The following is a 72,089-nucleotide window of genomic DNA, read 5'->3' as shown; positions in this document are numbered from 1 at the left end:
TTTACCAAATGTTTTTTTTCTTATTCCACTATGCCAAGCTGTCGTGGACAGATGCAATTTTTAATAATGGTCCTTGGTTTGTCCATTCCTCCCTGCTTGTTTTTCAAAGATGCTTGAGAGACTTCACAATATCTGATGACAAAAATCTTAGGGTTCTTGTGTGGGTCGAGTTCCCAGGTTTACCCTAGCCATATTGGCCCTTTATTGAGTCCATTTCCAAAACCCTTGGAAAAGTTATCACAAAGGAGCATGAGAAATTTTTCAAGGCTTACCCTCAGAGATATGTTTATGTTGAGGTTGATCTTTCCAAGGATCTTAATGATTCTATGGAAATACAAATTGGGGCTTAAACCTTCTCTTAGAAGGTGCTTTATTTGAACCTACAAAACACCTATTATAGGTGCCAGTTAGTGGAACACAAGATTAGGGATTTCCCTTTGGTTGTGCCTAGAGTTAAACCCCAACCTAAAGAAGTTCCTACCAAGCCAATCAAAGGGAAAAATGAAGAATGGACTACTATTGGGTGCAAGGGCAAGGCTCCCTTGGCTCCTAAACAATCATATGTGATTTCTTTGGAACCAAACCCTAGTGTTTCATATGTTTCAAACCTTGGTGTTATACAGGGGATTACGGTGGCCACCAAGGAAAATTCCAAGGTTGTGATTCAAACCCCTCTTGCTACTTCTTCCATTGCATCTCAGAATGAATGACATTCTTGCAGTCCACTTGGATGTGCTAAGAAAATAGAGGTGAAACATCAGGCCATCAGTTTAGAAGATTTTCCTTCTGACTTTAACCAGGTTTCAACCATCTTGTAGAATAGCTACTCCTCTCTTAAGGACAAGGAAGATATGCAAGAATTTTCATGAATTTTTATCATGGAAAGTACGAGGTCTCACAGACTGCTCCAAAAAGTACTATGTCCAGGATACCCATCATAGACTTGGAAATTTAGATTTTCTCTGTATGCAAGAAGTTAAGATTTCTGGTTTCATGCTTTCTTTGCATGTCATGTCATTTGGCCTAATGGCTTTATGTTTTCCTCAACACAAAGCTAGTAGATGTGGTGTAGTTACTCTCTTGTCACCTCATCTTCATTTTTCTATTATTTTGTAGGGTTCTGACCCCATGCATAGAATTATTTGGTTGTTGCTTTCTATTAACAATCATTCCTTTGGAGTCGTTATTGTTTATGGTCCCAATGATTCTATAGAAAGATCTCAAATGTGGGCCTGGCTAGCTAAAAATTTGCCTCTAGCTACTTGTGTTATGTGTGGTGACTTCAATATGGTTAAAGTGGCCTCTAACAAAGACAACATTTTTTCTTTTCATTGGACAACTAGAGAAAGGAAAGCTTGGTACTACATGCACAATAAATTGGGCTTTTTGAATCCTAATACTAACTGCCACCAACATAGTGGGGTTTGGCACACTTGGTCCAACTTTTGAGCTAGCTCTAATTGCATTTTAAAGCATCTCAATCGTGCCATGATTACTGCACAATCTTTTTTCTCATTTTTTGAGGATTGTGATTTACTTGTCATTTCCTTGCTAGATGTGATTTTTTTTGACCACTATCCCATTTATTTTGTCATTTCATGGCAAATAGTTGTCAAAAAAGTTGCCCAGTTGCAATTCTTCCTTAACATGTCAATGCTAATGCATACTTCCACTATTGCTCATATCCTACATGTCTAGAATCTAGAGCCACATTTACATTCCTAGATAGGATGGATATAGTGGTGGAATGATGCCATTACTAGAATTTCTCACTTTCTACACATCTATGGATGAAAATTGGTAATTTTTAGAAAGCGCTCTTATGACTCTAGTTCCTCTATGCTCCAAAAAACTTCTGATGCTCTCACCCTTAATCCCTTTGATGTTGACTTGCAAGTCTAGCCTGCCAAACCTCACCATGATAAATAGGTTGCAGATAATTATGTTGCTAGAGGAGCCCAAATCAAAGCTTGTCTCCACTAGTTGGAGGTTGGTGATAAAGCTTGCAAGGAATTTTTCCAGGATCTTTGAGCCTGTCATACCAATTTTGGGATTAAAAAAATCAAACAAAGCACTTCTATTCTTTCCAGTCTCCCTAACATCCTACAAGAATTTTTTCATCACTATGAGAACTTTTTTGCTTCACAAGGAAATTCAGTTTCTTAGGAGGAAGCTCTTCGAAAGTGTATTTCTATTATTCCATACCGCCTAGTAGTTGAGCAGTGTGCTTTCTATGAGAAACTTCTTACCCTCTGAGACCTTAAAGAGCTGGTTTACTCCATGGAATGTGATAAATCCCCCAGGTGTGATGGGTTTCCTCATGAATTTCACAAACACCTCTGGGAGTATATTGGTCCTAATCTACACAAAGTTTATCTGGAAGCCTATCATTCTAAAATTTTAGGAGCCATTATCAACAAAGAAAGCATTAAATTCATACCTAAAGCTAGAGATCCAGAGGATATTTGCAATTAGAGGCCTATTATCCTTCTAAACATGTCTTATAAGATTATTGCCAAGGAAATCTCTCTCAAAATCTACCACATCCTGCCTTTAATTGTGCAGCCTAAGCAAACTGGCTTTATCAAGTCCAAATATATTCTTGAAAATATTATTTTTGTCTTGGAAGGAATGGAGTGAGCTCGCAAGTCTAAGTAGCTGACTATTTTTTTGAAGATTGATTTTGCTAAAGCCTATGACTGCATTGAATGGCCTTTTATCTTGGTTATGCTCCAAGCTCTTGGTTTTGGTCCCAATTACCTTCAGTCTGTGGAAATGCTCTTTGGAGATGCTAATGCTTGCATTACCATCAATAACTCCCAATCTGATACCTTTGATATTTTTCATTCCATTAGACAAGGTCTCCCTCTAGCTCTAGTGCTTTATATTCTTGTTGTTGAAGGGTTTGGCTATTTGCTAGCCCACTCCATGTATTCAAGATTGGTTCATAACATTTCTTTTCTAGAATCATCTTTGTAGTTGGTCAATGGTCATTTTGCTGATGATTCTCTTCTCACTCTTTTGGAGGATGAAGAAAAGATCAAAGATGTCTTAATTTGCCTTGCCACTTTTTGTTAAGCCTCTAGCTCTACTATTCAATGGCATACAATGCTTTGTTATCACCAGTCTTTTTTTCTAGCACCACCTTGGCTTAGCTAGTTTGAATCAAAATGGGTTGCTCATGGGGAGATCTTCCACTTTCTATGCATTCCCTTTTCCTTTCAAGCATCACCTATTAATCTATGGAATGCAGTGCTTGCCAAGATTTCTAAGAAGCTAGATTATTGGCTTACAAAATCATTTTCTCTTGTAGGAAAATTTCAGATTTTCTCAAAATTTATTGTGGAAACTCATGTCTATTATTCCTCTTGTTCAGCTCCTTCGAAAGCCTCCTATCAGAAATTAGAGAGATTGCTTTGTGATTTTCTTTGGGCTTTTGGTTCTGATCATCATGGTTTCCACATAGCTACTTGAGATTTTGTTGTCTCCCAAAATAATCTGGAGGCTTTGGCTTGCTTTCCACATAGAAGAAAGGCCTTGCTCTATGTTCCAAATGGATTATTCATTCAATCAATGGAGATGAAAACTAGAATATTTTGGTTCAGCATTGCATTTCTTCTAGATTTCCTGTCAATAGGCCTACATGGAAGGGGATTAGCTTTCACACCCTTCTCATCATGCGAGAGCCTGTGCTCATAGATGGCTCATTTTTTATTAAAAGCATATGGAAAGCTTGGGAAACTATCAAGGCTTGGCTTCGTTGGTTTGGTGATGAGTTCTATAATGGACTTTCTTTGAATTAGCTAGAAACATTTGGTGGTGTCCCCTATTTTCTAGCCAAGGTACTCCCCTTGCTAAGACTCAACTTGCTAGTGCTTTGTGTTTTTTCAAATGAGGCATCAAGACTCCTAAAGATCTTTTATCTAGGGTTTCCATGAGTTTCAAATCTTGGGAAGATATGCAAGTTCAGTACCATCTTGTCCATTTAGATTGACAGACTTTTGACTTATTGCTCTCTTCTATTCCAGTGCACTTAACTCATAATGTGGGTATTTAGTCTGTTTGACCTTGGTAACATGATTGGAAGTGGTATCCTTCCACTCCTTTCACCAGTTACAAACCAAGTCTAGGTTATAGATGGATTTCTTCCCATCTGCTGATGGTGGATATGCTCAATCAGAGATGGCATTTGCAATCTTCTCTTTCTCAATGGAGAAAGCACTTTGACACTATTTGGAGTGCTATCATAGAACCTAATATTGCTCATTTTGCTTGGTGTTCGACTTTTCATGGTCCTCCCCTTGGGCCTTGGCTCAAGTATATTGGGGTTTGGGATCCTATATGCCCTTTCTATGAACAACTAGAGTCTTTCTTGCATATTTTCTAGTTTTGTAGATGTGCTAAAAAATTAGTGGCACTAGATTCATGACTTCTTTAAGCCATTTAGACCTGACCCCTTTTCTTGGCACATGGTTATCTTGGATATTTTCCCAAAATACCTTAGAAATTTACCTTGATTTGGCATACTTTCAAGATGGAGATTTTGTTTACTTTGTGGAAAGATAGAAATGTTGTGCTTTTCACTCATAGTTTTATTGATATTAATATTGCTATGTACACTAAGGCATGCATTTGTAATAATGTAACAATGAAGATTCAAGTTCAAGAAAACAAGGTGGCTTTGGAGGTGGCTTACCTATAAGAGTTTCTTAATTATTGGGGCAGTTCCCCTTGTACTATTTCCAAGGTCCCTCTTGATGCCTTGGTTGATACCTTGATGCCTAGAGGCCACCATGAGCAATGCAACTCCTTAAGCTGCCGCTTGCACACTATGCACTCCCAGGCTTCCTACCACCACTCTCCCAGTAGTGGTGATGATGGATGGAGGTTTCGTTCAATTTTCTTTCTCTATGGTGACATTGGCTGGTCCCCAACTCCTCCTCCTAGTGCTCGGTGAGTGGTCTCTAGGAAATGGCCTTTTTTTCCTAGAGCTAGAAATTTCACCTCCTCAGCTAGATATAAAAGATGCTAACTAGGCCACTAATGTTGTTGATGCTTCTGTTGATAGCTAGACTATTCCTAGCCTACCCCCCAATCCCAAAGATGATTGGGGTTTTCATGATCATGATGAGCCATCTCCCTTAATAGGCACTACTTTAGCTATCTACTTTAGCTATCTGAGGTTGCTATTTATATTTATTTTGATCAATAGTTTATGATTCTCGCTTCGGTCATGTGAACTCTCGCAGGGTGATCTTGTATCCCCCAACCCTTTTTTTTGAATTATAATCTTAGTATATTAATTTTTAATAGAAAAGGACTATTCATCAAAAAAAAGTGAGCATTTCTAACTCCATTAATTAAGAAAGCCCATCACTTCAATAGTACTAAACTCATAACAAAACTTATTTTAAAAATTGGTTCCAAATGTTCATAAGGGAAATTTGCGAAGAAGGTTTGAGTCAAAGCTTGGAGATTCATCAATGTAATGACATGCACATAATCTTGTTGGAATTCACTTATCTAATTAATTAGATTTATTGTCCAGATCCGTTAGATTTTATTTCTAAGCAGGTTATTTATTTTTCAACAACTTCCAAGAGCTTGAGGTGTTTATGTTGAGCTCAAGCATGTTAGTATGACAATATTTATTTTAGTTCAAAAATCTAATCTCCTTTACAACTTGTCGTTCAAGATGTGAAGCTTCTCCCTCTTTGCTTGATAATTAAGTTTTGAAGTAGGTCAAGTTTACTTAGCAATTAAGTCCTAAATTATAAAATGAAGAGAATTTTTTCAATTTGGGCATTTGTGGACATTGGATATTTTGGAAGTTATTGTGCATGAGACATGACTGGAGATGAGAGAAAATTTTTCTAGCAAGCACCACCTTGTAATGGACAAAACTATAATGTTAGGGCAAGAAATATGAAGATCATCATGATACGAAATGACTTATAAGATCTTGTGAATAGTGGTGTTATAGATACTATAAACTCTACTTTATTCTCATAAGTCTCAGCTAAAACATACAAGATGAAAAGATGTTAAGGAAATGAGCCTCATTGAAGCACCCTTGAAAAAGGTTTTATTTCCAAGAATAGCAGCAACTAATCATTCAAAAGAAGGTTGGGATATTCTTGAAACCACATTCAATGGAATTGATCAAGTCCATGTTGTGAAGTTGCAAATGCTTCAAAGAGAGTTTGATTCTCTTCTTATGAAAGAAAATAGGTCTATTTCAAAGTTCAGCATTAGAGTCTCCACTTTGATAAACCAATTGAAAGATAATGAAGAAGAGATGGAAGAGAAAAGAGTTGTGGAGAAAATATTAAGGAGTTTATGTCAAAAATTTGATACACTTGTAATTTCTATTGAAGAGTCTAAAGATATGTCCAAGTTAATAGTTGATGAGTTGATGAGATCATTCCATATTAATGAGCATCATATTAATAGGTCTACAAATTCCTCTCAAGAGCTAGATTTTAGTGCAAGAGGTAGGGGGAGAGGAAGAAACACCTCTGGATGTGGTTCTATAAGAAGAGGATATGTTAGCTCCAGACAAAAGATGTTGGAGGAGAAATCTCAAGGCATAGCTCAAAGAAATAGTAGCTCTAATAAGAGCAATGATAACTATTATTATTGCCACAAGTTTGGGTATTATAAAAATGAATGAAGGAAGAAAAAGATTGACCAACCATAACAACATTTTAGTGCTACTAATGTAAATGTTGGAGAAAGAAATAACAATAAAACCTTCATTGTGTGCTATATTGGTGAACAAGGAACCCCTAGTGTTTGGTACTTAGATAGTGGTTGTAGTAATCACAAGAGTGGTAATAAAAATATGTTTTGTTTCATTGATAAGAATTATAAGTCTGAAATTAAGATGGGGAACAATGAAATTATTACTACTTTAGGCAAAGGATCTGTTATGATTTGTTCCAAGGAAAGAGAAAAGAAAGAAATTTAGGATGTTTAAATCCTAGAATTAAGCACAATTTAATGAATATTGGAAATCTCATTCAAAATGGTGTTAGAAAATGAAAAGTGTGTCATTCATGAGAAAGATGGGAGCAAAAAAGTTGTTGTGGCTGTCCAAATGACAAAGAATTGGATCTTTCGATTAAAGATTGAGACATATTTCAGCTCTCAATCTATTGTTATACCTCCAAGAAAGTGTGTATAACAATATAGAAAAAAACAACTTCTAAAAGCATGATAGAAGACCCCATTAAGTTATGGATTTTAAGGTATGAACATCTTGGTTATGCTAGTTTGACTTTATTATCAAAGAAAAGAATGGTGGATGGTTAGCCAAGTCTTGTGGAGTCAAGTAGCAAGTGCAAGGCTTGCATTTTGGGTAAGAAACATAGGTTGCCCTTTAATTATGGCAATTTCACAAGAGCTAGAGCATCATTAGAGTTGGTACATACTAATTTAGTAGGCCCTATAAATGTTACTTCCATAGGAGAGATTACTTAATTTATGCTTCTTTTGGATGATTTCAGTTGTAGAACATGTGTATTTTTTGAAAAATAAATCTGACACTTTTGATAAGTTTTTAGACTTTAAAGCCTAGGTTGAAAATAAAAGTGAGTTCATTGCATCAAAGTTCTAAGGTTAGATAGAGGAGGAGAATATACCTCCAATGTTTTTGTGAAATTTTGCAAAAAGAATGGTATAAGGAAGGACTTAACAACTAGTTATACTCCACAACAAAATAGAGTGTGTAAAAGAAAGAATATAACTATTGTTGAAATAGTAATAAGTATGATGAAAGAAAAAGGTCTATCGACTAAATATTGGTGAGAGGTTATAGAAACAACACTTGATTAATAGAATTCCTATAAAGGTAGTCTACAATAAGATACCTCTTGAGGCATGGGCAAGACATAGATGGAAAATTGAATACTTGAGAGCGTTTGGGTGTGTAGAATATGCACAGATACCAAAGAAGAAAAGAAAAAAGTTTTATGATAAAGGTGAGACGTGTATTTTTATGGTTTATAGTTCAAAATCTAAGGTATATAGGTTATATAACTCTCTTACCAGGAAAATTATCATTTCAAAAGATGTTGCTCATTTTTAGAGAACGAGTCACTGGATGGCTCAGTGGATGCATCATCTAGCACTTTAAGTAAAGTTCCTATTATTGATGAAGATGATGATTTTGATGATCAAGAAGATGAAGCAGTAGCAACAACTAATGGCGTTGGACAGCTCTGGATTGCTCTTGACAGAAATAGGCAAAAATAAAAGCAACTAGAGACAACCAAATTTCAGATAGCTCCAAACAACTTGGATTAATGCATAGAGAGTTTTTGATAGTTCCAGACAGCTCTAGATTTAGACTACACAATAAAATAGTAGCAGTAATATTTTTGATCCTACTCTTGCTTCCCTTCTACTAAGAAAGACTAAAAGTCTAATAGAGATATACCAAGAGGAAAGGTATGATGATTTTGATGAGAATAATAATTTTGAATTATTTTCTCATAGTGATCTAGTTTATTCTGAAGAAGCTATCAAAGAATAAAAATGCTGTGAAACCATAGATGAGGCGATAGATACTATAAAAAGAAATGAAACTTGGGAGCTAACTAATTTTCCTCCCAACAAGAAAGTTATTAGTATGAAATGGGTGTATATGAACAAGTGTGATGTTGAAGAAAGAATAGATAAGCATAAAGCACATTGGACGGTCAAGAGATATAAATAATAGTTTGATAGAGATTATGATGAAACCTATGCGTCTATTGCAAGGATGGAAATAGTGTTTGTTGTCATAGCAATTACAACCCAAGACAAGTGGAAGGTATTCAAATGGATGTGAAGTATGTCTTCCTTATGGTGTGTTCAAAGAAGAAGTTTATGTGGATTAACCACTTGGTTTTGAAGTTCTAGGTAAAGAAGATAAAGTATATAGATTGACGAAAGCACTAAGAGCATGGTAAATACATATGGAGTTTTGCAGGTCTGAGCAGCAACTAGTAGACATCTTCATAGAGTCTTTTAGCATTGGAAATTTTCAGCAATTAAGAGAGAATTAGACATAGTTGATTTGGATCAAGCATGATCTTTTGTTTGTTTGTTTTAATGTCTCAGGACAAAGGGGAAGTGTTGGAATTCACTGGTCTAATTAATCAGATTTGATGCCCAAATCCATCAGATTTTATTCCTGAGCAATTCATTAAGTACTCAAAAATCTAATCCCCTTTATAACTTGTGGTTAAAGACCTGAAGCTTCTCCCTTTTTGCTTAATGATTAAGTTTTGAAGTAAGTCAAGTTTACTTTGCTATTAAGTTTCCTAAATTATAAAACGAGAAGAAATTTTTCAGTTTGACAGTATACATATGTAATCAAGTATAGAGATCAGAATAGAGCTTGTAACAGAGGATAAACATCAGTCATATTTACAAAAGAAAATAGCCATGTTTTTGTGTACTCTATTTAGCAGAAAGGTTTCAGATTAAGTCTACTATTGTAAATGCTCTGTAGAAAAGTGATTGCTCTAGGGATATAAAAAAATTTATTACAGCCCTGTAGTGTTATACATGTTTTTGTTTTGTAATAGCAATAGAATATACTGGTTGTAAAAGTTTATTTTGAATGTAATTTTTATGCTTCAGTTATTTACTAGAAAGCGATATAACACTTCAGCCCATATATATTGTCTCCATTTGATTCCGCTGGTGGTTGGATACAGAGCAGCCATCTTTGTGAATCCACGGCTCTCCTCTATTTAGATAAAAATATAATCTGATTTTGGAAGCATATTTTTTATATCTACTTTTGATTTTTTTTTCTTCTAAAATCTTCACAAATATTTTGTTGAAATAAAAACTTTAGAAGCTTCAAGCTTATGTAGTTAATTAACAAAGTGCAGTTAAGAGATCTCAATAGATGTCAAATATAAATGCACTTGACAGGTGTAAAGGCATATTTATTAAAAACTATTGGCCAATATTCCCACTGTTTGTCGAAATGTGGAGCTTCAGAGATGGTTATGGAAATTCACCAAAGCTGCCACAATTGTAGGAATCCACAAAAATGCTTTTGTTGAAATGGGATTCAGTATTTTCATAGAAAATACAATTGATAGGTGCAAAACTGATTCACTGCCTTTTCCAAATACATTCCCTGAACCTTTAGAAAAATTGAAGCATCGAAGGAGGATAGAAATGTGTTCAAATAATAGCAACGTGTAAACCAAGAACACTAGGATTCTTTTGGAGTGCGATCCAATTTCTATAGATATGGCAGTTGGATAAAGTTGACAACTTATATTGATTCGTCACCAGTTAAAGGAATGAATGTCTCATCAATAGGTATGATGTTTGATTTAACTAATGTTGTGGACGATGCTATCTTTCTTGATTCATGTCTAAGCCATAAGGAGAAGGAAGCTGCAAATGACTTCTTAAATATGTGAGATATTTTTTATTTTGACATTCTAGAGCAATATAGATCTCTAGACTTCATGATTTCAGGATATACAGACTTTGGTTGGACTGGAATAGTATATACTGGAAAGTTTGCAACTAGATATATTTTTAATCTGGTTCAGGACTAATTTATTGAGAGAAAGCTAATATATAAGATTGCATTTCTTTCATGACGCACAATATAAGACATCTATCAGGGCAGTTTTTAAATATCGCATACTAGAAATATTTAATCAATTTTGACTATTTAATTATTTTAATTAAGAAATCAGTTATTGATAAAATAAGAAGATCTAATATCTAACTGAGATCTAATACATGAGTAGCAAGATAAATACTAGACAATAAAAAATATTAGAAATAAACACTTAAGAGAGAAGCAAATTTTATTCCAAACTAATTGCTTACAAGGCTATCCAATGGCCTTAATGTATAGAGAGCCTATGAGATGAGGGCATTAATAGAAGATGTTTCTAGAGGATAAGTTGATAATGCTATATGACCTAGTATCATGGAGGACATTCCTATCTTGTTAGGATAATGTTGTATGACCTAGTTTCATGGAGGACATTCCTATCTTGTTACGAATTTAATAGGAAATGTGTGGCATACTTTCTGTTTGGTTATAACAGCATGACTTTTGACTATTTCTAACATCCTGCCTTAATTTCTACCACTAATAATGTGTGGAAGAAATTACAATAAAAATTTAGATAGGATAGATCCCAGCATTGAGGCTTGCTAGGTACCTATTTACAAAAAAAAAAAAAAGAGAGGGGAACATTAAATGACTATCCCCCCTTAATGTTCACCTCAATCATGCCTAACATGCCTCGTAGTTTCAAAAATTTGGCCTCAAGCATACTTTAAGTAAATATGACTGTTGCTTGGTCTTCACTTGGACAAAATTGGACATTAACAAAATTTGCTTGAACAAGATCCCGAATATAGTGAACATCAATCTCAATGTATTTTGTTTTAGCATGAAAAATAGGTTTATTTGCAACTTGGATAACACTTTGATTATCATAATACAAAGGAGTAGCTGAACTCTATGCAAAACCAAGCTCAAATAAAAGGTTGCGAATCCAAATTGCTTCCTTTCTAGCTTCTTTTGTTGCTCTATATTCTGCTTCACATGAGGACAATGATGTACTAGTTTGCTTTTTGTTGTTCCATGTAATTGGACTTCACCCAAGCTAAAAAATATAACCACCAGTATATTTCCTATCATCTATATCACCTCCCCAATCTGAATCTGTAGATCCAATAAAAAAAACTAAGGACTTGTAACTATAATGTATGCCATAGTAAATGGTTCCACAAATGTATCATAAAATCCTTTTGGCAGCCAACCAATGAGTTTCTTTTGGTTCCTATATAAATCTAGATACTAGATTGACTACAAAACAAATGTCTGGTCTAGACTATGTTAGATAAACTAGGCTTCCAACAAGCTATCTATATAAAGTAGCATCCACCTTCTTGGAAATACATTCTTTAGTAATTTTAATTCTAGATTGAAAAGGAGTAGGGGCTGGCTTACATTCAAGCATGTTAAATTTTTCTAAAAGATCCAAAGCATATTTTTCTTGAGAGATAAATAACCCATCATGAAGTCTACTAATTTGCAAGCCAAGAAAATAATTTAGTTCACCCAAATCACTCATATGAAATGCCTCTTTAAGACTTGATTTCAAATCATTAATTAACCCAATATTTGGTCCTACTATGAGTAAATCATCCACATAAACTACAACAAGAATAATTTTATTTTGCACGCTCTTCACATAAAGATTTGAATCTAATTTGCATTTTTCAAACCCATGAAGCTGAAAATACCTGTCAATCTTCTCATTCCATGCCCTTGGTGCTTGTTTAAGCCCATAAAGTGACTTCTTTAATCTACAAACAAGATTATGATGTTGCCGATCTACAAAACCTGGTGGCTGATCCATATATATTTCTTCATATAAATATCCATTTAAGAAAGCATTTTTTACATCCATTTGATGAATATACCCAAGACTTGCAACCAAAGAAAGAATAATTCTAATTGTATTCATTTTAATGATAGGAGTGAAAGTTTCTTCATAATCAACACCCTCTTTTTTATTAAATCCCTTAGCAACCAATCTAGCTTAAAATTTTTCTATAGCACCATTGGATTTAAATTTTGTTTTATAAACCCATTTGCAACCAATGCCATAGTTCCCAAGTTTTATTTTTCACCAAAGCATTATATTCTTCTTCCATAGCTTGCTCCCATTCTTTCTTCCCTCTAGCTTCTTCATATGATCTTAGGTCATTTATTTGTAATACTTTGGCCATGAGAGCACTACCATTCCTCCCTTGGATCTTTGAGCCTTGCCTATATATTTCTTCAACACTCCTTGCCTTTTGGCTAGTTGAGAAGTCATCTTCTTCATCATCACTACCTGCAGAAAATGTCTGATTACAACCATTAGTTGTGTTATTTTCACTAGTATTTTCATCATTTGTAGAAGTGCACGAGTCATCCTCATCAATCTAGTCTCCAATTCCTCTTAAAATATCTGAAAAATGAGAAGCATTCGTTGTGGTAGAGCGAGAAGGAGTGGCTATAAGTTGTGAATGTTCATCAAACTTCACATCTCTACTAACAAAGACCTTGTTTGTTGTCAAATCATATAACCTAAGCCTTTGATTCTTCACTATAACCCATTAAAAAACACTTATGACTCTTTGGTTCTAACTTTTCCCTTTGTGCATCAGGAATGTGTGCCCAAGCAATACACCCAAATACTTAAAAATATCCAATGTGAGGTTTCTTACCACTCCATGCTTCTTCAAGGGTGATATTTGTGAGAGCTTTGGTGGGGATTCTATTTAAAATATGTGCAGTAGAAGAAACAACCAAACCCCAAAATTTATTATGCAAACTTTTAAAATACAATATACAATGAGCCATTTCTAAAAGAGTTCTATTCATTCATTCAGCCACCCCATTTTGTTGACGAGTATAAGAAACTATTCTTTGCACCTTAATACCATAATTTTCACAAAATGACTCAAATGCATAATTGCAATATTCACCCCCATTATCCATCCTTAAACATTTAATTGTTTTTCCACTTTGATTTTTAACTAGTGCTTTAAACTTTTGAAACACTTCAAAAACTTCTTTTTTTCTTTCAAGAAAATAAACCCATACTCTCCTACTGTAATCATCAATAAAAGTAAGAAGGTACCTGGCACCTAAAAGTGAAGGATATCCTAGTTCACATGAATCACTATGAATGAGTTGTAGTGGATGATTAGCTCTCCATGCTTTACCTGAATCAAAAGGATATGTTTCCCTAACACACAACCTTCACACACATCTTCACAAGCTGAAATTTTTTGTTAATCCTTTAACCATATCCATTCTAACCATATCTTGTATTTTTTTATAATTTAAATGTCCAAGTCTAGCATGTCAAAGTTGTGACATATAATTAGTCTGAGCAATAAAAACATGAGAGAGTGTATATTTATCATCAAGAAACCCCAAAAATTTAAATAGATTCTCTTCATGATCAACTCTTCCAATAGCAATTATATTGCTTGGGTCTTTTCTATCTCTAACAATAACTTGATCAGCATTGACAACAAATTCATATCGAACTTGAACTATTTTGTATACTAAAATAAGATTCACCCCCTAATCCTTCAACCAATAAAACATTTTTCAAAGAACCATGTGTTACATTAACAGTTCCTGTTCCCAAAACTAGAAGTTTCCTTTTATTGCCAATAGAAATTTCTTGATCTGAATTCTTTCCTTCATAAAAATTAATAAACAAAGATCTATCCCCAGTCATGTGAGATGATGTCCCTGAATCTAAAATCTTTTTTTTGCATAGTCAACACCTTTTTTTTTTAGCTGAACATTTAAAAAGGTAACTTCATTGAAGTAATCAGACATATTTTCAAAATCAGATGGATCTATATTTATCAATTTTTCTTCTATACTAAACATGCTATCAATGTCTACATCTTTATAATCTTTTTCTAAAGTCCCCCATAGCTCTATTGGATTATCAATATCAACAAATCTTCTATTTAGATTGGGGCTCAAAGCTTTACCAATAATAACTCTAGCTTGCTCCAACTTGCATTTCCACAACTCCTTTTTTCTATCATTTTGTCGAGGCTCCCCAATTTCTTTATTTACTATCCTCCATAAAGCTTTCTCTCTTACACCATTCTTGACTGCAATCTTCCAATCTACAAAACCACTTCCATCAGAGATAGGAAAAATTTTATTTGAAGAACTCATGTTAGCAAAAAGATCAACTTTCAAACAAATCTAGAAATACTCTAGCAGTATAACAACCCTACAACCAAATATCACTCCAAAAAAAAAATCAGCCCTGCAAACAAGCCATTTCCAGCAATATATTTTTCTATAGCAAAAACCCTCTAGCAATATTTCTAGCTGAACTTCTAGATGAATCTCCAGCTGAACCTGGCTAAACTAGGCTCTGATACCATGATAAAATAAGGAGATCTAATATCTAATTGAGATCTAATACATGATCAGCAAGATAAATACTAGACAATAAAAAATATTAGAAATAAACACTTAAGGGAGAAGCAAATTTTATTCCAAACTGATTGCTTACAAGGCTATGCAATGGCCTCTATATATAGAGAGCCTATCAGATGAGGGAATTAATAGAAGATGTTTCTAGAGGATAAGTGGATAATGCTATATGACTTAGTATCATGGAGGACATTCCTATCTTGTTAGGATAATGTTGTATGACCTAGTTTCATGGAGGACATTCCTATCTTGTTACCAATTTAATAGGAAATGTGTGGTATACTTGTTGTTTGGTTATAATAGCATGAATTTTGACTATTTCTAATAGTTATTAGCATTAGCATGTGATATTTAAGACCAACCTATCATTACTAATTGCAATTGCAATGCAATGTAATTTTAAAATATTTTAGCCAATCTTCAATTTAGGAAATAATACTATCCTAACTTTTCCCAATGACAATTAGCATGCTCAAGGTGCTAAACTTGTTTTATTTGGCGAGAATGAAACCCACTAAATGCCATTATCATCACATTTGACACTGCTAGTAATGAAGATGCTTTTCTTTTTCTTTATTGTGGTTATAGAGAGGAGAAAATTGCTAATAAAATAACTAAACACCTTGGCAGGTATAATTTGTCAAATTTACAGATACACTTGAGATTCTATCTGCTTAGTTGTTGAAGGGAAGCTAATCATGTCACCTCTAAGTTTAAAAGGGGTGATTAAAAAGATGATTAAAATGGATGATTTAGTTATTCCTAGTTACAAATCTATGACAGAGATTAATAAATCATTCAAAGTTCCTTTAATTCAATAAGGATAAGCTATCGACTATTGATGCTACTTGAGAAGATGTCAAGGGCAATATTGTTAATTGCTATGTGATTCCAGATGTTTTCATTGTATATTATACTTTGTTGTAGTAAGATGGGAAAATCATGGTTTCCTTCTGTTGTTTGTAGACATTAATGTAAGAAATTAAAAATCACAACCTTAAAATTTTGCTCCGCAACAACTATTGTCGAGTGCCAGGTTTTTACTCAGCACGTGAAGGAGCCAAGTGGTAGGAGGGTGCCGAGTGAGCTACGCACAAGAAGAAGCCAAGTGAGCTCAGCACTTGGGTAGCTTGGCACAACATAGTGCCAAGTAAGCTCGACAATCAAAGGATGCCAAGTGAGATCAATCTCCACTAGAAGGAGAAGCTCGACACAAGAGGATGTCGAGTGAACTCGGCAAGGACTACAGAGAGGAAGCTCGGTCATGACTTGACCAAGTGAGCAGAATGGAAAATGACCATTAAAATGCAGAGAGTCGAAGGGTGAATATTTCAATAAGGAACTTCTCAAACACAATACATGCAATAGTGAATAGAAGATGAGGACATGTATGCCCGCTTGCTTGTTTGCATATATTCTATTCAACTAAACTATTACAAAATCTGGGAGCATTTGGCTTCAACCAAATTTTTTTAAAAATCTTCAAACCACTAAAACTCAAAACTTAAACTTATAGCTCTAATGGCTGCATTCAACAATGCCTAGAGCAATCACTGCTTCAACAGGTCGAATTCAATAAACAAAAAACTTACAGAATGACCAGAGAAGAAACACATGCAACCATAGGCATGAAATGAACTTCCTTCTGTCTTCTGCATGACTGGATCTGCTCATCAATTTCTTTCTTCTTCCTTCTCTTCTCTTCTCTGCAACACTCTAATTTGCTGAGCTTCTTCTCTCTTCAACTAGTCGAATGAGACTATTTTATTCCTTTTTGTCTCTTGCCAAAAATATTTCTACCTCTTTTTCAAATTTGAAAAACTCACCTACCCACATTAAATTTTTTGATAGTCATTATGGCAATCGGTGGGCATTTAGCTCTAGGGGCAAATGACTATATGCAATTAATATTTCAACAAGTAAGTACTGACTTTTGTCACTTTTTAATCAAAGCCAATAAGTTGACTTTTTTAATATGAAATTTGTTAAGTTAATAACCATGTTTAAATTATGCAAAAAAAAAAAAAGTTAGTAACTTAAGGACATTAATAGTTATTATATAGTTATTTTGAAGTCTACAAATTACAAGACTATTAGTATTGTTAAAAGCTGGAATATTTGTAAGATACTAAAAGTAAATTAGATGATAAGAGTGAGAATGCATTTTTGTTGGCTATGATGAGCAATCTAAGGCATATAGGTAGTTTAATCCTATCACCAAGAAAGTCATTATGAGTAGGGATGTTGTATTTAAAGAGGATGAATCTTGGGATAAAAATATAGATACAATTGTTATAGGTGCTGCAACAATACCATATGATGGGAAGGATTAAAAGGATCATGAAGATTAAGAGGATCAATCAAGTGACCAAGAAGGAACTCCACCATGAAGTCCACAAGGAGATCACTTAGAAAATGAAGTTCAACATGGAGAATCTTCGAATTCACAAGTAATGATTCAAATCCTATACTTGCATGATTGAGAACAAGGATTGCAAGCAAGAAAACTAAAAGCTTGAATGAGATTTTTGATCAAGGAAGTAAAATAGATTTGCAAAAAAAAAATTCTTTATTTGCTCAAAGATCCTATATATTCTAAAGATGCAATTAAGGAAGGACATTGGATTAATGCAATGAATGATGAAATAGAATCTATTGAGAAAAATGATACATGGGAATTAGTTGATTTTCCTAAGAACAAAGATTGCATTGGTGTAAAATGGGTTTATAAGACTAAGTTTAGAGCTAATGGAGATATAGACAAATTAAAGCAAGGATAGCACCTACAAGAAGGCTTGATATTGTCATAATAGTATTAGCTATTGCAACTCAAAAAAATGGATGGTTCACCAAAGGGACAGCAAATTAGCATTTTTGAATGGATATTTGGAGAAAGAAGTGTATGTGCAACAACCACTAGGATATGAAATAAGAGGATCTATGAAGACAAATTTTATAAGTTGAAGAAGGCACTCTATAGATTGAAGCAAGCTCCAAGAGCCTGGTACAATAGAATAGATTCATACATGATGGAGAATGGATTCAAAATAAGCACTAGTGAACTTACATTATATACCAAGATCAATGAACAAGGTTAGATTTTGATTGTTTGTTTATATGTTGATGATTTGATCTTTACAGGCAATCTATCTATTGACATGTTTAAATCAGCAATGTATAAGAAATTTGAAATGACAAATCTAGGATTGATGAAATATTTTCTTAGCATTGAAGTTACTAAAAATGATAAAAGAATTTTCATTTGTCAAAGTAAATATGCAAAAGATGTTTTGAAAATATTTAAATTGATAAATTGCAATCCAGTTTCTACACCTATGGTAGTAGGCACCAAACTAAACATGAGAAAGGTTTTGACTCAACTATATTTAGAAGATTGGGTGGTAGTTTGATATATCTTGCAACAACCAGACTAGATATTATGTATGGAGTGAGTTTAATTTCTAGATTCATGGACTCGCCTAAGAATTCACATTGGCAGGTAGGAAAATGAATATTAAGATATATTGTAGGAACTATGAATCATGGCATATTGTACTCTACTTCAAATAATTTTAAATTAGTTGGATATATAGATAGTGATTTTATAGGGAATATTGAAGATAGAAGGAGCACATCTAGATATACATTTCATCTTGGAATGGGCATTGTAGCCTATACATCAAAGAAGAAACCTATAGTACTCTCTCATTAGTTGCTCTCATTAGTTGAAGTAGAGTATGTAGTGAAAATAACAACAACATGTCAAATAGTATGGATGCAAAGGACTTTGAAAGACTTAATGCAAGCTCAAGATGGATCTACTACAATCTATTATGATAAGAAGTCAGCTATTGCACTTTCAAAGAACCATGTGTTTTAGAAGAGGACAAAGTACATTGACACAAGGTATCACTTTATTAGAGAGTTGGTTAGTAACAAAGAAATTAATCTACAGCATTACAGATCAGAAGCAACATGCAGAGATCTTCACCAAGGCTTTAGCATAGAAACAATTTGAAATTTTGAGGGATGCACTGAGAATTGTAAATATTAATGATGTAGACAGTAGAAATTAGAGGGGAGTGTTAGAAATAATAATTTCTACTTAAGATTATTTGTCCATCATTAGATGTTTCTAGATGAATAGGTTTATATATTTTGGTTGTGTTAGCTGTAGCATTTTTCAGAAGTGTGTAGATATTTTCTCTTGTTCGCTAATGGTGGATTTCTCTAGAATATTGTACACTTGCCTATAAAAGAGCACTATTTATTCATTTGAAATCACAGTGAATGAAATATAATATATTTTTATTGTGCAGCAGCACATAGTATTCAGTTTTTTTTTTCATTTTCCTGTGCCTCTGCCATCCATCAAAATTAAATAACATAAAATAATAATATTAAAAATGATCACTAAACTCCTGTGACTTAAATGCCATGCTCACTGTAATACTAGAATAATTCTTTTCGAATGACCTTAAGAATAACGAACATATATAGAATTTTCAATGATCTCTAATGATCAACGTACCTGTATTTTATATCAGACTCCACAAAGAAAAAAGAAAAGAGGATTTGGATTCTTCACAAGATCAAAGTGTTTGATTATATACATATATATATTCAGTACACATCACTAACTCGTATTTTACACAATATCTAACACTTTCTATGTATATTATCCATAAATTGGTCTCGAAAAGTTTGCAAAGAGTAATACAGGAAGTTCTATGTTACCTGCTCAGAGATCCATATAATCAAAGCTCCACATATTTAGGTCAAACTCCTGTTCTTCATAATCCAAGAGATTTCCTGTAAATAGCAAGCCCTCCCAAATCCCTTCTGGCACATTAGTACTGATATCGTTAAACCATTCTGAAGCATAATCCAAAGGGTTCATGAAATTTTCATTACTTGCTACATCTGCAACATGGGTCGCTTCATTAACCTGATTGCATGCATTTTTTGACGTGGAGCTGCAGGCCTGAGTTATAACATTTGGTTTTGACATCTTATTTGAAGAGTGGATATGGATTTTTTGACTCTGGATTTGTTCCTTGTCTGGGAAGTTGAGCTTTGTGTTATGTCTTCCCACCTTCCTAGCTGCTTCATCATAAGCTCTTGCAGCCCCCTCTGGAGTGTTAAAAGTGCCAAGCCAGACTCTCATTCCTTTAATGGTGTCTCTGATTTCTGCTACCCATTTACCCCGTGGCCTTTTCCTGATTCCTCTGTATGGATGCTCTTTGATTCTCTCTTCACCCTTTACCTTCACCATGGAGGTTCTTATCGAAAAGCTCTGCAAAAATTAGAAAACACAATTTAGTTGCACTGTTATAACTTGAGAGACAGTTTAATTAGAAATAATAGACACAAAATGACCAATGCAATATTTGATATGGGTACGTTCTACCATAAATAAAGTAGGTTCAAAACCTGATCTTAGAACTCTGTCAAGCTCAGTACTCCAAAATCTTAATATAACCAAACTCCAGTTACTAAACCCATCTTACAACTTTGAGAAATTCATCTTTCTGTTTTTAGATCATACAACCGCACCTAATTGACTTTTATCGATCATTCATCAGTACGTATCAATTCATCCTCTATAATTAAAATTGCTATCTGCAATTTTTTATCATAATGTGTTAATTCACGCTCTCCAATTTTTACCTACCAACAATGGATGTATGAAACAGCCTTAGAAAAGTCAATACATGAAGCTTTATCCTTTCATCCAAGCAGAGATTAACCATATGTAATTCTTATCATAATGTAAGAATTCATGCTCTTTCATTTCTACACCACAGTAATTGGTGTCTAAAACATCCATAGAAAGTAAATAGAGACCTTTGTAGAAGTTTTATCTCCTAGTATGGACTGTGGAGTAAATATAAAGTTGGTCGAACAAGAGCAATCTCAATCTTTCTTATCATATAATCGCCAGCTGCAATCCTTATCATAGTGTAAGATTTATGTTCTTAATTTGTACTACGAGTAATTACAGGTCTTACATGAACAACTGTGGAATTAAGTTATTGTAACAAGTAATATTTCTATAATTTCTATATTCAAGTAAAGACTCATCATCTGCAATTCCGTAAAGACTGCTCCTATAAAACCAATGCCACATCAGCAATTCTTATAATATGTGGAAGTAAAGGAGAGTCAAAGTCATTTGAATATTGACTAGTCAACATTAGTTGATTAATTATTATTAAATTTAACAAAAAAGATACATTTACATATATACTTAAATCTAAAAGAACCATAATTTAGTTACCAGAATACCAAGACAAACAAATTATGTCGACCTTTTTGACAGAAGCTCCATAATCTGTCTAAGAACACAAGGGGGAGAATATTGTAGGAGTGCTTTACCACTCTACCACGAAGCTATAAAGCTTGCCCAGAATCTTTTTTGACATAAAAGATGCCTAGCTCGACATCGAGGAGGTCTAACCAAGTAAAACCAAGAGAGGTATGGAACTATGTGATTAAATGAAATTATGCGTAATACCCATTCACTAATGTCCATATGTAAGGACAACTAAATCAATGCATGTAGAGAATCATTAGAATATCTCAAACATCATGTGCAAATCTCTTTCTATCACATTTAAATTTCCACTATACTCTATCAACATACATGCATACAATTAAAACATGCTTGACAAAAAAATGTAAATCCTAAATGTTCACATACAGTCTATGCCATTAAGCATGGTGCTCATTTTTTGACTAGTCAAATAAGATTTAGAACACATTTGATATCTTTAAAGAGAATACTCTATATGCACAAATATCCATAAGAAATACTAATTAGTTTTTAACTAACAACTTCCTTACTGTTAAGACATCAATTGCACCATTATGATTGTGAAATAAATGCCATAATTTTATAACAACTTCTAGTGTACCACCAATACATACGTACTCAACATTATGAAATAAAAAGATTCTACATTCAAAACATATGAATTAGATATTATCCAAGAACCATGTAGAATATCATTGTAATGACCTTTGAATAAACATATTCCCATTATGAACTATCAACTCACATACATGATAATAAAAGCTCATACATTCTAAACTAATGAATTTTAAGAGTTCATATGAACACCATTATCAATAGAAATTGAAAGATTGTTTGAATTCAATGCATAATGACACACTCACTATAAAAGAATACAACAACACAATAAGATACTGCTAATAAAGTACATCTCAATTATACTTATGAATATACTTTTCTCAATTATAATTTAACACAACTATTGTAAGAAGTGTTTTCAAACTTAACACAATTATTATAAGACTTGCTCACAACTAAAATTTATGCGTCACCAAGAATAGCAATAGGATGAAACATCCTCAATATCGAAGCCCCAAACTTAGGTTGGGATTTCTATCCACAAAGTAATAAGGTGTCTTTCTAATCACACAATGATCAAAATTTTGGATGCCAATTTATTTAGTAAGTTCCAATAGAAAATCCTATCTCAGGTAGGTTGAAGTATTAAGCAATAATTTCCATTCGCACTACTTACTATGATCATATTCGTCTATAGAGAGGATTTCATTTCATGACTATGGATTTGCACTCTAAACAGTCATATCATCATTCTATTGAATTTTGTAGAAAAAGTTATTATGATTTACTGTTTAATGTTGGGAAGTTAATTCATTCTCAATACTTAATAGGGAGCCAACATTCAACAAGTCCCATAAGGAAGTTCTAAGGTAATCCACGGGGCACTCCTGTTTATAACATTATTAGATGTATCAAACTTATATATATATATATATATATATATATATATATATATATATATATATATATATATATATATATATATATATTCAATGGCTTCCTCTATCTCCACCTATCACAAGAAGAAAGTAGTTCTTAGAATTCAATGGAATGCATAATATTCAAATAGTCTTCCAAGTTTTTCACACATATTTTCTGTGAGAAATATTAAAAATTAAAATCATTCACAACCCTAAACCTAAAAATCTACTTAGCACTCACAATTGTCGAGTGATAGTTTTTCTCGGTAAACACTAATAAACTGAGTGGCAAGAGAGTTTATCAAGTGAGCTCGGCAAATGAAGAAAAAACAACTCGGTAGCCAAAGGATGTTGAGTGAGCTCGGTAGTGTGATTACCGAGTGAACTCGGTAGCCACAGGAGGGTGGAGCTTGGTAGAAGAAAGCACCGAGCGAGGTCGGTAGCCACTGCAGGGAGGAGCTTGGTAGAAGACGTTACCGAGTGAACTCAGGTTGAACTACAGATGACTTCTACCAAAGATAATACCGAGTGACAAAACTATAATGTGAACTCCTTTTCACCATTAAAACTAGAGAGCCAGAACTTGAAGCTTTCAAATAAACTTTTCAAATGCAAGGAATAGAAGAAGAGGAACAATGGATTCAAGTATGCCTGCTTTCTTTCTATTCAACTTAGATTCAAACTATTACAAAATCTGGGAGCATTTGGCTTCAACCAGAAAATCCTAAAATAACCCTAAACTAGTAAAACTTGAACAACTTCAATACTTCAAAACCTTAAACTTGTAGCTCTAATGGCTGCTTACAATAATGTCTAGAGCAATCACTACTTCAATAGGTCAAAACAAACAAATAAACTATGAACTTACAAAATGATAGCTAGAAACATGTGCAACTACAAGCACAACAACGATTCCTTCTGTCTCTGCAATGACTGATCTGTCAACCACTTTTTTTCTTCTTCTCTGCAACTTCTAAGCTCTTCAACTTCAACTTCTTCTGTCTCTCTCTCTGATAGAATAATTGTAAACATTCCTTTTTGTCATACTTGCAAAATGTGTCCCCCTCATTTTTGAATTTGAAAACTCACCTACCCATATTAATTTTTTTGAATGTTCAGGGGTGGTAGGTGGGTGTTTAGCTCCAAGAGAAAACAACTAAATGCAATAAATATTTCAACACTCCCCCTTTGTCCCAAGCCAAACAAAAAATAAGAATCACTGCTGATCCACATCAACTACACCAAGACACTCTCTTAAGTGTACAAAAGTTCCAATGCCTAATGGCTTTGTTAAAATGTCTGCTAGTTGTTGCTCAGACTTACAAAATTCTACTTTGATATCTCCATTCTCTACCAACTCTCTGATGAAGTGATATCTGATCTCTATATGTTTGCTTCTCCCATGGAAGACTGGATTCTTGGACAATGCAATAGATGAGATGTTGTCACAATAAATTGTGGTTCCATCCTCTTGCCTTTCATTCAAATCTGTCAAGATCCTCCTTAACCAAATAGCTTGACATGTTGTTGCATTTGCTGCTATGTTTTTAGCCTCTGCTATAGATTAAGCAACAATAGGTTCCTTCTTGGATGCTCATGAAATTTCACCTGATCCCATATGAAACATGTATCCGAAAGTGCTCTTCCTATCATCTATACTTCTAACCCAATCACTATCAATATAACCCACCAAATTGAATTCATTTGATGCAGTATACAAAATTCTAAATCCCTTGGTACCATTCACATACCTTAGGATCCTCTTTCTCGCTTGCCAACGGGAATCCTTTGGTGTTTCCATAAATCTGGAAATCAAACTTACTACATGCATTAGGTCTAGCTGAGTTGTAGTCAAGTACATTAAACTTTCAACCATACTCTTGTATAGTGTTAGATCCAGTCTCTTGCTAGAGTCTTCTTTGCTCAACTTTAGACCTATTGTTGTTGGTGTTGGGGCTGCCTTACTATTTTGCATTTTAAATCTCTCCAAGATCTGCCTTGCATATTTTTCTTGAGAGATAAAGATGCCATCATGCATTTGTTTTACTTCTATGCCTAGAAAATATTTCAAGAGACCAAGGTCTGTCATGTCAAACTCATTTTTTATGGTCTCTTTGAACTCACCAATTAGATCCTTGTCATTGCCAGTAAAAATCAAATCATCTACATACAAGAAAAAAATCAATACATTTTCATTTGTTGCCTTGATGTAGAGAGTAGGCTCACCATTGCTTGTGCTATAGCCATTTCTCATCAAATATGATTCAATCCTATTGTACCATGCCATTGGAGCCTGCTTGAGCTCATAAAGAGCTCTCTTCAATTATATAATTTATTCTCTTCACCTAAAACTTCATAACCAAGTGGCTGCTCCACATATACTTCTTCTTTCAATACACCATTTAGGAAGGTAGACTTCTCATCCATTTGAAATACCTTCCATTTGTGTTGAGCTGCAATTGCTATGACAACATGCATGGTTTCCATTCTTGCAACTGGGGCATATGTCTCATCATAATCTCTACCATACTGTTGTTTGTAGCCCTTGACTACTAGCCTTGCCTTATGTCTATCAATCTTGCCTTCAACATTGCATTTGGTCTTATAGACCCATTTCACTCCAATCACTTGCTTCTTGGGAGGAAAATTAGTTAGCTCCCATGTCTCATTTCTTTCTATAGCATCTATCTCCTCATCCATTGCCTTACACCATTTATTCTCCTTGATAGCTTCTTCAAAATATATTGGATCACTATGAGAAAATAATGCAAAATTAACACTCTCATCATAATCTTCATACCTTTCATCTTGGTATATCTCCCTAAGACTCTTGGTCTTTCTCGGTAACAGGGAGGAGAGTGTGGGATTAGAATCTTCACTGTTGTTTCTTGGCACTGACACTCGATCATGCCTAGAGGAGCTCGGTAATGACTGAGGCTGCTTGGCTTTTCTTCTATCTACTCCTTCTTCTTGCTATTCATTAGCATCCTCTTCACTTATAATTGGCACTTTACTTGATGTGCTCAGTGACTCATCAACTGAACCATACCAAGATTGATTTTCAAGAAATTTCACATCTCTTGAAAGCATCATCTTGTTGTTCAATGGGTCATACAATCTGTATGCCTTTGATTCTAAGTTGTACCCTATGAAGATGCACTTCACACCTTTGTCATCCAATTTCTACCTTTTCTCTTTAGGCACATGTGCATATGTAACACATCCAAACACCCTTAGGTGTTCAACTATCCATCTTCCTCATGACCATGCTTCCATTGGAATTCTATCGCGAACTGCCTTTGTAGGACACCTATTAATTAGGTAACCTATTGTTACCATAGCCTCTCCCCAAAATTTAGTTGGGAGACCTTTCTCTTTCATCATGCTCCTTGCCATTTCAACAATGGTCTTATTCTTTCTTTTAGCCACTCCATTCTGCTATGGTGTATAGTTGACTGTGAGCTCTTTCTTTATGCCATGTTTCCTGCAAAAATTTAAAAAAGAATTGGAGGTATACTCCCCTCCTCTATCTGATCTTAGGACCTTGATATAGTGTCCACATTCTCTTTTAGCCTAGGCTTTAAATTCTATAAATTTTTCAAATGCTTTAGATTCATTCTTTAAGAAATAGACCCATGTCCTACGACTAAAATTATCAATGAATGTCATGAAATAAGTACTCCTCCCAATGGAAGTAATTTGCATAGGACCGACTAGGTCAGTATACACTAACTCTAATTCTAGCCCTCCTAGAATTTCTAGAATTAAAGGGAAGCCTATGTTGCTTACCCAAAATACAAGCATCACACTTGTCACATGAATTTTCTATTCGTGGCAAGCCTTCCAGGGTATACTTTAAGAAACCCCTCCTTTAAAAAAAGGTGTAAAAATTTGGCAAAAGGTGTAAAACACCTGACAAAAAAATTTATTTTTTTGTGGTGAAAAAAATAGTTTACAAAGAAAAAATAATAATCTCCATTGGCGAATCATTCATAGTCTCTCAAACGATGTTTAAAATCTGGGCGAATTGTGTTATTTTAAAACCACAAAAAAATTATGCATTGGCGAACAAAAAATAATAATCACAGTAAAATTTTAATTTTTTGGGTGAATCATTTCATTGTATTCAAGGTTAAAAAAACATATGCGAAGTCAATGGCATCGAAGGTTTGCGAAGGGTTTCATCAGTTTGAAGTTGGCAATTGCAAAACTGCGAGAAAGGCTTTAACAGGTCTATCGCAATGTTGCTATCAAAGTCAAAGTTAATAGTTTGTGTGTTGCGAAACTGCGAGGAGGGCAAAGATCGCATCATTTCTGATTGAAAAGATAAATGAGGACTTAACTTTGCAACTTTATGAAAAGGAGATTTTGTGGCATTGGCAGTAGCAATTAAATGATGGTGATTTACTGAACCTTTATGTTATGAAGTCACAAAAAGGGAGATCACATTATCAGAAGTTTTATTCTGGTAGTTAGACTGTTGGTTGTGACACCGCAAAATGTTAGTTCAGGAAATTTTTGCATGTTCTCAGCGGTTAAAGGGAAAGGACTTCTAGCAATTGCAAAAAGGGAGATCACATCATCAGAGGTTTTATGTAGGCAGTTAGTCTGTTGGTTGCAAGACCGCAAAATGTTAATTCAGGTAGTTTTTGCATGTTCATAGTGGTTAAAGGGAAAGTTCTTCTGGTAGTCGCAAAATGGGAGATTGCATCATCAGAGGTTTTATGCAGGCAGTTAGTCTATTGGTTGCGAGACCGCGAAATGTTAATTCAGGTAGTTTTTCCATGTTCGCAGCGGTTAAAGGGAAAGTTCTTCTAGTAGTCGCAAAATGGGAGATCGCATCATCAGAGGTTTTATGCAGGCAGTTAGTCTGTTGGTTGTGAGACTGTGAAATGTTAAGTCAGGCCATTTTTGCATGTTCAAAGTGGTTAAAGGGAAAAGATATGTCATCCTGCGAAGTCATGAAAAGTTAAGATGAAGCAGTCTTCGCCACTTTGCACCGGTTAGAAGGAAATGGGTTTTCACAACTACAACAACGCAATGTGAAACATTTAAGTTTTGAAGCTATGACAAAAGGTGAATCTCATTAGAAGAGGATATAAGGCTTATCGCAGGGTCGCAAGGATAAAGTGAATATTTGATTTAATGGTTGCGATAGTCCGAGAAAAGAAAAAGAAGGGTTTTGCAGTTTCGCGAAAAGATTTCAAGGTTAAGTTGAACCAATTGTGATAGAGCATAGAAAGAAGGGTTTCACAACTCATAAAATTTTACAATGACAAATACAATGTATTTTTAAAGCTTGAAACTTTGAAAGTACAAAAGAATAGGTTTTCAAATCTATTATCTGATTCTGGACAGCTGATGAGTTGACATTCTAAGGCAAATGAAATAAAGGCAGTAGTTACTACTAGTAGTGGTCAATAATAGATATCCATGCACATGCTAGCTTTTAAAATTTAAAGCCATTAAAATTTAAAAATTTAACACCATGGCCCATCACGAAGTTGCAGAAAACTAGAATTCTCAGATATCTAGAGCTTACAGAGCAAAAGGATTCAAGAATTTGCAGTAAGATCAGAATGGCAGAAGCAGAATCATCAGTAAAGAAGGGCACTAGAGAGGGCAGCAAGGTTTCATTGTCTGCCAAATTTGCAAAAGAAAAATTGAAGATTCTCCCTAAATCTTCCAATGTTCAAAGTGCTAATGTCCACACGTTTAGAGATTCTTACAACTTTTGTAGAGATGCTCAAGTACTGTACACCAATGGAACTAAATTGTTTTGGTACTTTTACAAGAATAGGGTGCATAAGGTTCCTGTCTCAAATCCATGGACAAGGAACCTGGAAAAGTTGATAATGCCAGAGGTGTATGTGGATGTTGACCTTATCAAGGCACTGGTAAATGCATATAATCCAACCACTCGGTCCTTTCATAGAAAGGATATGAGCATTCTCTGTACGTTGATTAAGGATGCTTTTATTGAAGCATTTGATTTGCAGGGTCCCATGTCAGTTCCTATTAACCTAGAAAAATTGGAAGCAACATTTGAGAAATCTATAGAGAGATTTCTATACAACACATACAATGTTGTGACATATCCCGAGGGAAAATCAAAACAAGATGAAAGGAGAATTCCCAAAAATGGTTACTGATTTTATACCCTTGTCATATTTGTGGGCATACTTTTAGAAAATAGTTTTTGGATTGAACAAACTATTGGGAGTAGATGGATCCATGGATGCCTCCCCAACATTGTATGTGATAGCTCTAGACATTTAGGACCCACAGACTAATGTGGGGTATGATTTTGGAACATTCATTGCTGATAGTGTTCATCAGCAAATGGTGATAGCTCAACAAGGTGATCTTGGAAATTTTAAATTTCTACATTACTCATTGCTTATGCATCTCATCCTCTTCTACAAAGTGGCCCATGTGGATTCTAGTTTCGTTGAAGGTTTGGACAATTTCGGAGAGACATTGCCTATTCAAAGATGGACAAGATTATGGCAGAGGTTCTGCTCTTTTTCTAATTCCCTCTCTTTTTATAATGATTTTGTTGCAACTATTCATATGATGTTAGGTTCAAAATTAGAAAGATTAGCTAGGTTAATTAGGAAGATTGTTAGACCAACTATGTGTTTTGATGATGAGGGACCAATTGATCATGATTGGGGTAGTGCCTTTTTGTTAGCAAAATGTACAGTGATTAGATTTTTTGGTTGTTCCCAACCCCCTCATTTCTTGCCAAGATATGTACTGAAGAGGGTGGGTGCAGTGGAATTTTTTTGGCAATTGTTATCCATGAATAGAGAATATCTAGGGCCAACCATTAAAAAGGGGTCTTTTATGTGTAGAAATTTCAAAGTAGGGGATTTTGAAATTGGTAAAGAGGCCATTAAGGAAGTTGATGCCTTCCTAAGAGAGTTAAATTTCCCCACTGCCCCCACTAGCGTTTATGACCCATATAACATTGTTGCAAGTGCTCTTAAATAAATGAGGGGTTATAATGTCATCATTGAAAGGAAAATTTGGGAAGAGGATGTCATTAGGGATGTATTGTCTGAAGATGTCTGTGCTGATAGGGTGCAAAAGTGGAGACAAATCCTCTTAGTAGAGGAAGAAATGAAGAAAGTAGATCCTAATTTCTAGGGTTTCTATTCTTATTTACCCTATTTTAAACAAATTGATAAGTGTATTGAGGAGTTTGATAAAATTATGGCTCAAGTTCCTCAAACTGCTAGAGATAGGGTAAACCCTTCTTCTCCAGAGGCAGATGTTGTATTGGATATTAGTGACGAAGAAGATCAGCCTGACCCTTCAAACTGGGATAAAGGGGGCAAGAAGAAACAAAAATTGATTGAGGTTATAGAAAAGGCTAGAGAGAAAGCCTTAAAAGTGCTTCCAAAAGGAACTAGGTATTTTGATGATGCCAAAAAAAAGTTCTTAATTGATCAAGCTACTGAAGAGGAGAGGAGACCCAATAGTTTAGAACTGCAGTCCATGATGCTGGATGAAAGAATTATACAGGCTCAAGAATTCATGAAGGATGATGATTTTATCAAGAGTGAAGAATTCAAAATTTTTTTGTATAAACTCAAACAGAATGAACCTTCTTTGCATGTAAAACTTGGAGACATAGATGAAAAAGTGACTAAAATGGTGCAGAAGCTCCAAGCCTATGATCTTAACAGTGAAAGCCTCACTATAGATGAGGCTAGGGAATTGGTACAAAGGAGTGGTATGATATTTTTCCCAAGATGGGATATTAGTTCATCATTCCTACTTGATCAAATGAGGAGAAAAGAAAAATCAATCTCTTATGAGGAGATTAATCCATTTGGTGAATTGCAGGGGGCAGGATTTAATATAGATACTAAGACAATGGCTATTTGGAGTGTGGCTCCAGAATCAGAGAAGCCTACCCTAATGGAAATTAAAGAGACACTAGCAGGTAATGCAATTTTTTGGAATGCACATTCAACTTCTTCAGATCAAATTTACAACCTCCAAAACACTACTGCTATGCTAGGCAAGAACAAGATTGATATTCTTCAAGAACAACTGGTGCAGACATATGAAAATTACTTTGATGATAGGAAGAAGTATGAAGAGGAAATGAGAAGAACATATGTTCTACAACATGCTTTGGAGGAATCAAAAAAGGAGAATGAAGATTTGAAAAGAGAAGAAAGGTCACTAAGAGTAAGGGAGGTACAAGACTAGAATATTCAAAATAACTAGATAGCAGAAGAACCACATCCAGTAACACATATGGATGTGGATGAGTTTGAGATTAGCAAGGATGCAAAGATCAGGACAATGAAAATTTTTTTGATTCATAGAATCACTGCTTTAAAGAGAGCCTCTGTAAATCTACATAGTATGTATATTACTCTGCAGAGTAATGAATACTAATGCTCTGAGGCTTTATCACTATTATCTCCATTGTTTTCCCAGTGGGGGCCATACATTCAATTCTTTGATAGGTTAGTTCCTTTACTCACATAGAAAAATGAACTACCTAAGGAGATCATTGTTTTTATAAGGAAAATGATACATCAAGTTAAAGAATTGAATTCATTCTTCATTGGTAAGATCGAAGTAGTAAGAGGAAAATTGAAAAGCATAGCATTGGGTACCCCAGATTTCATTCCAACAATTTTGAACAATGAAGGGTATGTCAAATCTTGGAAAAAGTGGTCTAAATATTTTGATCTAATATTATACCATCCAAGATTTATAGCATTTTCAAGAGGTGAATCAAGTTGTGATCAAGTTGTATATGATATGATTGATATAACATACAAAACTGAAGCAGACATGAACAAAATTACTGGAGAGGGTAAAGCCATCACAGATGCAAAATGGACTAAAAACATCAGTGAATTAGAGGTAGTTAGAAATATAGCATGGCCTATTGTGGATATAGATATTGCCATCTGGGAGGTTATAGTAGATATCAAAGCAATCCCTTCAGTAGAAGATGATTAGCACAAAAGATGGTGGCCCTGAGGAATTAATTAGAGGACAAGTGTTGCAGAAGAATATCAAAGAGAATCTATTCATCATAACAGATTACCTTACCTTTGTGGTACATCCGCTGTGGGTAATGTTGTAGTTAGAACTAGAAGACAGGCTTAATGATCACTTGCCACTTGTCACATTTTGTAATTGTTTCCCCTTTTTCTATTAAAATATGTCACAAAAGGTTTCAAAAAATTGTAATGATTATCTTAATTGTTGTTATCTTTTGTCTTTTGTAATGAATCATGATGTAACCTTTGTAAGCCTGAAGCTTGTTGCAACTCAAGTGATATAATATATGAGTTCCCAAGGCTTAGAAATGGTTTGATCTATTGTTATTTTTCAGATTAAGTATAATTTTTTTAAAGAGAAGATATTGTTCCAACTCTATGTATTTCAATTTTCCATTATGTTTTGTAGTCAATAGTTCTCTGTGATGTTATGGGCTTTGCACACATCTCTATTATCTCTTTTTTTATTATCAAACAACTAAATCAAGAGAAAGATACAAAAATAACATTGTGTCAACAATATGAATAGAGTAACAACTAACAAAAATCTTGAACTCAAATCAAGAGAAAGGTACAAAAATAACATTATGTCAACAATAGAGTAACAAAAATCTTGAACTCAATTTTTGTAAATTGTAATTGCAATATGACTGAATAATGAATATGGAAGAATTGAAGTAGAGTATATTGTATACCTATAAATTCCTTAGAACTGAATGCTACATTACTAAATCACAATTCACTTCATTGACTCAGTCTCAATTGTGATGCTTCTATATCTCATATGGACTCTAGAATCCAGATCCTGAAACTGAAGTCTGACTAGTAGTAATAGGTTCCTCTTCATTCTAAATTGGGTATTCAAAATCCATTAAATCTTTATCTTCATTTTGACTTTGAGACCTAAATTCATCATTTATGTTGGAGTCAGCAGTAGAAGTAGAACCACCATCTCCTAAAGTGTTGCAAAGGCCTCGTCTTTCACGTGTGGAATTCCAAATGGCCAATGACCTATCATAAGAAAAATCGCTAACATTGTATTGAGTTACAAACAACCTCAAACAAGTTTCCAAATTTTTGTCTAGTTTGTTTCTGAAATTTGATTTCAAAAACCCCAATACACTGAAAAATCTCTCATCTTCCACCAACCCTAATATCATTTTTTGACATAAATCGGCAAGTTTGAAATATTTTGATATTGAAGTACGTAATACTTCACTCTGACTTGTCCTTTTCCAGAGCCTTGTTATTGCACCAAGATTGAATGGATTCTCAAAGTTTTCCATTTGGTTTTTCATACACAATGCAAAAAGTTTACATTGATTTTTAAGATTATTTGAATCTAAGATTCCTTGTATTAGTTGTCCATTGCAATCTGTATGCTTTGAAAATTGTGTTATCAATTCATCAAGTTTATTATGAAACAACTTTGCATGAGTTGGATTATGTCCAAAGTGTTTCCAAAATTGAGGAAACACACAACTCATGGCTTCAAGAATTTCTTCTCAAGGGAATCTTTCACGAATCTCACTTGAAAGTTGGTAGGAAATAGACTTCACATTTTCACTAACAAATTTAACAATCTTGTCAAAATCATCCTTTCTAATTGGTAGTACTCTGCCTCTCTTGATGTTTTTAGATTGGTGCATTGGTATTTCAAATCCTTTCACAAACACACATAGCTCATTTTTCCCATTGAATTGTAAAAAATTCTTAGCATGATTCAAATTTGTAATTATCTCCCACCTTGAAAAAATTGGGCTATGACCTGAGAGATCTGAATACAAAGAATCCAGAGCCATGCATGTCATTTTACATAAATCAGAATACTCATGAATATACATAGTTCTATCTTGAGCTTTCTTAACAAGTTTGTTCATTAAATCCAACATGGGGAGAAGACTGGCTAAAGTTAATAGGTTCTTTGTATCACTTAACTTATTTAACAAATTAGGAGCTCTGTCCACTGTAAGGCGTTGCTCATATAGAACTCCAATCAAGGATTGATATTTTGCTAGAACTCATTCTTCTTGTCCATGCAAAGATATCCATCTGGTCTTAACATCCTTGAGAATCTTATTTCCTGCTGTTACTCCCTCAAAAAAAATCTTAAATTCTACAAAGCATTTAGGACTTCTGCAAAAGTATGAGTGGAGGTCACGAATTAGATCTTCAAATTTTGATACTGTAGGAAAAGTACTTACAATCTTATATGCTAAATTCATCCGGTGGGCCATGCAGTGTATGCCAAGCATGTAAGGTGCAATACTAGTTTGTAATCTTGCACAAAGACCAATCCTTTGCCCTTGCATTACTACAGCTCCAGTGGCTCCGACACACACTAACTTCTTTGCAACTATCAAGTCATCCATACTAGCAATTTCATTCAAAGCTTTCTTAACTTCTAAATATAAATTTTCTATAGTTGAATTGGCCCTCATTTTATGAACACAAATTAGATTAGCTTGACAGACATGATCTTTTACAATATATACATGCATACATACCCAAGCAGTGTTATCTACCACAGTGACTTCATCTAAGGATAATGAAATGAACTTGGATTCTTTTACTCTCTCTTGTATATTTTTCTTTTCCACCTCAGCAAGACAGCTTGCCATTTCCCATCCAATGTATATTGACCAATGTGACATAGGATAGTGAGGAACTCTAAAAAAGATAATAAATTACCATATTCTGAAAAGTCTCTCATAGGATGCCCTCTAGATACAATATGAAAAATAACACTCATCTGAACGTTCTTTGCCAAGTTTACATCATTGGTTGCATGTTGAAGCCCATCCTTGATTGGATTGCCACTACTGTCACTACCAATTACCACTATTTTCTTGAAATTCTCTTTATATTCTATGGCATACTTAACATGAAGGAATTCTTCCTTTGATTTCCATCTCACTACCGCTACTTCCTTTCCATCTATGATTTGTTTTTCATAAACCTTACCAATATGTTTTTCTATAGTGTCAAGCTTTAACTGCAACTTTTTCTCTCTTTTAGTTTTCCAGGTACAAATCATACACTTGCATTCTGTTGGTCGTTAATCATTGTTTGTGATTGATTTAATAAACTAGTACTTTGCTACCCAATCAACCTAGAAAGTCCTTTTCATTTCCCACTCCCACCCCATTTTTACGTTCCTTTTTCTTTTCTTCCTACCAACATCAATATTATCTTCTATTACAACATCTTCTATTGTTGGAACATTGTTATCCTTGTTTGATGCATTTTGATTTAATTGAATAACAACCTGCTCTTCTAGTGGTGGTGAGGTATTGTGATTTCCTTCTACACTTGTACTTGCAAAATTTGGTGGACCAAAAAAATTGTCAATTCCAAAGAAAGTCTTTATGGTAGTATCTGTAAGTTTTTGGCATTTTGATGTAAGACTAATCCCTTCACTACCCTTGGGGGTCTTACCCTTGTCACTTCCCTAAGACTGAGCAATATTAGTTACAGGCTCACCCCCCCCTGACATCTCAATCCACTGATAATCCATTTAAACTTTACTTCCCTGAGAATAAGCAGTATTACTTTCAAACTAGGAATTGAAAGTTAAAGAAAAACAGTTAAATTTCAAATCTAATTTTTGACAGTTGGTGAATCGACATTCCACAACAAAGGAAATAGGATATTGACCTTAGGTGGTCAATATCCATGCATGCAAGCTTTAAAAACCATTAACGTCCATGTTTTGAAAAATTTGTAATGAAAATGAGATAAGAAAGGAAACTGTAGATAAGCTTCTGATTAAATTAAACTACATAAGCTCAAGGAGAGTATTTTATAGCACAGCTGCACATACCAGTGTACCACCACTTGTGGAAGCTATCTCTGGAGTCTGAGTCTTGCCCGCGATGTGTCTTGCGCTACAAAAAATTTGATGGAGTGCTAGCGGTATTTAGTGAATGTCTCATTGCTTGGGTGAATTTGGATTTATATACAAATCAATATAATTACCAATTTACCACGCCAAACGAGCAGACTCCTCCATGACAAAATGAAAGTGTGTTGGAAAAATGAGTTGACTCCTCCACTTCCCATAACGTGAAACCAGTTGACTCCTCCACGGTAAAATGAAACTAGGATGGCAAATTCTCCCATACTACATTAAACAGAAACTTGAAACCCGACGAACATTACATGATAAGCATTATCTGGTTAGCTGAGTGAAAGGCGAATACTACCAAGGAAAATCTCAAACGTAACATTTTCCTTGGTGATTACAATGCTAGGCAACCAAGTAAACCCAACAAAGCTTGGTGACTAGGAAACCATGGAAGGGCTCAAAAATCACCAAAAATAACACTAGCAAAATGTCAAATTTTCCAAAATATGAAAATTTGCCACTATATTATACCCTAAAGCATTCTACCATTCTTTTATTTGACAACAAATTTAAACCAACATAGCCAAGATGACCATACTTGAGATGCCATAACCATGAAGGGTCTTCAATCACACTTCTTAGAGTTGATTGTGTGTGAGGTGTAGCACCAACTTGAGATGAGAAACATGTCTCTATCCTCAGGGGAAACATTTTGTTCTTTGTCATTTGAACTGCTGCAAGTAAGTTCTTGCTCCCATTCTTTTCATGAATGACACATGTGTCATTCTCCATCAACACTTTGTATCCATTTTGAATGAGCTGACCAATGCTCATCAAATTGTGCTTCATACTAGGGGAAAAATACACATTTTGTATTTCCTTCTTCTCACCTTTCTTGGTGCTTACCATAATTGATCCTTTGCCCACTACTGGTAGTGTTCCATTATTACCCATTTTAATCTCAGAGTTGAAACTCTTGTCAATGAATGAAAACAAGGTTTCATTACCACTCATGTGGTTGTTACATCCACTGTCGAGGTACCAAACCTTAGGGCTTCCTTCTTCACCAACATTACACATGATGAAGGCAGTGGCATTGTTTCCACTTCCCATGTTCACATCAGCCACATTTTCTTGTCTTGACTGATCATTTTGCTTCTTACAGCATTCACTTGCATAATGCCCATATTTATGACAGTAGTAGCATTCTACATTACTCTTATTTGAGTTGTATTTTTTCTTACCTCCTCTTGAAGTATTTTGTGAGCTACTTGCTCCATCTACTCTTCCTGAGCTTTTTGCTACAACATTTCTTTATCCTCTATTACCTCAGCCTTTGCCTCTAGAGTTTCTACCTAAGCCATTTCTTCCTCTCCCTCTCCCTCTTGGATTTGATTGAGCCTTGAATGCTTGCTCTTGGGAAGTAGAAGATGTAGATCTATTCATCCTATGCTCATGGGTTTGAAGAGTACCCATCAATTCATCCATTGTCAAAATAGTGAGGTCTTTTGCCTCTTCTATGGTCATGACCAAATTGTCATATTTATGAGGTAAACTCCTCAATATCTTTTTCACTATCCTCTACTCTTGATAGTCTTCTGTATTTGACTTTAGTTGATTAAACACATTGGAGGTCCTTGAACTGAAATCTGCAACTAATTCATTTTCCTTCATCTGAAGGTTCTCAAACTCCCTCCTTATATTCTGTAGCTTTACTGTATGGACTTTATCAGTCCCCTTGAAATTTGACTCAAGGATATCTCAAGCTTCCTTTGCATAATTTGCTACTACAATCTTTGGAAATATTGTCTCTATCATTGCTACTTCAATCAAAATCAATGCATTTGCATCCTTTCTCCTTGACTCTTTCAAATGAGTCTTCTGTGTATTTGTGAGGGCAACATACTGAGTTTGGTCTGTCACATCATTGAACCCATTAACTACAAACTCCCACAAATCATTTGCAACCATAATGGTTTTTATTTTCTTTGCCCATCTATCATATTTTTGTCCATTGAAGGGTGGTGGTTGCTGCCATATCTTTCCTGCATCTCCTGCCATGATAAATATCCCAAAAAATTAATTTTGTAACTCACTGTGGATGTGGGGCCTCAAAGCTCTAATACCATGTGAGAAATATTAAAAATTAAAATCATTCACAACCCTGAATCTAAAAATTTTCTCGGCACTCACAATTGTCAAGTGACAGTTTTTCTTGGTAAACACTAAGAAACTGAGTGGTAGGAGAGGTTATTGAGTGAGCTCGATAAATGAAGAAAAAACAACTCGGTAGCCAAAGGACGCCGAGTGAGCTCAGTAGTGTGATTACTAAGGGAACTCAGTAGCCATAGGAGGGTGGAGCTCAGTAGAAGAAAGCACCGAGTGAGGTCAGTAGCCACTGCAAGGAGGAGCTCAGTAGAAGACATTATTGAGTGAACTCGGCTTGAACTGTAGATGACTTCTACCAAAGACAATACTGAGTGACAAAACTATAACGTGAACTCCTTTTCACCATTAAAACCAGAGAGCTAGAACTTGAAGCTTTCAAATAAAATTTTCAAATGCAAGGAATAAAAGAAGAGGAACAATGGATTCAAGTATGCCTACTTGCTTTCTATTCAACTTAGATTCAAACTATTACAAAATCTAGGAGCATTCGGCTTCAACCAGAAAACCCTAAAATAACCCTAAACTAGTAAAACTTGAACAACTTCAATACTTCAAAACCTTAAACTGGCAGCTCTAATGGCTGCTTACAATAATGCCTAGAGCAATCACTGCTTCAACAGGTTGAACAAAACAAATAAACTATAAACTTATAGAATGATAGGTAGAAACATGTGCAACTGCAAGCATGATGATTCCTTCTGTCTCTACAATGACTGATCTGCTGATCACTTTTTTTTCTTCTTCTCTGCAACTTATGAGCTCTTCAACTTCAACTTCTTTTGTCTCTCTCTCTGATCGAATAATTGTAAACATTCCTTTTTGTCATACTTGCAAACTATTTTCCCCCTCATTTTTGAATTTGAAATCTCACCTACCCATATTAAATTTTCTAAATGTTCAGGAGTGGTAGGTGGGTGTTTGGTTCCGGTGACAAACAACTAAATGCAATAAATATTCTAACATTTGCAACATATGTTTAGTTTTTATAATGATATTGCATAGGAAAAATGTTTCAAAATGCAAATATTGGTGGCTTAGAAGGGGGTTTCTGAATCTATTGTTTTCTCCTATAATTCAATTCATTGAAAGGCTTTCATATTCAATTTGTTAAGTGAGAAACAAGAACACTACATTCACTGGCATACCATTCTTTCTAATGCCATTGAAAGAATCAATTAAACTGATCATAAGGTTTAACATATCAATGCCACTCAAAGAATAAAAAAAGTTTTAAAGATTTGGATTAAAGTTTACCATCTATGGAGTTTTCTATCCAGAATCTATTCACATTGACTAAGACTCTTAAATGAAGACATGAATTAATAAAATTTCACAAACTAGAAGGAACCTGGTCCAATCCGATAGTTGGCAAAGCTCTTTCCTCAATCTCCCTTTCTTGTTCCTCTAGTTGGATTTTAGGTGGTTGCCAATGGTGATGGCACCAATCTACAACTGCCTTCTTTCCCTTGGTGAGATCCAGATTGCATTTTAACCAAAAGTCCATGCCATGAAGAAGATAAGTGTCAGTGACAAGTTGAACATTGCTGAAGAGAATGAAGGAGTCATTCCCTTAATTCCCATTAATAATAATGTTTGAAATGCACACACAAACTACTGAGAGAGAGAGAGCATAATCAACCGAGCCAATAGAGATAAATTCACTTTGGACGGCTTATTTCCTTTTCTCAAAGAATGCGGCAATAGGACTACGAAACAGGCCACCAAAGGCATTGGTAGAAACCACAAAAACCAATGGATTTTCACCCTCTTCCAATTGATTTACCATGAGAGCAGGGATGACAGCAATAGAAATATGAGAACCCACTAAGATGGCATAGATGGCTAAATCCTTTAAACTAAGAATAGAGCCTCACCATATAAACATTTTATTTATTTACTTTTGTTCCCCCTAAGCTTTCTTACATAGTACCAATATATACCCCTCCTACATTCAGATCTTTAGTCTCCATAGCATATTCGCTGAAAACCACAATTATTTGAGCCATTCTTGTTATTTCCCCCACTAATCGCATGCCAAAAATAGCTATCTCTCCTCCTGTGGTGAATAGTTATTGATAATATTTGTAACTAATTGATGTAACTCCCTCTAAATGATACCTAACATCTCATATTACTGTATAACATATATTTATTTTTAGAAATTTGTTTATATGCCAAAATTAAATGGTCTCAACCAATCTACGTGGCATTCTAAAATCAATTTAGTCTTTGAACAAGTAACGGGTTGTGACAAATTATTTATCATAATTTAATTATTTAGGCTCCTATATTTCTCTCTCAGTAATTGACATTTAAAACATTTTGTATAGAAAGTCAACAAAGGCATTCTTAGAGCCTTTGTTGGAATATTTAATGTAGCATTGACATTTGCCCCAGGAGCCAAATGCCCACCTACTACTTGACGACCAACAGAATAGATAGAAAACATAAATTTGGTAGGTGAGATTTTGAATTTGAACATTGAGGGGGAAAATGGAATGTGACAAAAATGAATGTTTCTAAATTCATTCATAAGCAGAGTTTGGAGATCAAGCAGATTAGTAGTTGCAGAGTTCAGCAGAGTAGAGAAAAGGAAGAAGAACAAAGTGGTTGGCAGATCCACTTATTGCAGAGACAAAAGGAAGTATGTTCAGTGTCTCAAGTTGCATATGACACCTCTGTTCATTTTGTGATTTTGTTGTTATTTGGTTTTGTCCTGTTGAAGCAGTGATTGTGTTGGTGTTTTAAAAAGTACTAAAACTACTAAGCGACAAAATGCTTAATACAAAAATGAAAGTACATACACAATCTAAAGACTAGCCTATTCTTATTAACAATTGCATATGTAAGGTATTTGGACCCAACTTCAACAAAACCACATATGGTTTTCTACTCTTTTGGCTCTGCAAAACCAGGGTGGGTATACCCAGGGATGGTTCAAAACTGCAACAACTGTATAAGAATTATTCTCATTTTCATTCTGATTCTCATTTCAAGATCCTCAAAACATATACATAATTCTTACTAACTTGGTAAACACATCCCATAAAATAGATATGGCCAAGAATTCTTCTATAGATCTGCAGATGTTTTTAACAACAATGGCTAACTAAAGCTAAAACATTCCTTGCAGACAAGTGCTAGCCAACTTTGAAGATCTATAGGAAATAAAAGTAAAATTTGATTTGATGATGCATTTGAATAACCATTTATAATATATTTCTCCTTCAGCTGAAATAACTTGATCAGTGCCTAATCCATTGGGGTTCAGAGTCTATAGCAGATTCTTAGATCTAATTTGTTGCTTTACAACAAATTCTATCAGCAATTCTTATCAGAATTTATCAATCAAAATCCTTTTCAATACTTAAGAAATCTCATCACATTCATCAAAGCCTTTATTTAATCCATTGAATTAAAAACAATGATAAATGGATATACAACCTAACTAGATTGCATTCAATTGCACAAGCTTTTACTCATACAACATCAAGCTAGCTAAGTATTTAAAAGGAGACAAAACTCAGAAAGAACTGATATGGGGACAGTTCATAATTTGTATTCATTTTCTTTGAAAATGGTATATCCTTTACAATAGACTCAGAATGGCCTTCAGAAAGAAACACAGCTCATTCTATATTCATGTATTCTCAGAGAATTGACAGAAAAAATACATTACAAACTTGCTTTCAAAATTTGGACCAAAAACTAGACTAAGCATAGTACTTAGAACAATAGAATTTGGACCCTTCTTTAGCCTTGGGATGTCACTTAAATAGTGTGAGATGCAACAAGCTTCAGGCTAAAGACAAATGATAGGTGCCCTTTTAAAAGGCACTTACATACACTTCTATCAAAAAGACAAGAACAAAATAACAGAAAGGCCTATTACATCAAACATTCCTTGGTGGGTACCTTTCTGTTATGCTTCTCAGTTGTTGAGATAGGAAAATATGATTTGATTTTACAATCATTCTTCATCCTCAGAGTACATAGCCATGAGGTCTGAAAGTGATGTATCATCTTTAGTTACCTACAAACTTACTTTAATCTGGGGATCTTCCATGTCTTCATTACTAACGACGAGAGTAACTGTTACTTTTGCATCTTCCTCCTCATCTTCTCCTGACATTTGTTCTATAAACTAATTTTTCAATTTATTAAAAGCATCATCATCTGGCCAATCAAAACTTAGAGCTTCTCTTTGTATCTTTATTAAAGAATATCATTTGCATTTGGACAGCAGATATACATATGATTGTAATATCATTATTCCTCTCCCTCCATTTCTGTGCAAGAGGAGTTAGTTTATCCTTATCTCTGTTCAACTCATCGATGAGGGTTACAATTCTTGTCAACTGATCATAAAAAGTTGACCATTGTATTTTATCCCTCAAATATACCATACCCTGCTTTAATTTTTCTTCCTGTTGATTTCTAAATTCTATTTGCAACTCATGTAATTTTGTTTTCTCTGCTTCAAAGTCCTTTGCAGTATATAATTGGGGCCTTTCAAGGGTGTCAGGTATTTCAATGATAGGGGTTGATCCAACAAATGACTGTGAAGGGTATGCAATTCTAAGTGTACTGGATTCTCCCACCTTTCTTTTCCCAAGTATCTTCTCCAATTGAGATACCTTGTTTTCCAACTCAATTCTCTTTTTTTCTTCTTTATTGTAGGCATCCACCACTATTTCATACTTACTCTGTAGATTAGTCATTTCCTTTTCTCCTTTTTCTGTAGTGGCCAAGGAAAATTTAGAATAGTCCACATTCATGTGGGCTACCTGTACATGTGAAGTATCAGCGACCCTCCTCACAATGATACTCCTTGTTAGTCCTGAATCATCAGGCTGTAATGGAGTAGTCCTAGATCCTCTTCTTAGTGACCACATAACAAGGGCAACTTGATCATTACTTAATGTTGTTCCCAAGAATTCCTCTTTATCTGGATCCTATAATCCTAAATTATTTGACACAGAATTAAAAATTAAGGCATCAACAATATCCCAATTGGGCAATAATAAAATATTGGCATCCTTTACCATCTGTCTACCCTATTCAAGGGTTATATTCTAGAACTCTTGTATCATTTGTTCCTTTATTTGATTTTGAATAGAGGCTTCATCCATTTTTGGATGCTCTGTTTTCATATTCCTACATCTTTGTTCAAAAATGTGCATGTTTTCCCTCCATGCAAACTGATGGAAAGCCCTAGATTTTACAAAACTGTTATCAGACAAAAATTGCTGACTGGCTTGTTCCAAAATAGGGTCTAATTCCATTCCTCTAAAATCTGCTACAGTTAATTCAAAACTCGGCACAGGAGGCTCTTGGGGGTTCCCTTCATTAATTTCTACTTGAGTAACAAAAACTCCTCCTTGTGACCCCATTTGTTCAATTTGCTCATTGGTGAGCTGCTCTTCCTCAATTCTCATTGGAGTTTGGGAAGGTGAGTAACCTTCATCATGGGATTCCTCTTCCCTTATTATTTTTCTTCTTTTGGGAGAAGGTTCAGGGGGTCTTTCTTCAAGGACAGTACAAGTAGATTCAATTATCTATTTTTCTTTTTTTACAATGGGCATCTGATCCCAAATAACAGTATATACTGTCCTCTTTCACACAACTAGTGGACCTGCCCCTATGTTAGGGGTGAACCCCAATTTCCTCATAACTTCTCTGGCTTTATCTGGAAAAGAATCAATCAAATGTTGTTTCTTCTCATTCATTACCTCCATTATTTTAGGGAATGTATTCATGAGCTTATTTATTCTATCTACATTAGTTGCAGCATTACTAAGAGGATTGTAATCCTTGTCAAAATAATTAATAAACTCCAAAACTTTTGAATAGACTCTCCATTTCTCTTTCTTTGTTTCTTGCTCCTAGAGAGAATATTCATTCCTTATTATATCTTCAGGGAAATAGAATTCATGCTGACTTGGATGAAGCTTGATCCTATGTCTAAGAGAAGAATTAAGGAAATCTTTTGTGTCACAAAAATGAGCATGAGATACTGCCATCTTATACTGAACCAAAAATTTGTAGAGGAAGATCCACCCTTCTTTAGTTATTACAAACTGGTGAGCTATAGTGAAAGTAGGAAAAATTGATCCTGTTCCGCTCTTGTGCAAAAAAGTCTCCTCCACTCCTCCGAACTAGCATAAAAACTCAACTACTCCTACCTTTAAAGGCACATGATAGGGTAGTACATGGGGTGTCCCTTTGAATTCATAAACCCTAATGATAGTTGAGATTGGATATGGGATGATATCTCCCCAATTATGTGAAACTTTTAAACTATGGGATCTATCCATAGGCCTAACAAGGTGCATTAGTGCCTTAGGAATTCTAGGATTGTCACTTAATATGAGGAATCTTAGTTTAGAAGAAAAGTGCCTATCAAATCTAACAAAACTAGCATTTTCTGCTTCCCCAGTCATGTCTGCACTTCATAATTGAACTGGTAGTACTTCCCCTTCTTGTTACCTATTTAAAACCATTTCTTTACGAAAATATGTAACCCCTTTAAATAGAAACATATGCATCAATAGGAAGTACTGACCTCAAACCTTTTCCACCTTGCCCTTTACAATTCCCACCAATCCATTATGAATCTCATTAGCTAGGTAACATGTAAAATTAAAAATTATTTCTACACCGAAAGAGGAGATTTGGGTGATCATATACATGAAGCTCACAGGAATAAAATCTTCTTCACCCTCGCTGAAGACTTTGCACAGGGTCCTGTATAGCTCTACTTCCCTGGCATTAAAGCATGGTTTCTTGAAAGGTTCTTTAGAAGATGATGTTATTGCTGGTAGGTTTCCAATTTTTCCTATGTGGGCCTTCAGTGTACCTTGTCTAACTACATCCCTTTTGGACATATATTCTTTTTCTAACTCTATCAAATTAATGGGCACATGATATCTAGTGAGAGGTCCCAGACTAAAAACTTCCCTAATTTCTTCTGGACTGATGGTAATTAAAACCTCACCATCCATTCTTCTCACTACCTTAGTGGCTTGATCATAACTTTTCACTACAGCTTCAAGAAGGTCATAATCCATAAACACACTAGGAACAACTAGCTTTCCAAGATCAAAATTCCATATATTGGCATGAGGGGCATATAATTTCCTTTCTGCAAACCACTTTTTGAACAAACTCAAACCAGTTTGAGAAGTTTGAGCATCCTGGACCCAATTACCCTTATCATACAATCCATCAGCTATCCTTAGCCTAGGGTTCAAAGAGGTTAACCTTTTAACTTGCACTGTCTCTATAGTAGACTCAAGGAGCAACTCAAGCAAGTCATCGTGCACATTTCTATCCAAATAGTTTATTTGACCTAAAAATCCCTTCTTTGGAGGCATCTTGGACTATTTTTTAGAACTGGAAAAACCTATGAAGATTATGGTAGTACTACTTACTTGAATTTCGTCTCTGTTTTCCTCTGTATTTTTGCATTCTTTCTATGAATAGACAATTTTGCAAATTCTACCAGACTTTGGCACACTTTCCTTCAGCAATTGCTTCTGCACAAGAGTGGCTCAAAATCTTTGCTCGCGTAAGATGAACTGATGAAATCTTCTATGTTATACTCTATTTTTTCATGCACGATGCTTTCATGTCTAATTAATATAGAGAGTGGCACCACATTTTGTATTTAAAACTATGTCATTGATCTTCAAGAATCCTACGATCATGTGATATAGAGAGAACAACTAGGCGTTGTGCTTGACATGTTAATCATTTCACCCAATGAGAACTTACCACATACATAACTCTTTCCTTGATGGCACTTATATCTGGACCCACTGGTAACTGAGGACATGTGTCAGCATGTCGCTACTTCAGTATGCATAAAGAACGAGCACCTTGCCATAGCGAAGTAGCGACAACCGTCAATCTGATCCAAAATCGGCTGATGATATGTTACTAAGCTTGCTCAGAAAGAAGGTGGTGGGCCCTATTCGCTATGTCACTATAAATATCTCTCTCGCAACTCTTCATAGAAAGAAGATGATGACCGTTGATCATATGTTTAATCAAGGGTGGGGAAACTACATGTATTCTTTTGATTCATATTTGCTACGTCGCATAGCTTAAAGAGCATGCAACTTTTCAAAGTGAGGTAGCAAGGACTATTGATTCCGTTCAAATCTGAAACTCAGGATCTCTTTGTACATTTTATTAGAAGGGCATTGATGAAATATGAAATTCTGCATAGTTGGCACCTTTCAGGATTTTACTTTAGTCCTAATTATCATCCCATGTCACCAGAGGTCCCACCGACTCTTCAATTTCACAGGGCCTCGCTACTTCGCTAACGGCGAGATGTCCAAGTTTTTCGATAGCGAGGTAGCGAGCTTCGACACTTTAATGAATTTTGACACCATGAAATGCAAGGGGGGATCAGACAATTATTTCTATTATTAAACTACTTCTGACAACAACATTTATTACTTGTCACACCACCTAGTATAGTCACGGTACTGACAATTTGCAATGTCATCGGCTCTTGATTTCACGAGGCCTCGCTACTTCGCTAACGTCAAAGTGTCAAAATTTTTTGATAGCGAGGTAGTGAAGTATCAAAAAATCATCATTCTGTCTCTGACTTTAGACTGCTTTCGCTAGGTCCCCTTTCCTATTTTGACGATAATCTCAATGTGTACCTGCATAATAAATCAGTCAGAAAACAAAGCTCCGACTATCGTATCTTCATTTTGCGGTCCCATTTTATAAATTATTCAGCACTCACTACCTTGCCATACATAAAAAGTGCCCATGTTTGCATAGCGAGGTAATGACAATTGTAGATCTACTTAGATCAGACGGCTGGGGCAATATGAGAGGAAATGTATCTCGGGGGCACAGAAGATAAAAGGCGATAGAATATTTGTCTTATTTGAAAATTCAAAAATTTTGTACCTGACATTTTATGAATAGAAAGAACATAGGGTTTTCATAAGGTTTTTTCAAAAGGCTAGCCAATGGATGGATTATCCAGAAACCCTATGTTTCACTTAGAAATAAAAATTTGACTTTTCTACAATTGGACAAAAACTTCTGTTATACAAAAAGTCAGACCAATAGTGGCTCTATCTAGGGATGATAGACTACTTGAGTCTATGCAAGAACTCAGAATCTATGGGAGAGAAGACCACATACTTGGTGCAAAAATGACAACTTCTTTAGAGAGCACAAAACAGAAGACAAAAACAAACAACCAAATTGCACAAGGATACTTACAAGGATTTACAGAAAAAAAAAAACAACAAGAAACCATACAACTACTGTTCATGGAAGAAAATAAGTATTTTTCAAGAAAGATACCTCTTCAAGAACTGTCCATGAACTGGCAATTCAAGAATATTGTCAAATATATCTTTGAGTATATAAGAATCTTCACCCCAAGTATTCTCAATGAGATATGGGCCTAACCAAATAGGATCAAATTTGCCATGTTTTCCTTTATCTTCAATTCTGGCATTCCACATTAAGACTAAATCTCCATTTTCAAATTTTTTGCTTACAGTTCTTTTATCATAGAGTGTCTTGACTTGCAATTGCAACTTTTGGTTCCTTAAAGATGCTTCTTTTCTAGTTTCGGTTCATCCTACAAATTCATCCATTCTTTCTTGCATTTCATCTGTAGTATCTTCATCATATAACTGGATGTAATTGTATAGTCCCATCAAGTTGTTCTGAGGCATTCTGGCTTGAATCCCATACACTAAATCAAATGGAGCTACACCAATTTCTTTCTTTACAATTAGTCTGTCAGCCCAAATTGCGAACTGTAACTTGGAATCCCATGCCTTTTTATTATCATCCAAGGTTCTCTTAATGACCTTCAATAGGCTCTTGTTTGTGGACTCAACTTTTCCATTCCCTTGTGGATGATATGGAGCAGATGATGACCTTGTCATTCCATATTTATCACAAAACTTGATGAACTCCTCAGATCTGAAGCACATAGCATTATCTGTTACAATTCTTTGTGGACATCCAAATCTAGAAATAATATTATTCAATAGGAAATTATTGACCACTTTACTTGTTGCATTTCTTGTGGGGATAGCCTCTACCCATTTTGTAAAGTAGTCAGTGGCAACCGGAATCCAAGAATAGCCAATGCTAGACTTGGGGAAAATCCCTCCTATGAAGTCCAGACCCCATTGTTGAAAAGGTGCCTGAATCTCCACTGGCTTCAATGGACTATTTCTTGAGAACTTTAGCTTTCTAGCAAACCTCTGACAAGGATCACATTTCCTAACCATAACTTGAGCATCTTTAAAAAGGGAAGGCCACCAAAACCCAGCTCTCATTATCTTATGTGCAGTAGTTTTGGCCATGTAGTGTCCCCCACATACTCCAGCATGCATTTCTTTCAAAACCTCTTTTGCCTTTTCTTTATCAACACATTTCAACAGAACTCCCTCAAAATTTCTCCACCATAGGTTATTTTGGACAATTATATACTTGATGGCTAGCAATTTAGTATTCCTCTTTTCATTGTCAAGCAGATGGGGAGGAGCTTCCATATGCTGCAAGTAATATATGACATTGGTGTACCAGTCACATTGGTCCATGTCACATAAGTCAACTCTGAGATCATCATTCACTAGATTTATCTGATTAGCTTCTAGATTAGTTTCAGCCATGAGTTTGGCCAAACCTTGACCTCTTACTAACTTTGTTATTTGTCTATCAATGTTAAATTCCTGGATTCTATTGATCCATCTACACCTCCTGCCTAATACTTCCTGTTGAGAGAATATATCTTTGACTACAGCACTAGGTACAAAAGCGATAACAGTAGCACCTACCAAGTAACTTCTGAAAGCTTTTACAGCCTTTACCAAAGCATATTCTTGCTTTTCATTTATCTCATACTTAAGTTCAGCAGGCTGTAGTGACTTACTGAAAAAGGCAATAGGCTGCTCATATCCTTCTTAATTTTTCTGTAATAAGACTGCAGCTACAGTATGGAATGATGCAAAAAAGAAAATATGCATGGGTTTTGCATAGTCTAGGGTCCTCAATATTGGAGCATTCTTTATTGCAATTTTTATATCCTAGAATGCTTGTGAAGGTTCACCATTCCAATCTATAACAGCTCCCTTCTTGAGCATCTTTGAGATGGGTCTACTGATTTCAGCAAAATTGGTAACAAATCTCCTCAGAAAATTGACTTGGCCAAAAGAGGACTGAATTCCTTTCACATTTTTTGGTTTGGGGACTTTATCAATAGATGCTACCCTTTCAGGGTCTATTTTTACCCCATCCTTAGACACTATGTGTCCTAACAATTTACCTTCTGTGACCCCGGATGTGCATTTTTTGGGTTTAAAGATGCTCCATAGTCCAGGGCTCTTATAAAGATTTTTTCCAAATGTTTGCAGTGATCTTCAGCCTTATTAAAATACGCTATAAGATCATCCTAATACACAACCATAAATTTGTCAATATACTCATGAAATGCTACATCCATGGCTCTTTGGAAGGTAGCTCCTACATTAATCAAGCCAAAAGGCATCCTTACATACACATATTTTCCCCATGGGGTTGTGAAGGTTGTCTTGAACTATTCACTTTCTTTTACTAGAACTTGATTATATCCAGAGAAACCATCCATCATTGACATCAATTCAGAGCCAGTCACTTGCTGTAACATGGCTTCCATATTAGGTAAGCCATAATTGTCTTTCAGAGATGCAATGTTTAAATTTCTAAAATCAACACAAAGCCTAATATCTCCATTCTTCTTCCTGACAGGAACCAAGTTTGAAACCCAGGTGGAATTCCTGATCGATTTAATTATCCCACCATCTCTTAGTTTTGTCAGTTCTTATTGCATTTTTGGGGCAAGGGTAGGATTGATTGGTCTCTGTTTTTGCCTAAAAGGTCTTACATTTTCCTTCAATGGTATGACATGCTGGAACAAATCCTCCCTATAAGACTTAAGGTCATCATATGACCAAGCAAAAACATGTCTGTATTTTCTAAGTAGGTCAAACAATGTTTTCCTAATTTCAATAGGCATATTTTGGCCAATATAAACCCTTTTAGGAACTTCATCAGTACCCAAGTTTATTTCTTCTAACTCCTGGGGTTTGGGGTTGTTAACTCTTGATTTTACTCTGTCTTAGCTATCAAAAATATTTTTCAAGACTACTAACCTCTTCGGCATCTTATTTGTTTTCAATTGCATTATTTCTTGACCAAAAATGGTTTCAATCAGTCCACTGCAATCCATCTCCTGATCGTGGTACTTGTCTTCATTTAACAAAAAAATTGTAATATATTTGTTATCTTCAAAAACCTGCCAATTTTCAATGTTGTCAGGTATGGAAGGTTTGTTTTGCACCTCAATCTGGGAGATTCCTGCAAATGATATTTCTTTTGGCTTGATTGCTACATTTGCCAACAAATCAGCCATCTTGTTTTGGGTCCTATCTCTCCATGAGATCCAAAATGCATCAAAGAATTCTATCTGATCCCAGACTGCATTTCTATATTGTTTCAATCTCCTATTCTTGGATGAGTAGGTTCCTTTGATCTAAGAGATAATTAGTTCAGAATCCCCTATGACAAATAATTTCGTAATTTTATGATGTATGGCAACTTTGAGTCCTAGCAGCAATGCTTCATATTTTGCAATATTATTAGTGTAAGCAAACTTCAAGGTGAATGAATACCTAAAAGTGTTATTTTCAGGGGACACAAAGACTACACCTGCCCCTGCACCCTCTTTAGAACTAGCCCCATCAAAGAACATTGTCGATAATTTTGGTGAATTCATGCAACATTCAACTTCATTTTTGATGATAGCAGGTAAGTTTTCAACTTCCTGAATAATTAATTCAGCCCTGAAAGCATTAATCCAAGTATCTAGGAAACAAGTGGTATCTTTGTCAATTTCTTCACCTAAGATGTGGTTAACCCTAGGTTCCCTATTTACCATGACAGTTTTGTCCCCTATATGAAATGTGGCATAAGTAAGATCACATTGTAGGCTTCCCCCCATGGAAGCACTCCATTTTTTGGAGAGTAACATTCCATAATGTGGAGGTATATCTACCACAAGGACAGACATGGTTAGTTCCACTTCAAGATATGCAGCTAGTTTGAATGGTAAGGCATTTATAGTACCTATGTCTGGGACTTCCCTAGCATCCATCCCTCTACATCTGCCCTACTTGGTATCCACCTTCAATCCTAAGGCTTCCATTACTTTGAAGGGCATTATAGTGTTGGAAGCTCCTCAGTCTATCATGCAATTTTTTAAGGTCTTCCCTTTTATGATTAGATTGAGGAAAAAAGGATCAATATCTTCTATGAATGCCACTGAGGAATCATCTAGAAACATTTGAGGAATCTAGAATATGATGCCGCTGTCCTCTATTACTAATGGGGTCTGTTGGGATATAGTTTGATCTACAATAATATTATTGTTTGCTATTCCACCCAACCATGACAAAGCCTTATTCTTATGCTCTTCAATTCTAAAAAGTTCAGACAATGGCACTTTTACAGTAATTTGAGATAACATGGATATCATATCAATAGGTTCAACCATAGTAGGTTTTACAATAGTACCTAGAATCAGATTCTTTTGAGTAGTATGCACCACATTTTTCTTGATAACATCCGGTTCTTACTTCTTTGGTTGCACAACTGGTTTTGTTGCTTCACTTATCTAAAATTGAACCTTCTTCTTTGGTTCCCATTTCTTACCCTTGTTCTCCTTGATTTTAGGCACATCTACATTGACTTTCTTGTCTTGATCATTCATCTTATGAGTGATGTCTTTGATGAATACACTAGATGGCCTTCCTGCATCATTATTTATTGCTCTATTTCTCAAATTATAATTACTATGGACTTGTGAAATCATTTTTGTTGTAATTCTATCAATTTCCTCCTTGGAGGGTATTCTTAAACTTGTGAGACCCACATCAAAAAATGTAATGCATACCTTATCTGTATCACACCCTTCATCATCTAAAAACACTTGCTGATGATGTAGCTAGTAAGCAATTCTCTGGCTAGTAATATCATTTTCAGGCTCTTCTAAATTAGAATCTATCAAATCATCACACATGCTCACCATATTGCAGCTTATATCATCATGACTTTTCTCTTCATTTTCTTCTTCAGCTTGCACTCCTTGGGCTTGGGCAAATGACTGAGCAACAACACAATAATTAGCAGAATGAGGTAATTGGCATATAATTCACCATGGTACATCATCATTCATATTTATAGTGTTCCTTTGCAGGGGGTCTGGAGTACCCTTATCCTTCACATTTTGGATCTAGTTGGGAACTGGTTTACCATCTTTCCACTGAGTGGTGTAAGGGTAATTTTGCATCCTAGGCTGCCTATTAAAATTGTTGTTATTCACAGGGGGTCTTTCAGCAACATTTGGCTTATTGAAACTAGAGGGATTCATCTTCTTGAGCATTTCTAAAACCTAGCCTATAGTAGGTTCTTCGGGCTTTTTTCCTATAGGAGTTTTGTCACCCTCCCTTTTATCATTGTTCTTAGGATTAAAAAGCTTAGGATCATCCCTCCTACCTAGTTTGCCAGATGCCTTCCTATTATTCTCTATATTTAGTGGAACTTTATAGGCATCTCTTAAAGTTTTAGGATCCTTATCCCTCAATTGATAAGCCATTTTTCTATCAAAAGCATTGAAATAGGTTGTGAGATAGACGTCTTCATTTAACCTCATAGCTTGAAAAATTTTGTACATACCTTTTTCGAATCTCACATTGAAATCAAATGTGAACTCATTTGGATTCTTCTTGATATTGTTGAACTCGTTCAACATGAACCCTGCATTAGTGTTATCCCCATATTGCTCCTTGAACAATTTCTCCAAATCACTCCAGGAGGTAATACTGTCATCAGGCAACCTCCTAAACCAATCCCTTGCATCCTCTGTTAGTGAATGCACAAACAATTTCATTACCATGTCTTCATGTTCAACTTCATAATCATTCAACATGTCAATGAAAATCCTTAAATGTTCTTCACCAGTAACAGCATTATTTCCAGAAAAATTAACCACTTTATCTCTTAAATCAAATGATATGGGATGTGGGGCACCAAGAATACCAACAAATGATATTTGTCTATACTTTTCCAAGTATATAGGTTTCTTCTGGAAACCAAGAACATTTGAGGTACTAGCTATATTAGCTTGACTTAGGGGAGCAGCTTGGGACTGTTGTGGTGGGACAAATAAGACTTGGGTGCCAATAGAGGAAGATGAGGTAGGAGCAGATTAGGGTACTTCCTGAGTTGAAATTGTGGGACCAGTAACTGGTGCAGGATTTGTAGATGGGATAGACAAATTGGTCCATGAAGCCAATGCAAAATTAGACTTTATGAATTGGATTTTCCTTCTAGTTTCTGCAGCTTGAGCTTCATTATCAACCTTCTCAAGTTCTTTTGCAAGATTTTCCCTCTCTTTTTGAGCTTTCTCAAGATCTAGATCTAATTTTGACATTGAGGGTTGTATAGGTTTGCTTGGTATAGCTTGAGGCTCATTTATTTGGATTCCTATAGCCTTGCCTTTCCCTTTATCTTGAGCTTTTGCAGTGGGCTCTACAAGATCAACTTGAATAGGTTTATAGGCTTGAACTTGAGCAATAACTGGTTCTTGTCTTTGATTTAGGCATTTCTCCTGTTCTTGAACTTTAGCTCTCAGATTATCAACATCTCCAAAAAAATCCTTATGGAGAGTTGTGGTATTTTCTTCTAAATTTTTATTTTGCTCTTTCAAAGCAGCCATCCTTCTTAGCAGAGCATCTCTTTCTATTATGGCATCCAAGGTGGCTTGCTCTTTCTCTTTTTCAAGATGAAAGTGTTTAGCTTCTTCCTCAGCAATCCATTTCTTCAAAATTCTATTTCAGAGTGCACTTCTTTAGGATCTGTAGAAGTTGCCTTGGAATCAGCAAGGTCATCCAGATCTATAAGGTTTGGTTCTACATATGGGGCTATTCTAGGATTAAAAGGATTATCAAATGAACTCCTAAATCCTAGCTTATAATTCATATCTGCTACAAGATCTAGTCTTAATGAAGCAATTCCCATAGTAGACACGTCTTTGTCTTGAAAAACTCTCTCATCTGGTAATGGGGTACTGAATATGCCTCCTAAGAGTCTTGTAGTTTCGGATTTAGAGCTAAGCGAAGAAGACTCTCTTCCTATTACTGGTTGATAATGGGAATGACGGATGCACTACCTCTGGGTTTCCAAGTAGGATTTGGATCTATCTTTTTCTTATTTTGGTTCTTCCTACCACCTTGGGGTAAATTAGTATACATTGATACATCAGGATTGGCTCTCATGTAAGCTCTTGTGTTTTTTCTCTTGTCAGCCATATTCACCTTTTGTTACAATAAGCACTAGCTTCAAAACCTTGATTGAGTCACCACCCTATTTAGGAAAAATATATAATAACACTTTCGCTGACTGAAGGAAAACAATACACAAGTAGAAACAAAAAAATATATGGCACAGACAGACCAATCATTGATGTCGTAAGACTGCAACTCTTGCTTGTTAGATAAGAGACTTGGATAGGCTGGATACGTTAGTGTGTAGCAATGGTACTTGGGCTCTATCTTCTTTAAATTCTCAAGGTTTGACACTAAAAGATTTCCTTATAACCGTGGGAAAAACATAGATCACATGACACACATGTACAAAATAGGACCAAAGAAACCGCAGTACTTTTCACAAATTTTTTGGACAACTCCCCAGCAGAGTCGCCTTTTTGTTGGTGTTTTAAAAGGTACTAAAACTACTAAGCAAAAAAATGCTTAATACCAGAATGACAGTAAATACACAATCTAAAGACTGGCCTATTCTTATTAACAATTTCATATGTAAGGTATTTGGACCCAACTTCAACAAAACCATAGATGGTTTTCTACTCTTTTGGCTCTGCAAAATCAGGGTGGGTATACCCAGGGATGGTTCAAAACTGGAACAACTGTATGAGGATTATTCTTATTTTCATTCTGATTCTCATTTCAAGATCCCCAAAACATATACATAATTCTTACTAACTTGGTAAACACATCCCATAAAATAGATATGGCCAAGAATTCTTCTATTGATCTACATATGTTTTTAACAACAATGGCTAACTGAAGCTAAAACATTCCTTGCAGACAAGTGCTGGCCAACTTTGAAGATCTACAGGAAATAAAAGTAAAATTTGATTTGATGATGCATTTGAATAACCATTTATAATATATTTCTCTTTCAACTGAAATAACTTGATCAGTGCCTAATCCATTGGGGTTCAGAGTCTATTGCAGATTCTTAGATCTAATTTATTGCTTTACAACAAATTCTATTAGCAATTCTTATCAGAATTTATCATTCAAAATCCTTTTCAATACTTAAGAAATCTCATCACATTCATCAAAGCCTTTATTTAATCCATTGAGCAATGATAAATGGATATACAACCTAACTAGATTGCATTCAATTGCACAAGATTTTACTCATACAACATCAAGGTAGATAAGTATTTAAAAGGAGACAAAACTCAGAAAGAACTGATATGGGGACAGTTCATAATTTGTATTCATTTCCTTTGAAAATGGTATATCCTTTGCAATAGACTCAGAATGGCCTTCAGAAAGAAACACAGCTCATTCTATATTCATGTATTCTCAGAGAATTGACAGAAAAAATACATTACAAACTTGCTTTCAAAATTTGGACCAAAAACCAAACTAAGCATAGTACTTAGAACAATAGAATTTAGACCCTTCTTTAGCCTTGGGATGTCACTTAAATAGTGTGAGATGCAACAAGCTTCAGGCTAAAGACAAATGACAAGTGCCCTTTTAAAAGGCACTTACATACACTTCTGTCAAAAAGACAAGAACAAAATAACAGAAAGGCCTATTACATCAAACATTCCTTGGTGGGTCTCTTTCTGTTATGCTTTTCAGTTGTTGAGATAGGAAAATATGATTTGATTTTACAATCATTCTTCATCCTCAGAGTACATAGCCATGAGGTCTGAAAGTGATGTATCATCTTCAGTTACCTCCAAACTTACTTTAACCTGGGGATCTTCCGTGTCTTCATTACTAATGATGAGGGTAACTGTTACTTTTGCATCTTCCTCCTCATCTTCTCTTGACATCTTTTCTATAAACTGATTTTTCCATTTATTAAAAGAAACATCATCTGGCCAATCAAAACTTAGAGCTTCTCTTTGTATCTTTATTAAAGAATTTGCACTTTCTTCTAAATCATCAAATTCTTTTGTCATAGTAGTATAAAATAACTGTATTTTTACTAGCTCTTCATTTGTCTTCGACCAGAACTAGTGGCTAGCCTCACTCATGATGTTTATTATTCTTTCATTAAATAAATTGTCCAACTCCATTTTCCACTTTTCCTTTTCCTTTATTGTATCAACAGATTCTAAAGCACAAGGAAATAAAGTGAATTTTTCAGGCATATATTGGGAAAAATAGAGTGTTAATCTTCTCTGTAAAGAATCTCTTTCATCATCAAAATTCTCTAGCTTATTTAATAAATCAAAAATCTTCTCAACTTGATGATAAGGCATTTGGATTGTAGATATACATATGATTGTAATATCATTATTCCTCTCCCTCCATTTTTGTGCAAGAGGAGTTAGTTTATCCTTATCTCTGTTCAACTCATCCATGAGGGTTACAATTCTTGTCAACTGATCATAAAAAGTTGACCATTGTATTTTATCCCTCAAATATACCACACCCTACTTTAATTTTTCTTCTTGTTGATTTCTAAATTCTATCTACAACTCATGTAATTTTGTTTTCTCTACTTCAAAGTCCTCTGCAGTATAGAATTGGCGCCTTTTAGGGGTGTCAGGTATTTCAATGATAGGGGTTGATCCAACAAATGACTGTGAAGGGTATGCAATTCTAAGTGTACTGGATTCTCCCATCTTTCTTTTCCCAAGTATCTTCTCCAATTGAGATACCTTGTTTTCCAACTCAATTCTCTTTTTTACTTCTTTATTGTAGGCATCTACCACTATTTCATACTTACTCTGCAAATTAGTCATTTCCTTTTCTTCTTTTTTTGAACTGGCCAAGGAAAATTTAGAATAGTCCACATTCATGTGGGCTACCTGTACATGTGAAGTATCAGCGACCCTCCTCACAATGATACTCCCTGTTAGTCCTGAATCATCAGGCTATAATGGAGTAGTCCTGGATCTTCTTCTTAGTGACCACATAACAAGGGTAGCTTGATCATTACTGAATGATGTTTCGAATAATTCCTCTTTATCTGGATCCTATAATCCTAAATTATTTGACACAGAATTAAAAATTAAGGCATCAGCAATATCCCAATTGGGCAATAATAAAATATTGGCATCCTTTACCATCTGTCTACCCTCTTCAGGGGTTATATTCTGGAACTCTTGTATCATTTGTTCCTTTATTTGATTCTGAATAGAGGCTTCATCCATTTCTGGATGCTCTGTTTTCATATTCCTACATCTTTGTTCAAAAATGTGCATGTTTTCCATCCATGCAAACTGATGGAAAGCCCTAGATTTTACAAAACTGTTATCAGACAAAAATTGCTGACTGGCTTGTCCCAAAATAGGGTCTAATTCCCTTCCTCTGAAATCTACTACAGTTAATTCAAAACTCAGCATAGGAGGCTCCTAGGGGTTCCCTTCATCAATTTCTGCTTGAGTAACAAAAACTCCTCCTTGTGACCCCATTTGTTCAATTTGCTCATTGGTGAGCTGCTCTTCCTCAATTCTCATTGGAGTTTGGGAAGGTGAGTAACCTTCATCATGGGATTCCTCTTCCCTTATTATTTTTCTTCTTTTGGGAGAAGGTTCAGGGGGTCTTTCTTCAAGGATAGTACTAGTAGATTCAATTATCTTTTTTTTTTGTTTACAATGGGCATCTGATCCCAAATAACAGTATATCCTGTCCTCTTTTGCACAACCAGTGGACCTGCCCCTATATTAGGGTTGAAATCCAATTTCCTCATAACTTCTCTAGCTTTATCTAGAAAAGAATCAATAAAATATTATTTCTTCTCATTGATTACCTCCATTATTTCGGGGAATGTATTCATGAGCTTATTTATTCTATCTCCATTAGTTGTAGCATTACTAAGAGGACTATAATCCTTGTCAAAACAATTAATAAAATTCAAAACTTTAGAATAGACTCTCCATTTCTCTTTCTTTATTTCTTGCTCCTGGAGAGAATATTCATTCCTTATTATATCTTCAGGGAAATAGAATTCATGCTGACTTGGACGAAGCTTGATCCTATGTCTAAGAGTAGAATTAAAGAAATCTTCTGTGTCACAAAAATGAGCATGAGATACTACCATCTTATACTGATCCAAAAATTTGTAGAGGAAGAACCACCCTTCTTTAGTTATTACAAAATGGTGAGCTACAGTGCAAGTAGGAAAAATTGATCCTATTTTCCTCTTTTGCAAAAAAGTCCTCTCCACTCCTCCCAACTGCCATAAAAACTTAGCTACTCCTACCTTGAAAGGTACCTGATAGGGTAGTACATGGGGTGTCCCTTTGAATCCATAGACCCTAATGACAGTTGAGACTGGATATGGGATGATATCTCCCCAATTATGTGAAACTTTTAAACTATGGGGTCTATCCATAGGCCTAACAAGGTGCATTAGTGCCTTAGGAATTCTGGGATTGTCACTTAATATGAGGCATCTTAGTTTAGAAGCAAAGTGCCTATAAAATCTAACAAAACTAGCATTTTTTACTTTCCCAGTCATGTCTGCACTCGATAACTTAACTAGTAGTGCTTCCCCTTCTTGTTCCCTATTTAAAACCATTTCTTTACCGAAATATGTAACCCCTTTAAATAGAAACATATGCATCAATAGGGAGTACTAACCCCAAACCTTTTCCACCTTGCCCTTTGCAATCCCCACCAATCCATTGTGAATCTCATTAGCAAGGTAAGATGTAAAATCTAAAATTATTTCTACACCAAAAGAGGAGATTTGGGTGATCATATACATGAAGCTCACAGGAATAAAATCTTCTTCACCCTCTCCGAAGACTTTGCACAGGGTCCTGTATATCTCTATTGCCTTGGCATTAAAGCATGATTTCTTGAAAGGTTGTTTAGAAGATGATGTTATTGCTGGTAGGTTTCCAATTCTGCCTATGTGGGCCTTCAGTGGACCTTGTCTAACTACATCCCTTTTGGACATATATTCTTTTTCTAACTCTATCAAATTAGTGGGCACATGATATCTAGTGAGAGGTCATAGACTAAAAACTTCCCTAATTTCTTTTGGACTGATGGTAATTAAAACCTCACCATCCATTCTTCTCAGTACCTTAGTGGCTTGATCATAACTTTTCGCTACAGCTTCAAGAAGGTCATAATCCATAAACACACTAGGAACAACTAGCTTTCCAAGATCAAAATTCCATATATTGGCATGAGGGGCATATAATTTCCTTTCTGCAAACCACTTTTTGAACAAACTCAAACCAGTTTGAGAAGTTTGAGCATCCTGGACCCAATTACCCTTATCATACAATCCATCAGCTATCCTTAGCCTAGGGTTCAAAAAGGTTAACCTTTTAACTTGCACTATCTCTATAGTAGTCTCAGGGAGCAACTCAAGCAAGTTATCATGCACATTTCTATCCAAATAGTTTATTTGACCTAAAAATCCCTTCTTTGGAGGCATCTTGGACTATTTTTTAGAACTGAAAAAACCTACGAAGATTATGGCAGTACTACTTACTTGAATTCCATCTCTATTTTCCTCTATATTTCTGCAATCTTTTCGCGAATAGACAATTTTGCAAATTCTACCAGACTTCGGCACACTTTCCTTCAGTAATTGCTTCTGCGCAAGAGTGGCTCAAAATCTTTGCTCGCGTAAGATGAACTGATGAAGTCTTCTGTGTTATACTCTATTTTTTCATGCGCGATGCTTTCATGTCTAATTAATACAGAGAATGGCACCACATTCTGTATTTAAAACTATGTCGTCGATCTTCAAGAATCCTACGATCATGTGATACAGAGAGAACAACTAGGCGTTGCACTTGACATGTTAATCAATTCACCCAATGAGAACTTACCACATACATAACTCTTTCCTTGATGACGGTTATATCCGGACCCACTGGTAACTGAGGACACGTGTCAGCATGTCACTACTTCGTTATGCATAAAGAACGAGCACCTTACCATAGTGAAGCAGCGACAACCATCGATCTGATCCAAAATTGGCTACTGATATGTTACTAGGCTTGCTCAGAAAGAAGGTGGTGGACCCTATTTGCTATGTTGCTATAAATATCTCCCTCGCAACTCTTCATAGCGAGAAGATGACGGTCGTTGATCATATGTTTAATCAAGGGTGAGGAAATTGCACGTATTCTTTTGATTCATATTCACTACGTCGCATAGCTTAAAGAGCATGCAACTTTTCAAAGTGAGGTAGCGAGGACTATTGATTCTATTCCAATCTGACACTCAGGATCTCTTTGTACATTTGATCAGAAGGGAATTGATGAAATACAGAATTCTGCATAGTTGGTACCTTTCAAGATTTTACTTCAGTCCTAATTATCATCCCACGTCACCAGAGGTCCCACCGACTGTTCAAATTCACGGGGCCTCGCTACTTCGCTAATGGCGAGATGTCCAAGTTTTCCGATAGCGAGGTAGCGAGCTCCGACACTTTAATGAATTTTGACATCATGAAATGTAACGGGGCATCAGACAATTATTTCTGTTATTAAACTGCTTCTGACAATGGCATTTATTACTTGGCATGCCACCTGGTGTAGTCACAGTACTGACAATTTGTAATGTCACTAGCTCTTGATTTCACAGGGCCTCGCTACTTCGCTAACGACAAAGTGTCAAAATTTTTTGATAGTGAGGTAGCGAAGTATCAGAAAATCATAATTTTGGCTCTGACTTCAGACTGCTTCCGTTGGGCCCCTTTCTTGTTTTGACGGTAATCTCAATGTGTACCTGCATAATAAATTAGTTAGAAAACAAAGCTCCGACTGCCGTGTCTTCATTTTGCGGTCCCATTTTATAAATTATTCAGCACTCGCTACCTCACCATACATAAAAAGTGCCCATGTTTGCATAGCGAGGTAACGACAACGGTAGATCTACTTAGATCGAACGGCTGGGGCAATATGAGAGGAAAGGTATCTCGAGGGCATAGAAGATAAAAAGCGACAGAATATTCATCTTATTTGAAAATTCAAAAATTTTGCGCCTGACATTTTATGAATAGAAAGAACGTAGGGTTTTCGTAAGGTTTTTTCAAAGGCTAACCAATGGATGGATTATCCAGAAACCCTATGTTTCACTTAGAAATAAAAATCTGACTTTTCTACAATTGGACAAAAACTTCTATTATACAAAAAGTTAGACCAACAGATTGCTCCAGGCACCTTTGTATGTAGTCATTAGAGTTGCAGGTTTAAAATTTTATTGAAGTTTGAAGTATTATCAGTTTAGGATTATTTTAGAGTTTTTTGGTTGAAGCCGAATGCTCCCAAATTTTGTAATCGTTTAATAAAAGATTGAATAGAAAGCAAGCAAACATACTTGAATCTGTTGATCCTCCCTTGTATGTTGCATTTGACAAGTTTGGTTGAAAGCTTAAAGCTTTGGCTCTCTGGTTTTAATGGTGAATGCATTCAAGTTAAAATTTTCTAAGTTATAAACTTTAGTGGGAGCCAAGCTCACTCGGCATCTATTGTTGCCGAGCATTTCTTTTGGAGACAAGCATACTCGGCATCTATTGCTGCCGACCTATCAAGTGCCGAGCTCCTCTTTGTGCCGAGTTCACTCGGCACCTGTTTCCTATCACTCGACACCATCAAGTGCCGAGTAACCTGCCACTCGGCATGATCAAGTGCCGAGTAAAATTGGCACTTGGCACCTTCATGTGCCAAGCAACTTTTATGTGCCGAGCAAAGTTTTAGGTTTAGGGTTGTGAGTTTAAGTTTGATTTTAATATAATTTCTCACAGCCTTTTGGAATAAACGTAGGATTAGTGAAACAAGAGATATCTTTGTATAATCCTTACATCCAACAAAAAAATTGTCATCTTTAAGAATTCACGCTCTCTAATTCCTCCATTCCAATAATGGATGTATGAAACATTTACAGAAAAATAAACACAGACGCTTTATACCACTAAGAAAAATTCTAAAGTTTGTAGAATAAGAGTTATCTATGTATAATTCTTACATCCAAGAAAAGAATCGTCATCTTCAATCCTTTTATCGTAATGTAAGAAATCATGGTCTTCAATTTCTCTATGCCAACAATGGATGTCTAAAACGTCCATAGAAAATATCATTCTAGAAGCTTTTTTAGGTAAAAAAGACCTAATTTAGTGGAACTAAGAGTGATCTTTGCGTAATTCTTACATCCAAACAAAGAATAGCTATCTATAATTCTTCATCGTATTATAAAACTTCATGTTGATCTCTAATTTCTAAATCCCAATGATATATGTCAGAAAACAAAAATACATACAGACTTTCTAGAAGCTTAGCTTACCTACTAAGAATAATCCTAAAATCGGTGGAACAAGATTCAAGGAAAGAATTGCCATCTATAAGAATTATAATCATGCTATAATTTCTAGATCCAAAAATGGATGTCTAGATTGTCCATGGAAAAGAATATTGTGAAGTGTGTAATAAACCTAGATTTGTTGAACAAAGTGATCTTTGAGGTTCTTCAATGAAATGGAAACATTTCATAAAAACAAAAGAAAAGGGAGCAGTTTCATGCCCTCCAATCATCACAATCAGCCATCTTTTGATCGTGAAACTCTGCAAAGGTTTTCCCGTGAAATCTAAACATCACTAAATAATACCTTATCTTCAGTACAAGTCATGAATCATACCTTAATTTATGTACAAGTTAGAACTTTTGAAACTTTTTTCTTGAAATTCTGCAAAAGTTTTGCTATGAAATTCAGGTCACCATGGAAAGAATGAATCATACCCTTATCTGTGTAGATCTTTGTCGACCCAACAAAATTAAAAACAAAGCCTTTTGAAACAAATTCAACAGATAAAATTTCGCTTTGACATCTTTGTACTGTAGTAAAAAGACCAAATCATTCTGTGGGGGAGGTTTTCTAGATCATGGGCATTATAGTAAAATCTTCAGGGGGATTGGATTGCGTCATAATTCATTCCCTCTTTCCATGTTCACGTAAAATACTACATGGTTCAAACGCGTGTCTGGTCTGATTTGAAATGCATGATCAATATGCTCTCTCTAGATCAACAAAGAACAATTAATATATTACCAAAAACTCTTTGTTACATGCATCAGCCAGTTTCGTTAGGTATTGTAATTGGCAAATACCTCAAATTGAGGCACGAGTCTAGATAAGCTTCTTGAGCTCTTAAATAATAGGGTTTTTTAAGTGGTCATTGTCTTGTTGCTTTAGTCACATAAAAGTGTGTAAGTTCATGGATGATTTATGAAATCAAGGTTGCGTACATTGTTTCATAAGCCAACATTTCAACTTAGAGTCTTGTGACAAGGAATCAAGGTTGTGCACATTGTCCACTCAAAAATCTTGTGGAAAGATCCTTGATATTTGTAGGGGAGAAGAGTATTGGTTAAGAAAGTTATTTGAAAATAATATGTTATTGTTCAAGATAGTGTTTTAGTGTAATTGTAATTGATTATGTTTGGAGAAAAAGTGACCAAATTTTAATCTCTTATGTTTATTAGAGGCCTTAGATTTGTTGTGTCTTGTAATCAAATTTAATTATTTTATTTTCAAGAAGTACATGATTATACTATAAGAAATTATATTTATTTATTTTCATAAAATTATAACAAAAAAGTATTATAAGTGATAATGTATCATAATTTAGTTGTATTTTTGGAAATTTCAATTAAAAAATTCAAATGTGATTTATTACACTTCTTTTCATCTTATCTTTTGTAGTATAACAAAGATGAAGCATGCCTACTTGGCACACATGCCTATTTTTCTATAATTTTGAAATGAATCTTGTTTAGAAATATCTTGTGATATGTTTCTTTATATGCTAAAGCATTTAATTGTAATAATGTCATGGTGTAGATTTAAGTTGAAACCAACAAGGTGGCTCACTTGCAAGCACTACTTCAGTGTTAGGGCAATGCTATGTTGTACACTTGTTAGAGCGTCACCATATATTTTTACCTTTGGAAAGTGATCCTCACCTTGTGGCTGCAACTCCTTTGTTGGATGCTCCTTCACATCGCACTCGCATGCTCCAAACTAGAAATCAGGTGATGGAATAGGTTTTCAATGTCATTGCTTAGCATCACTACCTCGCGGTGGCTCTGTTTAAGATCCAAGAAAGATTCTAAATAGCCCATCTCTTCCAAGTCGATCCCTTGGCTTTCTTTGACTATTTCTCAAGTGAAAACATAGAGAAAGGATGATCCCTCTCTGACCCCATCCTCGAGCTGACTAATGTATGGGGAAAGAAGGATTTTTGTGACCCACTACCTTATATAGGTTGTGCCCGTATTTTAACTTTTAGTTGGTTTTTTTCAGGCTCTACTTATGTGACATTCATGGATTGATTTCATATCCTACAACCATTTTTGTTTATTTATTTAAATATTAATAAACAAACCTATACACACGCATACACACACACACACACACACACACACACACATCTATATGTATATGCATATTTATTCCTGTATACATATATCTAGATATACATGTATAACACACACACACACACACACATATATATGTATGTATGTATGTACATAGGAAAAACTCTATATTAGGACATTGTCTACCCCTCCTTTGCAAGATGTTTTGGACTTGACATAATGCCTTGGTTGGGCTTCAATGGATGTGTATATACTTTTGCACCTTTTTGAGCCCTAATTTTAAACTTATGTGCCTTTCTATTCACATTCCTAAAGAATCTAAAAGCTTTCTTGAAGTCATATCCTTTTGGAACAAGGATGCAGTCATCCATGTCCAAGTGAAGAGAATTGACTTTGAATATGTCCTCGAGGAGATAGATCTCTTGAATCTCAGGCCTAGTTCTTCAAAAATAAAAATATGTCTCAAGTTAGCTCACTGACATGTACACTCTATATTTGATATATAAAAAGAGGCCTTCCTTCTTCATTTTGCATTTTATAATCTCGATCCATTATCGATAACATACTTGCACCCAAGAATTCAAACCTTAAAGCCTTGAACCATTCAACCCATCTTCAAGTGCATTCAAGGAGACCCTTTTGAAACCCATTGGTGAATAGATCCCTTGCATTCAAGATGATTTTAAAGAGTTTCAAAGGAGCTCAACTAGAGGCTTCATCATGAATCTTTCATGCTCATAACGAAACCTTTAAACATCTTGTTTCCTGCATTTGTGATAGTGGATCTTGTTATCAAGAGATTTTTTTAACATTCATCCTTCTTCTACATTCGATTGGATTTAAGAGCACATTTACATCCTCTTGACCTAATTAATTTAGTTAAGTGAGTTCATTTCATTCAATTGAGAAATCCTTCTCTTGTAAGGTAAATTTGTTAGTGTTTAATTTACATTTCTAGCTTTGCAATTACTGATTCAATTTTAATTTCAAGGTTGATTCCTAAAGTGGCATTTGACCAAGAAAAAATCCTCATTGAAAAAAAAAAACCCTTTTTCTTGCTAGTTGAAAGTCGCAAATAGAACACAATTCAAACTCAGATACCCATTTCATCGACCATCAAAGATGAAAAAATGATTTTGTGATAGAGCACAAAAGAAATGGGATGCATTTCTTCTTTATCCTAGAAAATCATCTCAGTCCTAGACTAGGATGTATTTCTTCTCCATTCCAAAAAGTCATCCCTATCTTGAAATATTTTCTGTCTAGAGCCAAGCAATTTCTAGGTTTTGTAAATCTTGCAGTGTCATGTCTAGAACCAAGTCTGTTTGTTATACAGAAGCCAAAATATCATATCCAAATTTCTCTTCACCTATTAAATTTAGTCTTTTTTTATCTTTATTTAGGGTATGAGTAGGATCATGGTGGACCAAAGAGTAGTGATGTGAAAAAAACAAGTCTAAAAATGTGAAAAAGTGCTTTAGAAATCGTGTTAACTTTTCTCTCTCAATCCTAATACCAAAGAAAAAATAAATTATTACTTAAGAAAATAGATACCCACTATATCTAATACCCATTATATCGGGTATCCAATATATCAAATACCCTATCCTTTGCCACCCATACTAGAGGAATCTCATGGAAATTGGAGGGTTTGGATTAAAACTTAGTGAGAGGTTGAGATTCTCTCCTCCTTAAATTATGTGACTAAAGTTCTAATGGTCAACTTTATGCCTTTTTAGTTGTTATAGAATGAAATAAATAAACATTTTTTTCTTTTTAATTCTCTTTTTAATTACAGATTGGTGCATATATTTAATATTATGATTTTATAAAATATACAGGATATGATAGTATTATATTATAATATATATTATATAAGATATAGGATACTATATATTATTGTATATAGTATATATTTTAGCATACATAGTAATTATAAAGTATAAATTTAATATGCTATCTATATTTAATATAGTGTATACAATTGTTATGTAGTATGTATATTTAATTATATAGTATATATTATAATAATTGTATACAAACATATCTCATTTGTTCAATTTGGTCAAAAGGGGTCATAGGGTATCCAATTACCCCTTTGGATGCATTCTATAACAACATACATTCCTAGGAGTCATAGGACCCTAGGGACATATATAATGTGACTGATTGGGTCAAAAGGGGTCATAGTGCAAACTGTGACCCCTTTCAACCCATTTGATGAAAAAATATATATTGTTGTAAATAAGCATTTACTATTTACACTTTACTTAAGTTTACTTAGGTTAATGCATATTCATATTAGTTGTCATGTAGACACCTAAGAGTTTGCATATTCGTATGAGTTGTCATATTGACAACACAATAGTTTGTACTCCAATTGAGCACATGTTGTCTACTACATTTCTTTATGAGATACACCTTTACATTCTTATCCTCTCATTGTTGCACATACATTCATGCATAATGGAGGATAGTCCACTCTTGATGGAAATGTGCTTAGTTGGTATGCTTATCTCTTTGTTGACTCCTTGTCATATTAGTTGCCTTTATATAGAAGGCACATCTATGATGTATTCATCCAATCATTTGATATCCATTCTCATTTGATCATATCTTGTCTCTCTTGTGACATCTCTTGAGCTTCTAGATCTTGGCATTGCATTCTTTTCTTAGGCAAATTATTACATGGTATCAAAGCTATACCAAATTCTTACATGGTATTAGAGCCATAGGAGTTTCATTACATAGCCATTGGAGAGATTTTTTTTTGTAGTTAAAGATTGGATCTTGCTAGTGCAAATCAAATGTTGGCATCACATTTAGAAGTTCAAAAAACCCCTAAATACACTTTTATTTCATCAAAATTGGACATTTAAGGTAAAATCTAGAGTCATTTGATTTTTGGAGTTGCGACAGTAGCGATTCAAGAAAAATAATTACGGAGGTGATTTTCAAACAACGATATCTCCCTCATACAAACTCTTTTTTCGAGCAATTTATTTTTTTGTTTTGGGGTAGAATTTTGTGATCTACACATTGCTATAGGTTGTTTGCAATCCTTGTTCTTGAATTTTTCTAAAGATTGCAAATCCCAATTTTTGCAACTTCAAAGGCTTCGTTCGGGCTCATCTAGACACATATTGAGGTGGTATTATTTTTGAAAATGCATAATTTTTTGTCTACTTTCTAGATTTGGTATTAGTTTGGAGTAATTTTGAGTGGACATAGTACTTTCAGCATTTGGTCATTTTTGACCTATTTTGGCACTTGTAATTAATTAGATCCTTGAGAGGTCTTATGTCTTATCTTGTTGAGTATAATATACCTTCATATTTGTTGTTGTAACCATCAAAATTAGAAGTCCACTTTGGTTCGTTTTGATAGTGGCATTTGTATACACACTAACTATAAAGTGCCAAAATCCTACATTTTGGGGGGGTTCTTTGATTGAGTGATTTGGGGGGTGTTCCTTGAGTTTTTGCAGTTCTCTTTCTCTTGTGTTCTTTTATTTTGCATCATGGGTTCTCCTAGATTTCCACTTTTAACTCCACATAAATATGCTACATGGAAAATTAGAGCATGGAATAAAATGATGGAAATAGGTTTAATTGAGTATGTTGATGGAACCATGGTTGCACCATCTAATCTTGATAAACTAAATGAATGGAATCATAACAATAAGGTTGCTATTGGTACTTTGAGGAAGTATGAACATGAAGATCTTATCTTCCTTATTGATAATTGTAAAATAGTAAAGAAAGCATGGGATAAGTTTTCTAGCTTGTTTGCAAAAGTAGACAAAGCTAGGGGTTTTGAACTTGATGAAAATCTCATGTCATTAGATTCAAAGGAGTTTTAAATAGTTCAAGAATATATCACCAAGGCATATGAGCTAATGTCAATGGTTAAGGATTGTGGAATTACCATAGAGGATGAAAAATTGATCTATAATTTAATGATAAAACTTCCTCTAGAGTATACATCATTTGGCTTCAATACTCATAAGTTGACCTTAGGTTCTTCCTACACCGTGCCTTTATTTGATTCCTTCACAAAGATGTTGATGGTAGAACAATCAAATTTTATGAGCATGGGGATTCTCAATTCTTCAAAGTCCAAAGCATTGGTGGCTAGTAAAGGGAATCAAGGAAAAGGGTCTAACAAGAAGTAGAAATCATGGCAACAAAATTCACAACAAAATAAAGAACACTCAACCTCATCACCACAAGAAAACTCCAAAAATAAGGGAAAATCATCCAAGAAAGAGTTTCTTACTTGTGCATATTGCAAGAAGAATGGACATGAAGAACATCATTGTTATAGGAGGAGATAGATGAACTCAAGAATCTTCTTAAGAGAAATCAAATTGATCTACCATCAAGAATGACCACTTCATCATCTTCTTCACATTTATATTTTGATAAAGGAAAGGATCACATGGGAAAAGTTCAAGCCTTATTAGCTACTTCATGTCAAGATTTAGGGAGATGGCTTCTAGATTTAGGGGCTTCTCATCATATGGCATCTTCACAGTCTATGTTTTCATCATTTGATCCTTGCCATACTCCACCTATTTTGATGGGAAATCATACTTACATGAATTTTTTTGGGAAATTAAATATTTATAAGGGAGAGGGATACTTCAAATATGTGTTTTGTGTACCTCACCTAAATCATAATCTTCTTTCCATCTATCAGCTCACTCATGGAGATAGAAGAAGGACTGTCAAATTCATACCTAATTCAGTTTTTACCAAAGAACTTGGAGACTAGAAAAATAATTACTACATGGGTGGTTGATCACACATCTAGGCTATACTACTTAGATTTTTCTTATAATGATGACAATGATTTCTCAGTAGATCTTCAATAGATTTTGTTCACACTTCTACTATTGATTCAGACTTTGAGGAGAACTTTGGCTCCTTGAACTTAGGTGTTCTCACATATGATCAAGTTCTTAAGCCTTCCATTTCTTATCCTCCTACTGATATTCCTTCTACTATTGTTCTTGATGATAGTTGTATTCACATAGCCATGGATTCAAGTGATTCAGTGCAGTAGGATATTCGTTGTCTTCTAGACTTAGTTCCATGGGATGACTACTTAAAAGAGATTTCTAGTATGTTTGTGGAATCCTACATTGTAGATTTGGGAGACATTATTGATTACATTCATCTTCTCTTTGGTGAAGATGATCCTTCTTCAATTTTTATGAGGGAGCATGTTGACCCTCATCTTCATTCTCTTCTTGATCAGTTTTTCAAGGTTGACATGATGGGAGATCCTTTGATACAAAAGTTGGAGGAGGTCACTTTCTCTTCAAAGGAGACACTTGGGTCTTTGATACATATTCTACATTCATCCTTAGTTAAGCCTAATTTTTCTTTTTAAGAAGAGTGGTATAGTACACATGATTTGTAGGAGGCATCTTTCAGTATTGACATGGGGACACTTGAGTAGGTTTCAAAAATTTCATACATTATGAGTTTTCTTCCTACAGATGGGAGAGGCTTCATTAATACATATTTGGTTATGTTTCTTCCTAAGGGGAGGAATGTTGTTCTACACTTATGGAGGAGTTTCTATATTGATCCTGGAGCATCTACCATAAGTGTATGTATTCTACATTGAGTGGAGGTTACTTGGTCTATCTTCCTCTTCTTCTCTTATGGAGTGGGATCTTTTCCTCACATGTGGTCTCCTTCTCTCTTATTTTCTTTTATTGTACTTATCTCTCTTTTTGGAGGGGGGTTTTTCCCATGCGATTTTCCCTCTTTCTTTGATAAATGAGAGATTTCATTGCATATCTTTTACACTTGCATATTGTGCATGGGTACCTAACATGGCCTAGTAGCCAGTACCATTTTGCATTATTATATAGATTTTGTGAGCTTAAGTACATTTCCCTAAGTTGCACTTAAAGGGGGATGTTGGTTTAAATAAGTATTTACTATTTAAACTTAAGTTTACTTAGGTTAATGCATATTTATATTAGTTGTCATGTAGACACCTAGGAGTTTGCATATTCATATGAGTTGTTATGTTGACAACACAATAGTTTGCACTCCAATTGAGCACATGTTGTCTACTACATCTCTTTATGAGATACACCTTTACATTCTTATCCTCTCATTGTTTCATGTACATTCATGCACAATGGAGGATAATCCACTCTTGGTGGACATGTGCTTAGTTGGTATGCTTATCTCTTTGCTAACTCCTAGTCATATCGATTGCCTTTATATACAAGGCACTTCTATGATGTATTCATCCAATCATCTAATATCCTTTCTCATTTGACCATATCTTGTCTTTTTTGTGCTATCTCTTGAGCTTCTAGATCTTGAAATTTCATTCTTTCTTTAGAAAAATTCTTACATGGTATCAAAGCTATACCAAATTCTTAAAATATGTCTCTAGTGGTCCACTAGTAGAATTTGCCTCTTTTTTCGATGAAAATTGTTTTATTTTTTTACCTGAATTAGTTGAATGATCCACAAATGGCCTTGTCAGTATTTTTCCCATCAAAAATTTGATAAATGCTTGTTCAGGTCAAAATTTCCATGCAAGTCCTAGTCAAAATCAACACCAGCCTTGGTTAAGGTTTAAAAATTGGCATTTACATTTTACCATATGTTTTTGTTGAAACTCTGACCAATGTTGATAAAAAACATTAGCCCATTCGACAAGGATTTCGAACCCATGATGGTGCCCTTGTTGGTGAGTTTGCCCGAACCTTGATTATGACTATAATTGGTCAAAAGTTCAACCAATATTTTTTAGGTTTCAACCATGATTGGTTGAAAGTTTGATGAGTATAGAAGATTTTAAAAAATACACTTGAAGATAACTATCTAGACTAATCACCAATGACATCTTGTTAGTGATTAGTCTGGATATTTATTTTTAGGTGTTACTTTACATTCTTAATACCCAATCCATGAGAAGCTTATCCATAATTTGCAATCAAACATTTGATTAGAATTTAAGGCATCTAGACTAAGTTTGTGTAAATTCAAAAACAAAGTGATAGTGGAAATTAATATCAAAGTAGCACTGATAAGTACAAATATCAATGAAGCTCACTGTGTATGGAATCATTATGTTGGATCTCATAATCAAATACTAGATGCTAAAGAATCACATATGCTATATAGGAACTTCAAAAAAGGATTATTATCTAAAATAATTACAATTGAAATTAATTTATTAGATTATATTATGCATAAGGTTGACTCTCAGGAAAACTGTGACTAAGGACAAGTAGTACTAATTATCAAGAAGGCATTAAAGGCTTATCTTATCCTATAACATTGATTGATTTATATAGCATATAGAGATTAATTTTAAAGAATAATATTTTAAGAAGGTAGATGAGAAAAAAGTAAATTAAATAAGACAATTATTTAACAGAAGTTAGTTTCTTGTGATTTTCTATACCCTATTTAGAAAACCCAAAAAAAATATTGTTTGTTACCCATTTTCTTCCCATGGTTATATCACTTAAG

At 34.8% G+C, this 72,089-nt stretch overlaps 1 protein-coding gene across 1 annotated transcript; it reads right to left on the bottom strand.

Annotated features, from left to right (window-relative positions):
• Positions 1 to 19,754: 19,754 nt before the first annotated feature.
• LOC149554671 (uncharacterized) lies at positions 19,755 to 56,054 on the bottom strand. Its single transcript, XM_089828951.1, has 2 exons — positions 55,968 to 56,054; positions 19,755 to 20,309 (listed from the first exon to the last, which is right to left on the bottom strand). Exons 1-2 carry the CDS (start codon positions 56,052 to 56,054, stop codon positions 19,755 to 19,757), a joined length of 642 nt encoding a protein of 213 aa, XP_089685077.1.
• Positions 56,055 to 72,089: the final 16,035 nt, after the last annotated feature.

The sequence above is a fragment of the Cupressus sempervirens genome, chromosome 5 (assembly GCF_028749045.1).
Source record: "Cupressus sempervirens isolate cs-2001-9-10 chromosome 5, ASM2874904v1, whole genome shotgun sequence".
Taxonomy (NCBI): Eukaryota; Viridiplantae; Streptophyta; class Pinopsida; order Cupressales; family Cupressaceae; genus Cupressus; species Cupressus sempervirens.
The sequence above is the reverse complement of the archived record's forward strand: the minus strand, read 5'-3'. Positions and strand labels throughout refer to the sequence as shown.

Excerpts from the sequence above, each read along its gene's own strand:
- LOC149554671 (XM_089828951.1), bottom strand. The coding sequence starts at position 56,054 with ATGTCAAGAGAAGATGAGGAGGAAGATGCAAAAGTAACAGTTACCCTC. Across the intron at positions 20,310-55,967 it reads CGGAAGATCCCCAGGTTAAA|AGCTTTTCGATAAGAACCTC; the intron begins GTAAGTTTGGAG and ends TAATTTTTGCAG.